General features: G+C 42.0%; 1 protein-coding gene across 1 annotated transcript; it reads right to left on the minus strand.

Annotated features, from left to right (window-relative positions):
• Positions 1-4320: 4320 nt before the first annotated feature.
• Positions 4321-53854, minus strand: NIPAL2 (NIPA like domain containing 2). The gene is given in 11 exon segments (XM_008502475.2): positions 4321-4415; positions 4732-4826; positions 6636-6699; positions 8396-8484; positions 10875-11010; positions 15207-15303; positions 21844-21965; positions 24001-24060; positions 34712-34883; positions 37210-37278; positions 53545-53854. Coding segments are annotated over 11 exon segments (1104 nt in total). The 5' UTR covers positions 53650-53854.
• Positions 53855-57520: the final 3666 nt, after the last annotated feature.

A 57520-nucleotide genomic window follows, 5' to 3' on the forward strand; every position in this document is an offset into this window, starting at 1 on the left:
CTCACTCCACTGCTCCTTTTCCCTCCTTTCCACAAACCACTTCAGACAGCTTGGTTGGCTCTGCTTAGAGGTCTAACCCAGCAAAGAGAAGAAAGAAGATGATGCCACAGACTATACAGAATCTCACAGATAGGAAAAAGAAGATGAGTGTTCTAGCAGAACCAAACCGCTTCAAGCAATTTGCCAGGTGCATGAAACCAGCTTCAAATCACAGAAGTTCAAGACCCTTAGATGTCCCACCTTTGTCCTTTGACTTAAGGTGACCACTATCCTTACACACAATACATGAGGACACCAAAAGCTTGGCTGAGGAGCAGGCAATATGCCAGCTGAATGCCTGGCCCCGACCAAGGGCAGAAATACAAATCCAGTCCAAAATTCATTCCCTCTTTTGCCAGATGAAACCATTTGGTAAATGCATCCTGGTATTTTATGGCAAAATTATGCAGCATTTACAGGACACCTTGGTGATCAGGCACAGTCAGCATGGGTTTGTGAAAGGCAGGTCTTGCTTGACAAAGCAGGCTATTCCACACCTGGCTGAATATGAGCCAGCAGTGTGCCTGGGTGGCCAAGAAGGACTATGGCCCCTTGTCCTGCATCAGAAATAGTGTGGCCAGCAGGACTAGGGAAGTGATTAACCCACTGTACTATCAGCTGGTGAGGCTGCATCTCAAATAGTGTGTTCGGTTTTGGGACCCCTACCACAAGAAAGACATAGAGGTGCTGGAGTGAGTCCAGAGAAAAGGAAAAAAAATGGTGAAGAGTCTGGAAAGCAAGTTATATGAGGAGCATCTGAGACAATCACGGAATGTTTTAGGTTGGAAGAGACCTCCAAGATCATCCAGTCTGACCTTTGACCTACACCCTAATTTAACTACTGAACAATGTCCCCAAGGACCAAATGCCTTTTAAATACCTCCAGGGATGGTGACTCCACCACTGTCCTGGGCAGGACATTCCAATGCCTGACAAGCCTCTCAGTGAAAAAAGTGTTTACTAACATCCAGCCTAAATGTGCCCTGGCACAGCTTACATCCATTTCCTCTGGTCCTATCACAGTTTACTAAGGAGATGAGGCCATTTCCCTCCTTGCTCCAAGATCCCTTGAGGTATTTGAAGAGAGGTCTAAGATCTCCTCTCAGCCTCCACTTGTCCAGACTAAAATATGAGTGCAGACAGCGGGGTTGTTCAGTCTAAAGAAAGGAGGCTTAGGAGAAACACTGTGCTCTCAGCTACCTGAGAAGAGGTTGAAGCAAGGGGGGAGGTTGTCCTCTTCTTCCCCATTAACAAGAAAGAGATTTAGATAAGATATTAGAAGAAACTTCTTCACTGAAAGGGTTATTAAACACTGGAATAGGCTGCCCAGGAAGGTGGCTGAATCACCATCCCTGGAGGTGTTTAGAAGATGTTTAGATGTGGTGCTTAGGAATACGGACTCAATAGAGTTAGGTTAATGGTCGGACTCGATGATCTTAAAGGTCTTTTCCAAACAGAACAATTCTGTGATTCTGTGAAAAATTAAACAGTCTCTCTTTGCTCCAGAGCTCCCAATTCCAGGCCCATGGCCAGTTAATACTTCATCTCTCAATGCAGCGTGACCACCAGTGGAACAAGGGCTAAACAAGTCCTGCTGGTTCTGGTCTGTCAAAAATCCCTGGCTGGAGCCTTAGGGACCATGTGAGCCATGGCTTGCCCACTCTGCTTACTGATGGTTTGAGTTCCTCAGATCCTGTAGAGGATCCCTTCAAGTAAGTTCAGTCTGCAGGAGCCATTTTTGAAACTTATTTCTGGCCCACATTTTGATGTCAGGAAATACATTGCAAGAAAATAACTCATTATTAAAGAGAAAAGCTCCAGAGAGTTTTTTATATTCAAATTAAAGGCTTTTCTTTTAGCAGGCAGTTGCCTGTTGTGTTTGCCACCTAAATATCACAAACAGAATTGGGAAATGACATTGATTAGAAACTGATTCTTAAGACAAATCATATCCTTGTCTTGGCAGAGCAGTTTTGTATTCTCATCACAAAGTTTTTCCGATCTTGTAATACATTAATTAGTTGGAACATTCTCGCATCTCAAAAATAATGTAAAAATCACAAGTTTTTAATTGCACATAATTCCCACCAGTGTTTTGCTCCATAAATTAATTTGAATTACATTCAAGTTTACAGAGAACATTTTAACCCTTGTAATTTTTTTATAAACCCGTAGGAGGAAAAGAAGTTCAAGAAGAAATGCTGTAGTTTAAAACAAATAATAACTTTGGCAACATATTTTTACCTTTTGTTTCCTTCTCTAAAGAGAAAACCCTATACCTGGTAAGCCTTATTATCTCCACCATCCCTCCTGAATCATGGAAACAGATTTCAGAAAGAGGTCCATTTTAAAAAGAAAAAAAACAAAAAAAAATTCTTCATCTGTTTGTTACCCAAGTCACAGAATGAAAAACCACAGGCCTCCCATTTCCCTCTTTAACACACACTCTCCTTGAGACTTAAAAAGTGGCTTAAATTTGACTTGCAAAAGAAATATAGAGGCATATTTTTCTCTGGAGAAAGCACACATAAAGTGCTTTTTTTTGGTGGGTTTTTTTGTTGTTTATTTTGTTGTCTGTTTGGGGGTTGTTTTTTTTTTTGTTTGGTTTTTGTTTGGTTTGCTTTTTTCTTTTTTCTTTTTTTTTTGTTTTTTTGGGGGTTTTTTTGTTTGTTTTTTTTGTTTTTTTTAGATTTATAAACTTGAACTCAAGGTGTAAGAGGGAAAAGGGAAGCCATGGTATAAGTAAGGTGCAGATACAGTCTTATCCTGTGCCAGCTGGAAAAGTTCCACATTGGAAAACTTCCCAGCCCCCTGCCCCATGCCCCGGCTCTCGGGACAGTGTTGAAGATGAAAAATTGCAGCACTGTGTGGGCTTTGTAGGGTTAGAAATGAAACTGACTTATGGATCTTCAGCTGTACCTATTTTAAAATGAACTGAACAATTATTTGGGGGAAAAAAGAAACAACAAAAGAGACCTTATTGCCTTACATGCCACTGAAAGGAAATACACTCTGCCTGTGGCCCATATCCTTTGCTGTGGATTAATTCTGAAAGAAGTATCTTGTCCAAGGCTAAAATACTTTTCCAGAGAACTTCCACTTGTTTTTGCAGAGGAGGTGTGTGACTCCTGGTGCTACCAGGCAGGGGTAACTGGGCCCATGCTGAATGCCCAGAAGCAGCTTTCTTGCTGGGAAGCTGGGACTGAGAGACTACAAGACATCCCAGATCTGAACACAGTCCCTACATTGCTGCAGTTCCCATCACATCAGTGTGAAGATACCTTCATTTAATGAAGGAAAAATTGTACTGTTACCATGACCTTTTGTGATCCTGTTTTTCACAGCCTTCTGTCATCCGGAATTACCAGTGGACAGGAGTCAGGTGTTGCCCTACTCTTCTTTTTTTAGGAGCAGTTTTTCACAACACATCAAGGGCCTGCCTACCCCCTTCTCTCTGGAGAACTTTGAACTTTCTTCACTAAAACCTTGTTTTCCTGAAAATAGAGGCTAAACCTCAGGCTAGACTAAACTAGCAGATAGTGCAGCCCAGTCTAGCCCAATGCATAGGACTCTTCTGGGAAGGTGTAAAATGCCAAGCATGGTTCCCTAGCTCTGCCTCAGCTGAGCACCACAAATGTGGGCATGTACATATTCCTGTATTTATAGTGAATGCTTTCTTCCTTCCCTCTCCTCACACAAGTGTTTATTTCCTTGGAAAATAAGAGAATGAGTCTGATGGCAGAAGATAATCAGGATTTTCCCTCTACACATAATATCAAGGGATTCACATGTACATATTTGTATACTGTATATATGGCCACAGGTTTGACTCATGAACAGGAAGGACCAGATTTTAAAGGTATTATACATACTGTGGAATATTTTGAAGTCACTTATGAAAATTCTTCTTGTTTGCCACCTTTGTCTTTAAGCATCTACATAGACCTGGGGGTTTTAAAGAGGAATTTTTATAATCCTTTTCTGTGCCTATTTCTAGTTCAAAGCAATTAAGATTCTAAAGATATCCCTAAGAGACAGTGATACTAGGAGAATGTTCCATTTCATTAATGATTACTTATCTTTTCTTGAGGTTTCCTTTATCTTGAGAACATATTTAGGACAGCAATAGGGTGAATTAAGTAGAATTAAATAATACTATGACTCATCAACACACAGGAGCTCAACATACATACACTAGAATACACCCAACAAAAAGGTGCTGCTGATCCTTGTTCCACTGGCATTCCTCCTGTTGATTGGCATGCAAGGTGCTTTCTTCTTTCAGCTCTGACTTTTCACCAAGTCATCTTCACTATTCAAAGTGCCATAGTGTTAACTGTGAGAATCTGGTTGTATTTTGCCTGTCAGTTTTTGTCCTAAGGAAATGGAGTGAGAGAAGGGAAAAACAACAACTCTGTGAAGAATTTTAATAAAACAAGTCCCCCACCAATCCATCATTTAAACATTCTTTGCTCCAGTAATCATTGTTTTCATTTGACTGGTTGTAACAATAGCTTGGAAAAACTGAAAAATTATTTGAAAAATCTGTTGGGAACACGAATCGAAAATAAGGGAACAGTATATTTATTGAATGTGACTTGAGCACATTTGTGACTCAACTCTTCTCGGTCATCCCATTATCTGATATCTCATTTTTAAACTGAGAGACAGAAAAAAAAGCACCCTACTTACCAGGAATATGTCCACAGTCAATAAAAGAAATTTGTAAATGCTCCTCTTTTTTATTTCTTGCAATTACAAATACACCAAGGAAAGATAGGAGACACCTGCAAAATAGTAGTGGCACAGTATCATAAGAAACAGTTGACTGCATTTGAGATGAGAAATTCTTTCCAAGTTTCTTTTTCAAGGACTTTCAAACCCAAGCTGCTCAGTTGATAAAGAAACTTTTCTTCCAAGCAGTTCTGTAAATTCATCTTGGGCTCCCTTTCCATCCAGTTTTTGCCTCCTGAAGCTTTATTTTCAGATCCAAAGGCTCTGCAGGCAAAATTATACTTTCAGCAATATGTCCCTAATCAAATGCCTGTGAGTGAGAGACCACAAGATTTGAGTCCCTAAGGAAATCTTCACAGAGCAGCTAAGTTCTGTGTTCTAGCATTTACAATTTCATTAACAACTCAGTTTAGCTGCAGACAATCATTTCTCTTGTTTTTCTCATTTGACTGTGTCTCAGTGGCAAGCCAGGGGCAATGAGAAACTACTATTCCTGGGTAAATCTTGTATCTGCTTTGTGCTGGACACACAATCACAAATTCTGCCTGCCAAATACATGGCTTGAATTTGCTCATCTCCATTTTCTGTCACTTTTCCTGCAGTCAAACATGGTAGTGGCAGCGTGCACCCACTTCCATCTGACTGCAGAGAATGAAGATGCCTGGAGCTATCAGCCCCATTTATTTGACAGCACTGTGTCAAGACACTTCCAGAAGTTCTGGGAGATGCTTTGAGTCATCTCCCACCCATTTTCAAGTAACTGTCACCTGTCCCCAGAATTTTTAAGGTGCTGGTAACCAGCAGGTTTCTGCTCTTGCAACATTTATGCCCTTCTTCAAACATTCTTCACTAACATATTCACATGCTCTGAGCTTTTCCACAGGTGTGCTATGTCTTTCTCAGCACAGGAAAATACATGAGAGATGCTACTGCTAGTAGGCAAGAAACTCATATCATAGAATCATAGAATTGGATGGGTTGGAAGGGACCTCAGAGATCATCAAGTCCAACCCTTGAACCACTGTTGCGGTTGCTAGACCATGGCACTGAGTGCCACATCCAGTCTCTTTTTAAATATCTCCAGGGACGGAGAATCCACTACTTCCCTGGGCAGCCCATTCCAATGTCTGATCACTCTCTCCGTAAAGAAATTCTTTCTAATATCTAACCTAAACTTCCCCTGGCACAACTTAAGACCATGCCCTCTTGTCTTGTTGAAAGTCGTCTGGGAAAAGAGACCAACCCCCACCTGGCTCCAACCTCCTTTCAGGGAGTTGTAGAGAGTGATGAGGTCTCCCCTGAGCCGCCTCTTCTTTAGGCTGAACAGCCCCAGCTCCCTCAGCCTCTCCTCATAGGGTCTGTGCTTGAGTCCCTTCACCAGCCTGGTTGCCCTCCTTTGGACCCGCTCCAGGACCTTGATATCCTTCCTGAACTGAGGTGCCCAGAACTGGACACAGTACAGCCCACACCTAATGGCAGCAAACACCAGCTGGGCAGGCAAGTGGAAGGTAACATGGGAGGAGATTTCTTGCTTGTAAAAGCACCCCCTACACCATGATTTTTAGCCGAGAGCAATGATTTCTTCTTGCTGGAGGAACTCAGGCTGCTGCTTTTTCATTCCACTATGAGATTAGTAGTTCATAAGTGTCTCACATTTTTACATATTTGGATTCAAAACCAGGCCTCCAAACTCCCTAAGCACAGACATTAATCTTTCCTTTAATGTTTTTTTTATCCTGCTATAATGGCTATTCCATAATACTTTAATAACAAGTCAGGCTTCTTCTTACTGAGAAGAGATTTCACAAAGCAATGATGTTTCAGTACGAATGTTAGTGCAGATTTTAAACCAATGCACTTACCCGAACAGAAACATGAACATGTTCAGCAAAGTTGCACTTTGGAATTCCCGATAAAATATGACCCCTGGAATGTGACAGAAACAAGAACTGCAGATCTTGACTTGACTGGCTTCCAAGTGATATGAATTACAGCTGGGAGGGTCAAGAGCAATGTCATGCTTAAATGGAGCAAAAAATCCCAAATAAGGTATTAATACACATTGTGATGGGTTTACTTTATGTGCCCACATTCCATTATCTAGGTTTTCTCAAGAAACTGGAGAACTGGAGAAGATTTAGTCTCTAAGGCTGGAGCATGTGCTGTGTTAGTAACTGCACAGATGCAGGTATTTTTTGCATTGTCAGCAACAGTTTCTGTGCAGGTTAAACTCAAGCAGACTCATATCCATATAGCTAACAAGTTCTTCATGGTCACTCTGTCATACCATGTGGACATCTTACTCCAATTTGGAACAGGTTTTTGTTACCTAGCTGTGTCCCTAAAGTTTACACCAACTTAAGAGCTCCAGCTGCCAAGTTTGCCAAATCCTCCTGGCTGAAGGGATCACGAGCTCTTTCTGCTCATCCCTCTTACAGGAATTAGCACCTCTGCAGTGGAGGTGACAGAACCAGATCTGTATCTGGATCTCAGCTGCCCTAATTCACAGCCAAATATATTAGCTTTAAACCACTGATGAGCACAGTTTTATGTAGAAAAGTTGGAGTGTGAACTAGTACAGCTGAAGTGTGACTGTACCTTCAAAGGCTGTAACTTGGAATGAGGGATCATGAGATATCTTCTGTGAGCACCCCAGCAAGGTTTAGCAGAGGGTGCTCTTCTAAGGCTACACTGATTTAACTAACCTGGTGCAAATTCATTTGTATCCAGTCTCAAAGCTATTAAGCCATTCCTGAAGAGGTACTTGATCTCTGAAGGAGGCACAAGGCCAAGTTTCCCATATGGTCACAGGAATGCAAAACCCTTTTGGCACAAGTCTCCTCTCAGTCAAAAAGTGTAGGTCTCTTCTAACACAGGTGCTGAGGCAATCTGTGCATGAACCTAACTCCCTTTCTCATTAATGGCAGCTCTGCATGAGAAACTCCTGCACAGCAATGACAGGAAAGCCCCCAGTGTGTGTTAAAATGAGTCATAAATGTTCTAACAACATGATCATTTTGGCTCATTGCTGATACAGCATCTTAGTCATCCTCCCTGCTCATGTTCTTACTCCATGCACTGTTTCCAAGATCTGCAGTCCCTCTCTAACAACACTGAGTTCAAAGTTCTCACCCAAAATAAAAAGTTAAATGCTTAAAAGGTCTTTGGAGTCATTTTATTTCCTTCACTTAACCTAGAATTCCACCTTCTGAAATGGAATATACACTAACTACTATGAAACACAGCTGGTTGTCATTTGAGTAGTTTGCCAGGCTGTTAAAATTATTCTACCAGTTCGGATATGGAGAGGCTGCTGTGCACATGGTAAATGCATTTACTGGATGTCAAGATGAGGCTAGCATAAATGCAGGTACTTCTAGCAAGCTAGCAAGGCACTGTGAACTGTACATATCAACTCTGGAAATGCTAGAATTTTATCATTTTTATGTTGCTTCAAAAGTTGGGAACTTGATAATTTTTCAGAACTTAAACATCTGTCACTTAGGAAAACCTTTTTGTGAAGACAAGCATGACTGGTTTGTGTTCCTGTTCACATGCAGTAATTCCTGAAAACTTAATGCTTAGAAAATTGTTCTGTAGAGGCAGAAGGTCAGAAACAAACCTGAAATTATGGCACTGCTGGTGAAGAATACAAAATTAATGGGCACAACTGCTGTTGCTTCATACAGATGCATTGCTTGATTCAAGAACCTGGAAGAGAAATGTTATTGTATCTCATGCCTACAGGGGTTCCACTGCACCTTAGGTCAGGTTAAGGCATTTTATGTTTGCTTAACAAAAAGCGTGACCATTTCTTACCAAAATAGCAAGTAGCCCTGGACAGATGTGTATTGAATTTACCTTCTGGTTTGGCTCTTCAGAGTACAAAAAAAAAGGTGAAAGCAAGAAGGTTGGTGTGAATCCTTTTGGTCATTGGCTGTCATTGGAGAGTGTTTGGTAGCAGTGTTGGGAGAATTTTGTCTGACACAGATAAGGGAGGAATGCTAGGGCATTGCTGCTTACAGTCTGCATTGGTTCTTGGAAGCAACACTGCCTGCTAGCAGCCAGGGGCAAACTGCTCTAATTTAATAGGTTGTGTAAAGGTGTATTTCCAGCATGGACATGAACTCACAAGTCCTGGTAGGAACTGTTTCACTCTGCCGAAGTCCACATTACTGCTACTGCTCAATCCAGCTGGAATGAAACCCTTATTTATATGTTTATCCAGGCAGTCATACCCCTGACACGCTGTCCTGCCATCAAAGGTCAGGCAGGTGGCTCCAAGCTTGGTTTGTAAAGTCTTCTGTGCTCCTCAGAAGGGCAACAGAAAGGATTAGCAGAATCACCAGTAAGAGTGTGCGGGACCACAGGAGTGTACACAAACCTGCAGGACTGAGATACTGGCCATGAGCAGCCTGCACAGTCTGTGTCAACAGATGAAAAAGGGAAAGCAATTAACCCAGTTGTACAGAGACCAGAGCTATCAACATTTATCCATAGGGTGATGAATTATGAGTGTAAACGCTCAGATGCACTGGCAGATGCTCTGTTATGTGAACAGTGCATTTCAGACCAAAAGAGAAAAATCAGGAGGCTGCAGAGTGTATTCAAAACCTATAAAAAGAACCATGCTTAAATGTTTCACTGGTACAATATGTGTGCACAGTAAAACTACAAGCTTGGATCTGTTTTAGCCATTAAAGTAATTGCATGGTTATTTTAGCAACTGTTGAACAGTCTCCATGGTGCTTTAAAAATAAAGAAATCCTCCATATCCACAGAATAGTTAGGATTTTGAAGTCACTGAAAACACCTCATTATTTTTTCCCATTTGCAACAAACTTGGTCATGGGGTCTCAAACAGTGATACCAAGGCCCAGCATTGAATCCAGAAAGATGTTGCAGCACAGGCTGTTCTGAGCTAATACACCACAGTCATATAAAGTAAAAGAGAAAAAAAAATAAAATGAAAATTTTTGCATGACAACACTGTCTGTCAGAAAATGTGTCCAACAGAGAAGAGAGAAAGAGACACTGAGCCCAACATGTTTCCATGAGGGAACAAAATGGTCACAATTCACTTCTCTTTTAATTTTGACCCAACAAATGAAAGAAAGAAAAAACTGGCAAGAAAGAGAGATTAATTCAACAGCTTCCTATTTACCAAGATTTTATTTCCTATTTTAAATGCCCTGGGCTATCCTCCCAGTGAAGACAAGCTGGATGTAAATCACTCTGTAATCTGTTACAAGGGAGTTCCTGAGTCAGCCATGGAGAGTCACTGCATAATAACGCATGGACTCTCTGATTCCACATGGGAATGGTATGTTCTGCCATGAGAAAGCTGGGTTGGCTCTTCTACCGGAAAATAATCATGCAAATAAACACTCAGGCTTACACTGGAGCAGTCTAGATGAGATTATTGAATGATGCTATCAGCACCTGAAGCAGAGGGACCAGAATGAAGGGAATGGACTCTCTGTTCAGCTGCAAACCGTATTTTACCATCCTGCCACTCCTAGCAATCTGTGAAGGCAGCATAAAACAATCACTTCACAGGCCAGAGGCCAGCTGGGAAAACTCTGATGTCCCTTACACACTCTTAACTGTTTCCTAAAAAGGAGTAGACACACAGGATAGCAAAGCACAACTTGCACATTATTCATGGACAGGGAGAAAGTTGGGGTAAACTCTCTTCTTTGGTCTGACAAGTGACATAAACTAGGGAAAAGAGATGCTTAATGAGGGTAAATGGGGCCATTTGATTATTGAACAATGAAGTTTTCTGAAGTAACAAAAAAAATTTACATGAACATAAATTCCACTTAATGAGATCAAAACCTGTGCCAAAGATAGAACTGAATTTGGGAAGCCTTTGTATAAGGTTAAAGGAGGAAGCATCTCTGTAATTAATCAATTATAAAGTTAGAAATAAAGCTTAAATAAGCAATATAATCAGCTTTAATCTCTTCATGTATCTATCATGGCTCTGCCAGGAATTCGTTGCATTTAAGTGCAATGTATCTGGAGTCAGTACTGGTACCAAATAAAACTGACAGATAAATGGGTACAAAAGTTAGAAGATAAAAAACTTTACTTACTTGACTTGGAAAGCACAAGAAGTTGCCATTAAAACAATCATGATATAGAAAACAGGGTAAGTTAGCTGCATTTTCCCCTTTGCAGAGAGTGTTATCATACTGGCCACAGCCTTTACAGCAATGACAGTCAGGGATGCTGAAAGGGAAAAGGAGAGATTAGGAGGGCAGGATTCACAGCAGTGGCCTCAGAGCACCAGTGAGGGAGGACAAAGTCCCAGGTCAGAGCCACAGAGCTGGTCACCTAAAGAGGCATTGGATTTGGGCACTTAAACCCAAGTGTGTGATTTTACAAATGCTTGCTAAGCTGCTGCCTAAACTCAGAGTGTCATTAACTCCATGTGTGCTTTGCGTTTTGCATTTTTAAGTTGTTGTAGCACTGAGATCTGCAGCCCTGCATCTACCAAAAGTTTCCCCATTTTCACAAGGGTAGCTGAGGTTTAAGTCTTAGAATCTTGCAACGTAGGACTCTGTGGGAATGAGAGAGTGAGAGAGAAGCTGTGCTTTAGTGAAGAAAGAACTATTTCCCATAGCTAGGCACATATCCTGCTCACTGGACTACCAGTCAGAGGTGGTACAACAGCTTCCATATCTTCCAGACATAATTTATTTAGCTCCAACTGCTAAGTTGGAACTCACGTTGCATTATTCAGGAGAGGTCTGAGAGGTCTTGTTATCTGTTTGAAGGAACTGGAACACTTCCTGATAGAAGCCTGCATCTTACAATGGCAGCCTGAAATAACTCCTCACCCTCTGGACTTCTCTGCTGAGATGGGACCTGGCCAAAGATGGCCAAAACTTGCTTCTGAGATCTCATCAAGAAGCATCTAACTTTCCCTATGGGTTATATGCAGTGAGCAGACAACCAACACAGTGGTCTGCATTTTGTTGTAGGGGACAGGCTCTTGAGACCATTTGCTGGATTTAGCCTACATAATAGAATATTTCAGTAGTGTGTTCAATCCATTTAGTCATTGTCATTGCATCACCACAAACAAATCTCAGACAGCAGGCAATGATTTTTGATAGAACTTTCCTGTTCAGAGAAGTCTTGCAATACACATCTTGTAGAAAAGAGACTGAAAGTTCAGCTAAGAGTTACTTCAGATTTTCTTTTGGGGCATGCTCTGGGTTTGTTGAAGCTAGCCCAAGTAGGCTGTGATTACTGCAATTAAAAACTAACAAATTCAAACCAAACTAAAAATTATAAGAAGAGTCAGGGTGTAGAGATGACCTTTGGAGAAAGGTAATTAATTGTCAGGAGCATCATCTCCCAGCTGGGATCCAGTTCCAGCCTCTTTTAGAGCTGAGGAGTGTTAGATTTCAGTGCTCTGATTCATCCTCCTGTAACTGAAAAATTCAGGTTGGCAAGAGAAACTGCACTGTGCAAAAAGTTTAGGCCAAAGTTTGGGAGAAAAGGTGGGGGAGGAACAAATTCAGGTCTGTGGTTTTGATTGCAACATTTTTCTTATAGTGAACCCAAAAGTGCAGGGGGAGTTCATGCAGTTTGTGGGATCCTGCTCACTCTCATGAAATTCACTGTTTTCTTCATAACCTTTCCACTTAGTACTTCAGTTCTTGCTCTGTAATGAAAATAGGTGGAGTGGTTTGATGAACACAACAGTAAAAGTGAGCAGGAGAGGTCAAATCCTGGTTTGCAGCAGTGCTAACAATATGATAAAAGAAAAAAAATACACCCAAGCCTCAGTAAGAAGCTTGCATTAAAACTGAGATTTGCACTCCAGTGTGGGCACATTATTTTAAAAGAAATAAAAGGTAAACTTACAGGTAAATGTAAATAACATGAATTGCCCAGATAAAGATAAAGATTGCTGAAACATTGTTTCTGAGGAAAAGGATGTTTCCATCCCATATTAATAACAAATCAGAAAATAAATCATCTAGGGTTTTGTTTGTTTTTTTATTGATTGATTGGTTCGATCTTTTTAATTAAAGTAGCCCTGAAATTAGTTTCAAAACCTAGGAATTTTTTTCTTCTTTTGGATAAAATGACATCCACCCTTCCTCCCAAAACTAGTGTTACAAATGATGTCACTTTCCAGCTGTTAGGGCAGGGTATTCAGAAATTCCACTTAATCTGAAATACTTCCCCCCAAATTTATATCTCTCATTATAGGTATGAGGTAAGATAAATCTCACCAAATGAACTTGCAGAGCTGTACTAAACAAAAATTTTGCAGATTTTAAGGTAACCTCTGTATTTTCTTCATAGTAGAAGTAGCTCTCATATTCAATGAAACACCAAGTCTACCTTCTTTTTAAAGAAACCTTTCTCTGTTTAATTTACATCTGTACAAATGTTCCACCAGGAAATTATTTGTGCAGATATGAGAACAGACAGAGATCCCCTTCCACGACTGCCACCTAGAATTTTCTGCCCAGAGACCCCTCAAGCCTCACCCACCCCTCCTGTACCCCTCTGATTGCAGTCCATGTGTCAGGCAGGTTGGAGCAGAGCTGCTGGGCCCCCTCTCAGCCCCTTTGCTCAACACAAAGGTCAGAGACCAAGCAGAAGGCTTTGGATGCAGCTTTGTGGGGGCTGCCAGGCAGCAGGATGGCTGCAGGAATTTGGGCCAGTCACGGCTCTGGGTTTCTTTCTTGAGGGAAATGTCAGTATTTCAGAAGTTCCCATGAACCAGGATTTGTTTGTTTGTGTCTTTTTTAACAAAGCAGAAATAATGGTACATTTTTCCTGAAGCTGCATGTGCTCACCAAAACCTCAGCAGCCACCACCAGCTGAAATTATTATTATTTTTTTGTTGTTGATAGCAGCCTGAACACCAAACTGCAGTTAGTGCCCTCTGGGGCATGGGTCTGCAGGCTCCATGTGTCCTTTTGGCACTGGTGGCATCAGGGCTGCCAAGGAAACTTTACAGTCCAATGGTTCAAGTATCCTGGAGCCGTGTGCTGACCTTGCTTGGGGTGTCCATCATGGAGCATCTGCCCAGAGCTCCAGCAGCCAAGTGTAGAAGCCCATCTGGGAATATTCAGCTATGCAACAAGGGGGATAGGCCTGCTCATCACTCATGCTCCTCATGGCAGGGTTACAACAAGGGGGATAGGCCTGCTCATCACTCATGCTCCTCATGGCAGGGTTGGAAGTTGTAGAGCAACTCAAGTGAGCTCTGTGAAAGCTCCCAAGCTCCATGCTAGGAGCTGAGAGGTGGTTGGATCCACACTTTACTCCTCCAAACCACAATGCAGTCAAACAGTTAAGACCTAAGGCTTTTGGGCCTCTTCCATCTCTGCCTCATGCAGGGAGAATGGAAATCCTTCAAGGTTTTTGCAGAGCAAGATTTTAATGTTCCTGGCACAGGGAAACTTGAACAGGAATTCTGTCCCCCAAAAAGCTGATCTGAAAGACTGAGGTTTTCAGTCAGAGATCCACAGGAAGGCAGTTCATAAATCTGTGAGGGTTTTTCTCATTTGGTTAAATCTGAATTGTATAACTGGCAATCTATCATGACCACTTCCATTAGCAATGTGCTTTATAAGTCTTTGCAGGGTGATATATGCACCCACTGAACTCAGCAAAAAATACAACCATTGACCTCAATGGCACAGTTCAGGCACCTTTCACTGCAGCCAAAGAAATGTGGTGTCCACCAAGCTTTCGTAGAGAAGTGACAAGGACAGGAGAAGACATGGGATGGTGACAAATTCTCCATATGTGCTGGCCAAGTACAGGAGCTTTACAGGAAGCCTCCTGACATTTTTCAAAACTTATTCAAGTTTAACTTTACTGAAAGCCGCCTACTAAAATGATCTCTCTTGATACCCTGTGTATTGAGTGTGGCAACATTAATCAGAAGACAAACTGGGTTCTTGTTATGCTTCTGGAAAGGTGGTAAAGTACAAAATGTTGCATAGGCAAAGAGGCATGGATAATTAAAATAAAAATAAAAATCCCCATACAGTCCCAGCATATCACTGCATTTACTTACAGAGTGCTTGCAAGGTCCTAAGCAGCTTACTTTTAAAGCACTGGTTTTCACAGCTAGCCTACTCTTCAAAACAAAATTTCAAACAGTCCACTTTCCCAGGATCTAAAGTGTTATTTTTAAAAAGCTTCAGAAATAGCATTGCACACAGCATATTAATTTCAGGAAATCTGTAAAAATAGTCCCAGCAATAAGCATAGAAACTATGTTTCATAATCAGCTTTTCTCTTCAAAAATGAACCACAATAAGAATCATGTGAAATGTTTCAGTGCACTCTGCTTTGAAATGGCCTTAATCTAAAGTAGCTGGGGAAGCTGAGTGACAATTATCAAGTAACAGACAGCAACTATAAAGTGAATAATATGTTCTTACCCAGTAGTGCTACCATCATTAACAAAATCACGATATGCTTCACAGCCTTTGCTTTGTAAAAATAGAGGAGAGTGCAGAATATTATAATTTCTAGGATCTGAAAATAAAAGGGAAGAAAGTCAGAGCTGTGAAACTAGGTAATAAATGCTTCATTCAAAGCCTTTGAGATGTCACATTTGATTTCTCTGCTCTAACAGTTCAAAGGAGAATTATTTTATTAAGCATCTTCTGCTAAAAACTAACCTTACTGCCAGTTGACTAAGCTATCAAATAAGTTTTGACATTTATCTTTCCTAATATAATGAAAGTTAAACTTTGAGCATTTTCTACTTTGCTACTTCTTTTTGCACTTCTAGCTATATTTTGTCACTGGTAGTGTTTGAAGACTTTTTTAATGTGACAGCAAAGATACCTATGTTTATTGGTAATAATCCTTACAGAAACTCTGTTTATAATTTCTACTGAGTAAAATACTTACCTGGAGGAAGAGCAGTCTCTCCTTCTAGCTATGGTATTCCTGGTGTCACTCTTTGTGACATGCCATGTTACATTTTCTGCCCTCTTTACCCTCCTACCCAGTCCTTCTACAAACCCCCCTATAAGCACTTTCTTTTTGCTAAAACTTTCTGATATACATCATAAGGAGAAAACACTTAGTTCATTTTGTGGTTCTCAAACAACAGGTACCTGTCAAGAGCTTACCCTGGAAAGATGTCCCTACAGGACATCTGCAGTTGCTGAAGCAGCTTTTTGTACACTGTGCATGGTCCATACTTGCTCCTTCAGTAACATCTGACAGCTAAATTACAGACACTTAAATTTACTGACGCTGTTAGTGGAATCTCTGCAGATTTACTTTGTAACTCTTGCCTTCTGACATACTAAAAATGTGGTTATTCTCCCTTATACCCGTGTTACCCAAATACCCCTCTGTGCATAAAGAAAACACCAAGTTTAAGAGGCAAAAATCTTCAGTGAAGCCCAGAAGACTTATGAAAACAAGGATGATGGACTTCTGCACTGAGAGATGCTCAGAAGCCTGGTAGCCTTAGGAACAGTATGAAGAAAGAGAAGTCCATTTGTGCATGTTGGAAAGTAATCAAAAGGGGGAATTAAGACAGGCAGTGAGATTGTCATTGTTTACCAACAAAACAAGTCATAGAAAAGCCTCATGTGTATCTCCTTGGTTTCATATCCAGTATTCTATTTTATACAGTCCACTCTTAAACCAACAGCTGCCCTGAGGCAGCACTAGACTCAAAAAGACCTGGGTGTTTTACTGATGAAATTTCCCAAGAAGTGACTGAGCAGTCACTAGCAGAGGTTACATAGTGTAAAATGGCCGATTTCTCAATTTGCAGAGTCACTGCAGCAGAAAAGCCATCATCCTCAATTACTAAATTCTCTACCACACTCACACCTCCCCCACTTTAAGGGTGTTCCAAAATATTTAACAGAACTCAATTATGGCTTAATTAATTTTTTATTTACCTGCACACTGATCCCTTGCTCTCAAAGACAGCTGAGAGACAACTGAATCTCAGAGTATTACAAACAAATATCTGGATTTTATACTGCCTTTCTTTAAAAAATGTCAAATATTTATCACAGTATGAAAAAAAAAAGCAAAGGGGCGAGTTTTGTTTGGGTTTTTTTCATGTGGGTTTTTTTTGTTTGGTTTGGTTTAGTTTGATTGGTTTTTGTTTGGTTGGCTTAGTTTGGTTGTGGGGTTTTTGCTTTTTTTGGCTTTGTTTTCTTTGGTTTTGTTTTTTGTTTTGGTTTGGGGTTTTTCCTTTTTGTTTTTTTTTTGTTGTTGTTTTTGTTTTTTTAATGTGTTCAGTATAATAAAGCACTTTGACATGGGTTTAAAAAAAAAAAAAAAGCATTTCTGGACTAATCCTTTTTAAATAATCTTTGCAGTCTCTTGTGGATTGCTGATCTCCTCTCCCTCCCCTTGCACCCAGACCTGAGCAGTTGGTAGCAAAGAGGCCTGAGCCCCAGTCTCACAGGGAGTAACTCAGAAGCCTCTCTGGCTTTATTCAACTTCAGTCTCTGAATGTCTAAATCAGGAACCAAGGCAGAAGTCATGTTAAATTCTGCAGACATGTGAGCTCATCTTGGCCTCCCTGGGGAAAACTACAGCAGGGTTTTGAGAGAACTGGAGAGAAGTGAAGGAAGCAGCTTTGCTCTTTGTGACACTGGCAAACACACCTTCGGGCCAGAGGGGAATTTCACATTATCAGGCTGCAGCTACAACAGCCTCCAGATAGCTTCAGTTGCTATTTTGACAGTGAACTGTAGCGGGAGGAGCCATTCTTGCTCCTGAAGCTCGATGAGCTGCTGGTCTCTTCCAGGACTCCAGCCACCACACAGCGCTTCCAGGGTAGAAGTGTAGCGGGAAGAGCCTTTCTTGCTCCAGAGGCTCAACAAGCTGCTGGCCTCTCCATGCCTCGCACCAGAGTGAGCTGAGGTGCCTTCTGTGGGTGTGTGTCCCACCTTTATTGGCCCCCTGGTCTTGCTCATGCCCAATAGGGGCCTGTCCTAATCAGGCACAGGTGGACTCACACCCACTCTTTGGCAACTCAAGGCACCTGGTTGACAATGTCTCTCTACAGTGAACAATTGCTAACAAAACAGAAGAAAGCTGTGCTAGTTAAATATTCCCCACATGGAAATGTACACAGGCTAACAAAGAAGTTCCAGAGGTGTAACAGGTATTCTCATCTGTGGTACACCAGTTCAGACTGGTGTGACTGGGACAGGACCAAGGTACCAGATGGCACAGCACTGTGAGATCTGCTTCCCAACAGTGCAAACCTGAGCACCCATCACCTCTCCCAGACCCTTGGATTGATTGCAAGAGTGTGCAGAAACCCATGAGACAGCCCTACATCTCAGGTATTGATTCATTTTACATATCCTAAACATCTTTAATCAAAGGCCAATAGTGGGAAGCATCATCATCTGCCCTGCCACTTAGATTTCAAACTACACAAGAACAACTTTCCAAAAATAATCCCAGGGACAGTTGCTGACTCAGACTGTTCCATCACACCAGCTCTGGTGCTCATCTCTCTTCTCCACCTCATTCCACACCCAAAGTGGCAGTGCCAAACACCACCAACCTCAACTGAGCCAAATCTGTGGTACAAAGCTGAGGTAGGGGTTCTTACACAGGTGTGTTGTGACAGGACAAGGGGCAATGGTTTCAAACTTGAAGAGGGGAGATTTAGGTTAGACATTAGGAAAAAATTCTTTCCTGTGAGGGTGGTGAGATGCTGGAACAGGTTGTCCAGAGAAGCTGAAGATGCCCCCTCTCTTTGAAGTGCTGAAGGCAAGGTTGGATGGGGCCTTGAGCAACCTGATCTACTGGTAGGTGTCCCTGCCCATGGCAGGGGCACTGGAACTAAATGATCTTTAAGTTCTATTCCAACCCTTGCCATTCTATGATTCTAAGTCACTGTTGCTGGCTCTGTCCATCAGCCCTCTCTAAGTCCTCATTATCTTATCAGCTCTTCTTTTGCTAAAGCTACCATAAAGCTTCACTGTGATCCTGTTTAAAAGCAAACAAAACCATCAAGAATACTCATTTCTGAAAGGAAGCAGCCAGAAAAAACATCGAAAGGATGTAAAGGAGTCCCTGATGGCAGCTCTGGAGGTCTGTGTGCTTAGCTGCTTCTGCCTCCTGGGGAAGCCCTAAGAACCTGGGGAGAAAGGTGATGTTTGCTTTTCAGGGCAAACAAACTTAAGGTTACACAGCTTTGTCATGAAATTCAAACATCAAAACTACTCTTCCATGGTTCTCTGCCACTTGGCAACCCATCAACAGGTCACCTTTAATCACAAGACAAGAGAGAGGCCATCACATTGACTCATGCTGCAAGCAGAGTCCATGGCTCCTAATAGGCCCTCAGACAGACAGGGACCCTCCTTGGGTGCTCCAGCTGTTGCCTATCATAAACTACTGAGAATTACCCAACATAGTGCTTGCTCTCATAGCTGATAGCTGTGGTAGTGTTAAATATAAAGTTCAGGAATGAGAATTGTGTAGATTATATCAGCTTCTCATATTCTGTTTAGAGGAACTGAAGGAACTTGACCTGCTTACAATCATTTTTGCTATTATAACTAATCTTTACTGAAGTCTCCTCAAGCCTACATCTCATCAACATTTTTTTATAATCATGATGTTTTCCATGTTTCTAAGTATTACCAGAAGGCACCGGAACAAAATACCACATTGTCTGTCCCAACTATTTTTCTGGGATATATACAGCAACGTGGAGATCAATAAGCGAGGAAGGTCTTCTAGACATTTTGAGGGAGAAACATGCTTTGAACCCGATTTTACAGAGATAAAATATTAACAACCCAATACTCACTATGTTACTCTTTAGGGAAACCTGAGAGGTTCATATATAATCTCTTGTGACTCAAAGTACACATAAGCAAAGGAGAAAAAACCAAACCAAAACAAGCTAGGACAGTCATGCTTGCTCAGACATGATTATGATACTGCAAAGTCTCACAAGGTGACTCAAAGTTGTCTCGTGGGAACCAGAGGCTATTTCTGCAGAACTCCTCTGATGACAGTGGAGTGCCATATGGAGATGGTTTATCACACACATAGGACATTCTGTACCACTGGGGCTTCTTATTTCTCAGCAGACCACACTTTGGGGTTACTTTTAGAAAGACTGTTGGATTGCATTGTGCTGCTCTGCTGTCTCCTCTCTGTATACTTATACTGGAAACTGCAATTTCTGCTGTGCTTTTTCATATCTCGGCAGCCAACCTGTGTTAAGCATTTTATAAACAACTCTGAACAGCTAGTTCCCTGCCCAAAGAGAATGTTTACAGCAGGGCTTGCTTGAATTTCCAGCAGCATACCAGGATAATCAGGCTGGTATCTCAGAGTGTCTTGTGAAGCCTTTTACTCCTCCCTCTTCTTTTGACAGAGAAAGTTCAAAACAGATGAATCCAGGGAGCAGAAGGAACAAATAAAGACTGATATATTGTTGACTCAACAAGATTTGCTGTGTACTTGCTCCATCCTTCCCTGCAACTCATGTTGTACGTGCAGATTTGGATGCTGTCTGAGGCAGGGAAAAGAAAAAAGAGGGGAAAGTCTAGGGGTTACCCACCTCCTCATAATATCTTCCAAGAAGAATACAATGCAGTGTTCCTGGGCTGTCAACAGTATTCTTATTAACGTTTCCAGAAACAAAGTACAGAAAGTCCTCATGTGGGAAAAAGCCCTTTTCCAGCAACTTGCTAGTTTTGAGAAAACATGAATAGCATATGGTACAGAAATCTCTGGTATCACTGGGCATGGATGGGGAGTTTTCAGTCTTCACCACCACTACACAAATGGGTGAATTAGCAATTTAAAATCAGTGTCTAAAAGGGCAAGCTGTTTTTACCATCTATATATGGAACTGTATGTTGGAAATGGATATTCAATAGGAAGAGAGGACTCTCTAGGGACCACCAAGCTCCTTGTTCTGAACTCTCTGCTAAAGAAGTCACTCTCCCTCTGCTGGCTTTGTGGATTTGCAGAAGCTGTTGCTGAGGCTGGTGTTACCCTTACTGAGTACCCCAAAACCCTTGGACGTTTCCTTTAAAAGCCTCTCTACTGCTTGACTGAAAGTGAATGTTTTGGTGAACATTCATTTCTTCCATTGAGCTGTATCACCATCTGTCAGGAGCTTGTACAATGCACAGAAAGTAGAGTTTCTGCTTCATCAATAGTCTCATGGATAGTTAGATGTATTTAAAATCTGCTGGCCAGCTAAAAGATTAAGGTCCTTAAACTGTCTGCTCAGCTTCTTTCTAGCTGAGCTTCCTACTGAGAAAAGCCTGAGCACTATTAATCAAACCCAAGTGAGTCACTTTACTGGGAAAAAAGTAACTGCTACTGAATTTCATATATTGCATCTTTTACATTCAGCTGGAGGAACAAATTTTCAGCATTCCAGAGGAAAAAAGAGAGAGAAATTCCTCCTACTCACTGCTCATGCTAATTAAACACATCAAAGGAGGCATATGGTGTTTGAAGTTTGTAAACAGACACTTCAATCAAAATGATATTTTTGTGTTTTAATTCAGACTCAGGTTCAGATGAACCTAAGTGGCAGTGAAGCAGGTCACCTCTCCACATCTAAACTCCATACAAAGCTCCTTTTGGCTGGGCTGAGCAACATGAGGATAAAACAGAACGACAGCAAAAAGCAGGACTATGAAGATACAAGGCTTGTTGGGTTTTTTAAAAGTGCAAGTCCATCACATTCTAGAAAAAGAAAACTTAGAGGTATATGCAGACAGTGTGACATGAACATATATATAGCAGTGCTGATATTTAGATTTTCTGTCAAGCCCACTAAACCCCAAAATATTTCCATTCTTGCTTATCCTGCACAACTGTGACTTTCCCCTGGTACTTGGTTTAGAAGACATTTTTTGGTTCAGCATATTTTCATCTTGGGGGCTGGTGTGACAACCCAGAGACCTGCTCTCTTGAGAAGATCATATAATTTATCCTCAGGCCCAGTTTTTCTGCTACTAATTTGTAATGCTGCAAAAAGCCCATGAATCACAGTTTTTCTTCTTTAGGGATGAGTAGGAACCAGATACTCACCGAATATACCAAGAAAGGCCAACTCACTAAGTAATTCTGTATTTGTCTTGCTGTGAGCTCTTGGGGTACACTTGGAGCAAATGTCACCAACAAGCATGTCCCTGTTATTGTCAGTGTTCCTCCTTTCAAGAAAAAGACATAATTTGGTACTACAATATTTGTTAATCATAGTACTCCTTGTCAGTACAGCTGACTTGGAAATAGTTTATAGGAGAAAAATTAAGTCTTTTTAACCAGATCTGGGCTTAGGTACTTGGATTGCTTTGCATTTGTGGTCTTATCTAGTGTAATTTTTATTAAAAACTCAAAAGATTTTGGAAATATGACCAAAAAACCCAACCAAACTCTCAGTAATGCCTCATGCTTTAGTTTTCTAACCCAGCAATTAATTTTTAAATAGTCTTGATTCTAATACCAAATGCATGACAAAGGTGAATTGATCCTTTGCATTTTTCACAGGCACAAAATATGTCACATAAACTCCTCCTAAATTGAAGGGACAGCTTACTTACTGAGGCAGACCAGTAAATCATTAACCAGTGTAAATAAACACAATACTCCTAAAGTCAGAATCACCCCAGAGATCTGCACCAGCTATGGACCTGCCCTGGAAATAGTAAGTGTGACAGGTATGTTCCAGCCCATTGCTTATGTGAAGCTGTCATGAAGCCAACATTTTGGCTGCCCCCTGTTGTAGTTGCAGCCCTACAAACTGTTTTATAAAAGGCTGATTTGCAAAAGACTGTTGAGCTTTTAGATTGCCAGGGCCCCTTTTCAAAGTTGAATTTGCATTATTGTGCTTTTAATACAAATCTGGAAGTTCTGCCTTGTGGACAGCCAGCTGACAAACACAGATGTTCATTGAGGTATCAAGATAGAAATTAAGCTGATCCTGAGCTCATAAACTGTCTTGGATTAAGGAAGATTTTATACAATCAGGTTTGGTTTGTTGGTTTTGGTTTTTTGTTTTGGTTTCTTTTTTTTTTTTTGTCAAGTACTCTTTAAAATTCTTGGCAAACCTATAAATTGGTGGGGAATACAAGGCTCAGGAACATGAAACAAAGCACATCCGGAGGACTTTGCTGGCACAGCTATTGCATATGGTTCCTTTGGAGAAGCAGAACTGTTCTATATTTATGTGCTTGCAAAAACATCACCATATTTCCCATCATACAGCTCATTCCTATGGAATGTAGCAACACTGTTAAATCCTTCTTGCAAAGTCAAAGTCACAGAAATAAAATAAATCAGTGCTGAACACGAGTTGAAGCAGCACACAGTGTGTAAGGCCATAAGGGAAACATGATCAGTCAAGGGAGGGGGTGTTTCTCAATGTAGAAGCTGAGCTGGCAAACTTGGATTCCAAACCTAAATAAATATTATATAGTATTTCTGGAACAATACTGAACTGCTCTCTCCAAAACATTCAGGAGAACAGCTGGGATGTTCTCCCTATATTATGGATAATCAAGCCTAGGTACCAGGAACCCCACAGAAACACCAGGTGCCCTATAGCAACATCAGGTGCACTTTCCCAGCTGGGATGGACTGTGTAAAGCCCAAACCCCAGAATATCCTTCCCTCTCACTATTGCTGTGTTCAAGCAGGGCAGCTCTGATATTAAAAAAAATCTTGGGCACAGAAAAAATGTTGATGTGCTTTAAAATGAAGACAGGCTTTCCAACAAAGCATTGAGAACACGATTATTTGTATGTTGAAGTGATAAAGGGAAGTTGTCACTTTTAATTGAGCTTGAATTTTTGTGCCATGTCTCTGCAGTTAGAAAAAAATGATCTTATATTTGAATTAATAACTTCAGAGCTTCATTGTTTTTATAAAAATTGCATTGTACTCATAAAGATAATACTAAATACAAAATCAGAGGCAAAAATAGACAATGAAAATAAATTTGTGCAAGAAGTACACATAAGGAACACATGAGTTACGCTTAGAAAAGCAGAGGATTTGGGAATATAGTCTTTTCCACATACAGTGAAGATTCTCCCTCTTTTTGCCACTTCTTCCCAATTCCCAAAGTATCTGCCTTGAAACACTTGCTGAGGGGAGTGGGAGTGTGAAGGTGGGGGGCTGAGTGAGAGTTACAGCTTGCTAAGCATATGGCGACCCACGTGTCCATATTAGCAAACGCTGACTTACCCAATATATCAGCAGCCCTCATGGTCTTCTTTAGGAATAAGACAGAAATAAATGCACTACCTAGAACAGAAATATAAAGCATTTTTAAAAAATATTGGATAGAATATCAAGTGCTACAGAAACAAAAGTTGCCCTGGTACAAGTATAAATATATCTCATGGGTGTTGTTGTTCCACCATGCTGATATAACCAGCCAGGAGTCCATGACAGCAACCTACCAACTCTCACCAGGTTTTGTAAGATTTTAAACGTATTCAGCAGGCTTTTATGTGGTTGAGGGGATGCAAGGATGCAATACCCCATGCAGATGCTGCTTAAAGTGCTCAGATTCAAGTGGCAATGTCAAGAAAGATGAGCACTGCTCAGCTTTATTGTTCTGCTCCCCACTTTGCTACCAGCTCACCACTTGGGCTTGCTCAGGGCAAATTGCCTCATAGAGGGAAAAAATTCTGTTTCTTTGGACTACATAGTTTTAGAGGCTTAGCAGCAGTACAGTGATGAGAAAGAGAGCCACTGCAAGTGTAGTGTTAAGTATGAAGTGAGACAGCAGTCATGATGTGTGCAAACAAGCAGGTGGAAGAGCCACCACATGCACCCCACAGAAGCCCTGCCATGTTCTTCTGGAGTAACTTGTAATGAGGAAGGAGAAAAATAAAACTGAGTCCTGGAAATGACCTTCTGTTCCCTGCACAGCTTTTTCCCTTGTCCAGCTCTCACATCTCCTCTGTGCCAGATCTTAAACCTGCTTCTCCTGGCAGGGCAGCAGTGGGTGGGTGAGAGGCAGTGATGGTCACTCCAGGATTTCTGGGGTTACCTTAGTGTGGATCTGTGCTAGAGAGGGAAGAAGGGGTTTGGGCTTCAGATAGATGAGACTGTTGGGCACTTGGTAGAGATAGCTCCATTCCAGCACACAACATGAGAGTATCTACCTCTAAGGAGAAGCAGAAGAGACTGATTAGCTCCTATGCAAAAGAGATGAGGAAAGGCCCTTGGGAGAGTTTCATTGGTAATATGAAACCTTCAGAAGCTTCAAAGAAAGACTGTCTAGGTAAGAAGGACAGTGAAAGGACACACTGAACCTAAAACTTGGGATGCTTTTATGAGATCTGTTCTTGCTTACAATATGAAGTTCTTGGTTTATTCTTAGAAGAACAATTCAGCCTTTTGATAATCTTCACCTCATTATCTCTATTGTTCTGATGGGAAATTTAATTTATGGTTAGCTAGTAGATGTAGTCTACATAAATCTAGAGAGGCTCATATGAAGAGGGAATCAGAGAACTGGAAGTCTCTGTTACCCAGTCTGTAAAAAATCAGATGTATCTGAAGTTATAAATTTAAATGGTATGAAGAGTGATGAAGAGCTGGGCAAACAAATAAGTGCAATAAAAGAATCTTCAACTGAAAAGTAAACTGCCTGACATGAATTTCTTTATTCAGTGTTTCAGTGACAACTTTGGTGCAGAAAAGACACCGGTATCCAGGCAACAGTGTTAAAAGTAGAGCTACCTATGTTTAGAAAAGAGAGGACAAAAACCAGGACAGAAGCAGCAAGCAACCCAAGACAGTGCAGGAATTAATTACTGCTTTGTCTCTCTGCTGTCGTAGTTGTTCCCAAGCCCACCTCATCCCACCCACTTAGGCAGTCACCATAACAACAAAGACCTGTTGCTTAATGAACTGAGGCCTCAGTGTTTTTTTGTTTGGTTGTTTGTTTTAGTACCCTCTTGTCTGTGCTTTTTTCATGCAGTGGAAATCTAGTAAATTCAACTTAGGGTTCAGTACCAGTGTTGGTATGCAATTTGGGATAATGCCCAAAATTCCACTGCCTAGTCCTCTGGAGATGAAAAATGGTAGCTTGGGTAGTCAGGATCTCAGAGGATTCTGTGCAGTGGCACAGGAAGGCACTGGAATGCATCCAGATAATGAAACTTGTCACTCAGCCTGTCATCTGCTTTAATAATGCATTCAAATGTGGCAAACTCTTTCTCCAGAGATAACTCGTAGTGCACAAGAGCTGAACAGAAAGCATGTATAATTAATGTTCTTTATGATGGGTGATTTGTAGAGGAATCTAAAAATAGGGGAAATTTTAAGAACATATAGTAGACCATCTGGGATTGGAGGAAATACTGAAGTAGGAGAGACAAAGGTCAGGAGAATGAGATCCAGGAGAGACTGAACAAAAATGACAACTGTCCCTGTGGATAAACCACCAACACTTCATATGCTTTCCAGAGAAGAAGAAAAGAAAATGGGGTAAATCAAAGCAAAGAAGAAAAGAACAGTTACACAGACTTGATCAGATTCTAGAGAACATACATGACCAATCAGCAGCCTGATAAACTCTAGCTATTGCCTTCAGGGCTGAATCTTAAGCAAGTTAGGACAACACAGCCAGGAGAGCATCTTATTATTAGAAACTGCCAAGCACAATATTTATTTATTTATTTACTTTTTGAGGTTCTAATGTCCTTATGTTTGACTTTGAAATGGTTGTTTATGTTCTTCAGTTTGCAGGGTGAGCCTTGAATCAGGTTAAATCAAAGATATCAGGAGCAGATAATCTTGATAGAGACAAGAAACGATGGGCCGGAGGAAGAGGGATGTGAAAGAAGCCTGTGAGCCCCAGCAGCACAGGGCACACTTGACTCATTTTGTCTTCTGCTGCCTTTGGAGCATTGCCTGGCCAGCAAGAGAAATGGCAGGCACCAACATGCACCCCTGGAGCCCAGTAAGAAACACACAGCCCTCACAGCTGCTCTGCTTTTGGCTCCATCTCACAGTCTCAGGTGCATTTAGCTGCCTGAGACAGCAGCCCCTCCAGAAAAGGCAGTATAAGGCAATGTGCAAGATGGCAAACACATTCCCCCACCATTTCCTCACTGCCTGGTGGCTGCTACACTCGACCTGAGCAGTGAGCAGGAGGTTGGGTTAGGGACCTCCTAAGTTCTCTTCTAATGAGTTATTCTGTGACCCTGTAAACACTTGGCAGAAGAGTAAGTGGTCAAAAGGGTATAGCTAACCCCACCAGCTGTATGACTGACAGACAGCCCCTACTGCATCCCAGATTCAGCTTCCAAAAGCAGCCCTGCCAAAACTCCTGTGTTCCATTCCTGCTCACCAGGTCAGGTGTGGCTTCGCTTCCCATTTCTCCTCCTCAACACCAGGAATGTTACACCTTCCTGCTGTCCTCCTAACCAGATTCCCCTTACCCTGATCTCACCCATCACAGCAACATGAGTCTAACTTCCTACCGCCCAGGACCCAGTTTTCCCTTTCTCACACCAGAGTCCTCTTGTTCCACCTTTGTCACAGAAGCTGTGTGCCTCCTCCTCCTACACTACTATAGTGATGCAGGAAATAAATCCCTTAACATTATGTTCGACTCTATGGATGAATAGACAGAGGAACTTGAGCAATTGCTATGATGAAAAATAGTAATGTGTCTTTGCAACTATTCATTTGTTTGCCTGGGTGTTTTTGTTTTTGTTTTGTTTTTTTGGGGGGGTTTTGTTTGTTTTTGGTTTAAATCTTACAGACAGTCACATAGATTGAGATCTGTCAGAGGGGAGAAATAGTCTCTGATTTTTTTTAATTGGTCAGCAACAGAATATAGCAATACAGAAGTGGAGACAGAAAAAATGCATCAAAGTACAAGCTGGCAACAGCTTGGCATCCAAATAATCAATTTATCATGGTTTTGAAGCCCCTCTGGTTTTGAACCATTGGTTTTAGCAACATGACACCTGCACAGCTCTAACTCTGAATTGTCATTGGAGTAATTGAAGCAAAGACTTCAACCCTGGTCATCTGAGAAGACCTGTATAGTTTGGGGTGGATCAGAACATTTTTAGATTTTTAACTAATTATTAAAGTAAAACTTTGAAAATTAGGCACAGATCCTACTCCCACTAAGAGCTGTGGCAGAGAGCCTGCTAGATCTGGAGAAGAGCAGAAAATTTAGGAGGTGATCTGTTAAGGACTGAACATCATAGAGCCAACACATCCTACTGAAATCCTGGGCTTCATTTCATGCCTTGATTGTGTGCTGCATACATTAATATCCACAAACTGACAAGTAAAGAGGTGTTATAAAATAACTGTGTCTATGTGATAGAGCCTTTCTGAAGGCTCATGAAACCCTTCAGTCTGGAAATACAGTTAACATTCCAAATGAAAAAAATATTATGATTTGACACTACCTCAACACCATAATAAAAAGACTTTGTTGGGTAGAAAAATGGGTAAAAAAGAGTTTGCTCAGGAGCCTGACTGTTATGTTGAAACACCCTTGACTTCTCACGCATCAGCATCAAACAGGCTGGTTTTTATTAATTACTGAATGAACATATATTCCCTGCAGCACATGAATTTAAATGTAATTGAAGTGAATGGTAGAAAATGTGCATTTCCTGCATGATATGCATTTAAGTGCCTTAAGAGAGGGCTGTAACTGTGCCACACATAGCTTAGTCATATGCTGATTCTCCTAGGAGAATGCTTGTGTGCAATTATCTCCATATGGAGGTTCTCTCCAGCACAAATAGAAATAAAGAATAGTGTGATATGTGTGTCCTGTGACTGATAGACACTGAATAGTGAGAACCCAGCCCACAAAACAACTCCTCTGCCTCCTAGACATGAAAGCTGCAGTTGGGATTGTTTCTTGTTTGTTTCCTTAAGAAAGGGATAGTATACAATGAGAGAAATTTAAGACAGAAAATACATACTTATCTATAGAGTGTATTTTCTTAATTTTGTACAATCCACCCTTAAAGTTTTCAAAGGAAAGAGTGTCCAGAACCTAAAACTATTCCACAAATAAGTATATTTCATTATGTTGCTTCCCTGGTACTGAGTTTATTTATGAATCTCATCTCTTTACCTCTATTTTGATTGTGAGGTCTTACACTAAACAATTGCTTTCACAAATGTTCATAACTTCAAATATTGGTATATCCTTCTGTTGCCTATTTTCAATTATTCTATGAGCTCTAGGTAATACTTTTAGTAGCACTGCCCTCAAATAAACACACAAAATTGAATATTTGGCTCAAATGTTTGTTCTATTAAGCTTAATGGATTCAGTCAGGTAAAAGCATTTAAAACAAACCATTCTGCTGAATATTTTTGTGCACATTTCACTGGTGGTCTGGATGAAGTACCAAAGGAGGGCTACTAGCCATGGTTCAAAGACTACTGCTTAGTGTTTGTACCTTTCCCATTTTGTGCAACAAGAGAAATATTTCACTTTGAGATCAAGCACTTAACACTGGTTTATGCACCTTAAGGGTCTGTCTCCATCTAATGAAACAGTTCAAGCTCATCCAGCTGATTTTGCACTAAACCTGTTGAGCAGTGCTCAGGTTGTGAGGATGCAGTTGCTGCTATTCACATTTTAAGGTGTGACCTTAAAGTATGGTTTTTTATAAACCCTTAGTCTGCCTCCCAAGCTGAAGAGATTCAGGATCATCCCAGTAGAGGAACATTTTGAAATGGTTTAATTCAGCCTCAAAATTAAAACAGCAGCCTGCCACACACCTGGGAAGATGTGGAGAGATGATGAGGCGGGTACCAAGTGAACAGGAGGTGAAGGCAGAAGAGAGCAGGTAGCAGCTTTTCCTGGGGAAGTAACAGTACAGTACATCCACAGGGGATCCACAGACTGCACATTAAGATTGGGACAAGTGAAAAAGCTGAACTGATGAGGTTGCTGAGGAATGTGTCTTAGCTGAAGGATAGTGTGAAAAAATTATTTTTAAAAGTGGCCAAGCAGATTTATTAAGAACATTCAGAAGGAAAGGAGCTGGTTTGTAGAAAGGAGTTGTGCTCACAGCCTTGTAGCAGAGTTAAATATCTCCCTATGAGGAGAGGCTGAGAGAGCTGGGGCTGTTCAGCCTGGAAAAGAGGACGCTCAGGGGAGACCTCATCGCTGTCTACAACTACCTGAAAGGAGGGTGTAACCGGGTGGACGGTGGTCTCTTCTGCCAGACGACTTTCAACAAGACAAGAGGGCATGGTCTTAAGTTGTGCCAGGGGAGGTTTAGGTTAGATATTAGAAAGAATTTCTTTACGGAGAGGGTGATCAGGCATTGGAATGGGCTGCCCAGGGAAGTAGTGGATTCTCCGTCCCTGGAGATATTTAAAAAGAGACTGGATGTGGCACTCAGTGCCATGGTCTAGCAACCGCAATGGTGGTTCAAGGGTTGGACTCAATGATCTCTGAGGTCCCTTCCAACCCAGCCAATTCTATGATTCTATGATTCTATGATCTCTGCCATGCAAAAGTCTGCTGGGAGGGACAGAAGGATGGGAAGCACAGGCTGCCCGTACCCAAAGCACAAAGACAAGCAAGTCCATGTGCACTCTGCAGGCACCAACAGATAAACCTGATTTTGTGTGCCTGTAGCACCATCTCCATAGCAGAATCTGCATATAGACAATTCATGACTAAGAACTCCTTGTGCCAGGACTGCTAGCTTAGAACTTCCTCCATCTTATCCTGCCTACATCTCAGATATTCTGTTTTGCTCAAGAGGAGGGAAGGAGCTCAAGGGAAACATTCTGCTGTCCTTCTGTGGATCATTTTGGGGTAGACAGGGGAGATGATTCAGGCATGAGGAGGAGGGATGCATTTAGGCCTGGTGGGACCTCGGTGTCTGTCCTTTAGGGCCAGAGCTCTGTGTCAGGGAGGATTAACAAAAAATTGGAGAAACTTAAAGAATCCCTGTGTTCATAACCAGTTAAACAAAGAGACTGTCCAAAACATTGGGCAACAAATGTATCACAGTTCTTTGACAGCCTATTCTTAGTATATGTGATAGATATTAATGGTGCACTGAACACAAGTAAGATATTACAGAATTTAGTCAGTTGGTTCATGACTTCTTGACAGTCGTCTTGCACACTGAACATGTAACATTTCTCACATTATTAAATATTAGTGCTGGTAAGTGTGTAAAATGAAACATTTTCCCTCATCCTTAATGCCAATATCCTAATAAATAAACAAGCACAAGGAATATCAGAGGAATTGCTCTAAAGAAAGACCATTAAGGTGAGTTTTATTCTAGAAACTGGCCATATGCACTGCAGACAGAAGGAAGAACCCTGAAAGTCCTTTTGTCACATCTTCTAGATAAATAAAAATTAAGTGTTTTAAAGAATAGCCTGGTGAATGTTTCCAAGTTCTCATGAGTAACAGTTCTCAGAGTTTCAAGTTTTGGGGCTACAAAGATATTAAATTACAGTGAATGGGAGAAATCAATTTCTATGAGAGTATCTGAAAATCCTTTTCCGAAAGTACCATCAGGGATATAAATTTTCAAAGCCTAAAACGATTTATTGCCCCAGAGCTATTTAGAAGGAGCATAAAAAATGCAAAGGGCTCTCAACAATGTCAGTCTGAGCAAGGTAAGTGTAAAACAACTCTCTACAGAATGATGAAAACTGCAGAAGAAACTATTTCTGATAGCACTGCCCTCTGCTCTCATCCCCTCCCCACATGTTATTTCTGCAGGCAAAAACAAGACAATGAGCTAAAAACCACAGCAGCCTAAAATTACCCAAGCTACATGTAAAACATGATTTTTACTTTTTAAGTATAAAAAGATTTCTAATGATCATATGAAACATACATTAGGTCTCCATTTTTAAATGAAAAATTTACCAGCTTCTTTTCTTAAAGAAAACAACTGCTGCCTTCTCAAACTATTTAAAGCCCTGAACAGATGTAGAGCTTGCATCATTGCAACCACACAAAGAAATGCTTCCACTGTGTAAGAAGAAAAATATAGCCTTTGTAGCTTAATTCCAAGAAAAAAAATTAAATCTACTGGTGTCATGCCAAGTCGTGGTCTGCGGTGCTGGATTCTTTCTAAAAGAGCCATTAGAAGCACCCAGCTCAATAGAATGAGGCATAAAATTTTCACTATTTAATTAATACCGGGTTAAGTGCAAAATTCAGTTGGATGCTGTTAAATGTGGTGGCAGAGCACAATAGATGCTGGCTCCATCTATTTTAAGACCCAGGATGGCTCCTGTCTCAGAGGTCTGAAAGATATATGATGGGTACAGCCTAAATTTGTTCTGGGCGGAGACTTCGTTCTGCCTAATCCTCCTCCAAATGCCTGGTTTCCAAGCAGAGGAAATTTTCCATGCAGAGCTAGGGTGACAGATTTCTTCAGGGAGTCCCCAAGATAACTGCAGATATTGCCAAGCACATTTCCCCTCAGTACACCAGGCACTGATTACCCAGTGTCACTGAGAGTCACTCGCACAAGTGACACAAGAGCGTTACTTGGACTGCGTGGGATGTGTTGACAGCAAATGTAGAAAAAAAGAAGGGTGGACCTAGGATCAGATACACATCTGGAGTTTGTTATCAAGTGCTTAATTTCTTAATTTTAAAAACTAAGACACACATTCAACAATACCTCAATGCAACTCCTGACTAGACTGTCCGAAGCCCGTCTTCCACCAACTAAAATAGGTCACAACCTAACAGGGAAAATATTTCTTGATCTTTTAAAAAGGAAGTCTTGCTGCCTAAACTATCCTCTTCCCAGTTGTTAGCAGATGATGTGCATATGTCTTGGTCAGTTTGTCATTGCCTTTCATAATTAACTCTTCTAAAATAAAATGGATGCTCTTGCTCTCTGGCTCTAATTTCAGAAGATGGGAAAATATCTAGTGGTAGGAAGTGTGACAGGGAAGTTATTGTTGTAATTGGCTGTCTACACCATTTTTACTTTCCCTTTCTCAAGGGAATGCTTGCTAGACTAAATAAAACTTCAGATACCTCTGTTGTTTTGGCTATGAAATTAATACTGTCAGCTGATACATGGGAATGGAATATAAGATATTAAAATGCTTTATGGGATCTTTATGAGGTCTTCTAGGATGAGCATTTTGGGTCAGTTTAAAAAAAAATTGTGTATGAGAATTTTGATAAGACATAACAGTTAGGAAAATGGTTTCTTGGCCCCTAGGTAAGGGGAAATGGAGAATGGAGAAAAGAAATGCAACATTTCTTACCATACAGCAAAGATAAAGAAAAGGAATATGGCAAGGTAAATGACCCTAAATAAAACCTTTGTAGTAGTTCATTACCCAATGGACTTCTTTCCCTTTCAACCACTTTTCATTTCTCCTTTCTAGTTTTCTATATTTGCATTTTATCCAGTTTGGGAATGAATTAGATTGGCCAATGTCCTTTTATATTCAGAGACATCTGGGAATGTATACTATTGTTACAAATATAAATACTGCCACCAAAATCACACTGGGTTATGTCATGTTAATTTACATTTTCATCTCAGGTAGCATTTCTTTCTTTGAGGAATCTTTCCTATGATGGGGAAGTACAGTGCTTTTATATCTCATTCTCCCAAATTCTGCATTAGTTTAACACTAGAGGTTACAGTAAATTGCCTGCAGCTTCCTTCACCCACTCTCTTGCCTAAATTGCACCCATATGTGGTTGGCTCCCTCCTTCCACTACAGCCAGGATCTACCAAGAAGATAATTCATCTTTTCTACCTTCCCATGCAGAGCTGCTCACTGCAGTGTCACTTCCAAGTATGGAACTGGTAGCTAGAGACAGACCATGAAATGTTATGGCTTGTCAATAGCAAGTGAATGAGGTCCAGCATATGCTGGAGGTCCTGATACTTCAGTGCTGGAGGTTTCAGCTGTGGATACAAAGAGACATAACTAAGGGATACATCTGCACCCTCAATTCATGTTCTCACAGCCCTTGTACAGTATATCCCTGCCTGCTCTGCTTTGCATTAGCACAACATGATAACATATTTTAAAATGTATGTTTCTCTATCAAGAAACTGAGCTAGTCCTCTAAATACCTTAATTACAGAAAACCCAATGTGAAATAAAGAGTAAAATCAAACCAAATGGCTCCTAAGAATAGGACTTCTGCTAAAGTCAAATTGATCTGCACATGAAGGAACAAATTAGCAACTTCAGTGATGTCTGTGAACCAACTAAACATTACTGGAAATTTCTAGATCCTTTTGGTCACACATAGATACCAGAAGCAGCAGAAAAGATTCTATCTATGGTCAGAGCATGGTTCCTAAAACACCATGTGAATAGGAAGGTAAAGATCAAAAGACAGAACAATGGCTGTGAATTTACTAATAACTCTGCAGAGGTGACTCCAGTCGGTGGGCCAGGCCAAACCCTGCCACCATGCAGACCTTGAGGTGCACCCATGCTGCCAGCCATGGAGGGCAGAGAGCCAAGCAGGTTTGGTCAACAGGAATCAAAGGGGCAGGCAGCAGAAACCTCTTGGTGTGATGGAAAGACAGAAAACATATTGTAGGTGCTCAGGATAAGACCACAGCTCTGTGTGGTAAGCAGGACATCAGCCTTGGGGACCTGTGCAGAGCCAGCAACAGTAGCATGGCACTGGGTGACTGATTGGCAGGGATTAGGACAGCACAGAGTGACCAGAAGCCACCAAAGAAAAAAAAATATAAAAGGAGAAAGACACCAGAAGGGACTCCAAGTAGAGGGTTTGCTTTAAAGTGGCAGCTCATGTAATTGTATGAGTAATTTCTTTTCAAACCACAACATTAACATTTTCCCCTTGAGTTTCTGCTGCAGTCCTTGTGGTATTATTCCTCTAGTCACAGACAAGTGTTTGACTGATGTGTGTACCCAAGCAAGAAACAGGAAACCATCTCACCTATGAGAGATACACATCCCACTGGAGCAACAAGGTCAACGGGGGCAAATCCATAGGCTGTGAAATTGCCCACTTCTCCAAGCCCCAGCAGGGCAGTTCCACACCACCAGAGCTTGATCTTGTAGTGGGGCTTCAGCTCTGTTTGGCAAGCCAGTCGGAGATGAGCACATTTCTAGAAAATTAATTATTAGGAACAGGCATGAAGAGAAAGACTTCCACTGTGTTCTCGTGTCTGACAAAAGTGGAATAATTAAGGGGGCTGTCAACTTCCAATTCGAGGTGTGTCAAGGTTTCTTTTTAAACATGACTTTTAGCTTGTTTTTGCAGACACACTGCTTTGTGTTAACTGAGTGCTGCTTCAGCTGTGTGCTTGCTTAGCCGTGGTGGAAATGACTGCAAAATTAGACCACTGAATAAACACTAGGTGAATAGTAGGTAGTGTTTTCAAGCTATTTCTGCACACCCCTGTTCTTCTCTCAATAAAAAGCTCAGGAGTTGAGCTGCGAATCTTGAAATATTCAAAGGCAGGAGGTGGGGAGTAACAAACTGGGAGAAGGGGACCAGACAACATCTTGTGAATATTCTTCCCAGAAATACAATTTCAAAATGAAATAGCAGCACTTAATCACATCTGGACTCTGAATTAGTGAGGTAGAATTTAGGATTTGGCTACAATCTCTTGTTTGACCTTAGAAGAATATCTCAGGTAAAGCATTATTTTCAGGAAGAATATGAGCTCTACTGTGTCAAGTATATACACAAGTAATACTTCATCAGCACTTCTGACACAGAGAAGCCATCAGTGACACATATTGCAATTGTTTTCCCTCTAGATATACAGCAGCAACCTGTATTTAGCAAGAAAATTTGACTTTGACCGCATTATCCTCCCCACATTCTTTTTGGAATAACTCTAGAGTCATTGAAAAGATGTGCAACAAACACAGGAGGGTGAGCTGAGGGGCTTCCCTGCAGCTTCTTTCTCCAGATATCTGCTTCTTTGCACAGCAATGTATATGGGTGCTAATTAGGTGGATGCTGTTTATAATTCAGCTGAAATAAATTGCAAATAGTGGGCTATTCTATATCTGACAACCAGCCAGAGGGAAGAGAGGAAGCATGACTGTATGGTGGGAGAACAATAAAGTTTAGCCTGTCCATTTCATAGGAGAGTGAAAATAAACACTGATATCTAGGTCAAGTAACTACTCATAAGATACTATTACTAAATGTAGAAAAATGTCTTTTAGACGATAGATAAAAATTCCAGTTTAAAGTGTCAAATGGCAATGTAGAGCTTTGGGTTTTCCTGAACAGTATTTAAAGATCTCAAATCCAGTAAATGCTGCTAGTGATTACAAGCTGACAGAAGTCTGCCTGCATGCCTCAGAACATCCCCTGGCAAAAGATCCACTCACTGCCCTCTGCAGTCAAAGGTGTCTCAGTGTCATGGCCTAGACTGAATTTGCACTTCCCCAACGAGAGTTTTTCATCTGACACAGAGCCTGTCCTAGTGCTGTCACCATCAGCAGAATGGAACTCTTATTGGAGAGGCAGCAGTTGTCCCAACCTGCCTGCCATTTCTAGCTGAACAGATTTCCTTCTATGGGATTCTAGAGATACTTAAACTAGAGATACTTAAAATAGATGGGAATCATTGGAGAGCCTTCCAGCACTAATAAAATGGGTTATGGTGAATAGAAACTTTCATATTCCACAGCTTTCTGTCTCATCCTTTATAGAAAGAGCAAAAAGTAGCTTTATGTGAGACATACACAACCCACAAAATACAAACTAGCAAAAATACTTTTTCTGGACAACTTCCAGAATGTCTTCTGTACTTTAAAAGTGTTTGTTAGAAAACATAAAAATACCATTAAGTCAACAAGATGCAGATTATAATGAATGATTTAACTTTCAACTGAGTATTTATTCTGATTATAAGTACAGAACAGATCTTATAAATCTCATCCTACAATTCTTTGCCATAGGTATAAGGTCAGCACCTCCCATTGTTTTTATGATTTGAAATAATGTTTACTCAGATTATTTAAACCTAATTACAGAAGAAAAACTAAATTGGTCAAAGTTGCCTTGCAGCCTAGTATTGCAAAAAACTTTATGTCTCTATGTGTTTAATTACATTAATCACTCCATCAAGAAACCTCTAAAACCTTGTCATCAAATCCTTTTTAGCTTTAAATTCTCCAAGACAGGTTCACATGACATCCAGTGGGATCACAAGTGGCTCACAGCTTGTATTTCCTGATGACATATTACACGGAGGAGGAGGAGCTATGAATTTTTATTCTGTTCCCATGTGGGAATCACAGCACAGAACAGCTTGAGAGGCAGCATCCTGCCAACAAGGACACTAGTTAGAATATTTATTAAACGTGGCAAAAAATTGCATTTTGAGCTTCACCATAAAGCCAAATTGTAACATCAATTACTTGCTAAATATAAGCAACTCACAATAAAGAGAAATAATTTCCTACCTGTATATTCAAAGAGACACTAATCAAAAAATTCGAAGCAGCAGCAAGTAAAACTCCCAGGAGCTGCGTCTGCAAGATCACAAACCAGAGAAATACAAAAACATTTATTAATTGAAGAATAACAGTACAACAATGGTATTGTGGTAGCACATTATAACCAACAAAAACCAAACTGCTGCACTTTTGGGTCTCTGAGTTCATGCTGCACTGAGTAAACTGATAAAAACACAGTTGTTGAAGGGTTAAGAAGCAAACAGCTGGGAGTGGAGAGGGCATCCCAGTGCTGGAGATGGTTTTGCTCTCCTTCAGTAGAACACCTTCTTAAATCTCATGGAAGAAAACACTAGACAGGTCTCAGCATAACACTTAACACTTATATTCTTCTTTTTGAAAAAAATGACCTGTTTATTACATCATCCAGAAGAAAAAGCAAGAGAAATCAAACTGTTGGTATTGGAATACAATTATCTTAAATGTTAACATATCCACTATTTGACAGGGCAGCCAGGAACATAGGTCTCTTGACAGTTTTTTTAATGTATTGTACTGCTTCATCAAATTCTTTTCTAATCAGCCTGCCTAATTTTCAGTAAGATTTGCAAACTTTCTGTGCAACTGAGAAATGGCAAACTCCCAAGCAGGATTCATTAATCTGGAAAGTTGCCAGTTAAAGATCCCATTTCAGCAAACTCAAGTAACAGGTACACAGTAGAGCTCCCTGTCTACTTTCAAAATGTTGTAGCACTTTTTACACTGCTGTAAGTGTACTCCAGACCCATTCCAGATAACAGCTACAGTGCTGTGAGAAGTCCCATTTGCTTGTAGAGGAGACACAGAGTTTTTATAAACAAGGTCCTCGTTCCATAACCCAGCATAACCATTGCTTGCAAGATGAAAAGCAGCATCCAGCTCAGTGCTCACAGCCTCAGCTTTCATGACTGCTTCAAGGAGGTTCCTAGGCACCTATGAACAGGCAGTGCCTACCAGCCACAGAGACTTTTGCCCCTCAACATTTATAAAGAGGCAATATGTGGCCTTTGGGGATGACAGTAGAGGGGGATTTTTGCTGTGGCTAGAGAATTTTTTAGACAAAGAAAGACCATTCCCCAAAGTGTGAAGAAACAACAGCATTATTGCAAATGGATTATAGTATTCTTATTTAAGAGATGCAACTAAATCCAGCTCTTCCCAGCCCGTGTATTTCTGTAATGGCTTAGGTGCAAAAGGAGATGCAGACAATCACTTGGGTGAAGTGCTTGGCTGATTGGCAGGTACAAGGGGAAGCAGAGAGGTGGCTGCAGGAGGTGAGAGGGCTCCCTTTGCTCAGACATCCTCTTTACTCAGTAAAACATCACCAGTGCCACAGTCTCTGGGCAAGAAGCATCCCCTGAGAAGCACTACTTGAGTCTTGCCTCTGGTCCCTGGGCACTGGAGGTCCTTTCCATCTCGTGTCCTTTTTCCCACATCCCAGTATCCCCAGTGGATGCTCCAGCAGCATGTCACTGCTCCCTGGAAGCAGTGAGGACTGTGTGACAAGATGCCCCAGCACAACTTGGCACAGATGTCTGCTGAGATTAGGCACTAATTGCTACGGGGACATGAGCAGTCTTGCAGCTTCCCTGCACACTGGGAAATGCTGTCAAATGGATCCCACCTGGGGTCCAACAGGAGCAGAGGGGATGCATTTTCCTTCTGGAGGACTTGATGCTGCTGGTACTATATCTTGAACAAAGTCTGTCCACTTTACAGGTGGATTATTGCACTCCCTTCATCACTCTGCACACACTGCTTCAATAAAACAGCAGTTAAATCAAAATTGTTTTCTTGCTCCCAAAGATTTGTTCTTTTTCAATGACAGCATGCTCCCTTGCGAGGGGGTGGAGAAGTGGCCTTTTCAGTCTCATCATGAAAGGCTGAAGAAAAAGGAGACAGCAGGGAATAGCAAACAGAAATTGTCACCTTGCTTAACTCATAATTTTATTACCTTCACATAAGGAATGGTGCTACATCTACTCTTCTCCCAGCAGTGAGCCCAACCTCTGTTTCAGTGGCTGCATCTCTGGATAACTTATTTCCTTATTTCCAGCTTTCAGTTGGAGGTCACAGACTGTCTGCAGGATTTAGGAGGCATCCCAGAGAGGGAACACTATTCCCTCTTGAGCAAGCCCAAAGGAGGGTCTCCATCCAGCTCTGGAGGTAAAACACGCACACAGCTGGTGAGCAGTGGATGAGACTGTGTGTTCCATCTGTCATCTAAAATCACTCAAAATCAGATCCATATGTGCATATTAATCATGATCTGAGTACTTGCCTCCAGAAACAGTGAATCAAACACCCCTTTCATGTTTTTACACACTGCATGGACAGGAAGTTTTCCAGTGTCCTGCATCCCTGGTGTCCTCTCCAGAACAGTGACTGCTTTTTTTACCAGTGCTTGCTTTGTCAGGTGCCTATGAGCTTGGCTCAGATAGCCCTGGTGGACACATAAGATTCCTATCACAATGCTCACCCTCTGTGTGAAGAAGAACTATCTCACAAAAGTCAGTTCTCTTACAGATTCCAGAAACTGCAAGGAACAAAAAACAGGGCAAAAACTTGGGTCTTCTCAGTCTTTTCCTTATTTTCCAGGAAATACTGAGACGTGTGACCATTGCCTCAGTACATCCCTGTGAAACACTGAGATCAGCATTTCTCTCAGCTGAGGCTGGGCTAGGACACAGGTCTGCAGGTGAGCCTGGCTCAGCAGAAGCAATGGTTGGGCAGAGAAGGACTGTGGGAGGACTGGAGAACAGGTCTAATGTGCCATTTCCTTGGTTGAAGAGAAGCTCAACATGGGCTGGCAGTGTGTGCTTGCAGCTCAGAAAGCAAACTGTATCCTGAGCTCCACCAAAAGGAATGTGACCAGCAAGCAATGGATGTGATTCTCCCCCTCTACTCTGCTCTCATGGAACCCAACCTGGAGTACTGCATCCAGTTCTGAGGCCCCCAAAGTAAGAAGGACATGGAGCTGTTGGAGCGAGTCCAGAGGAGGGCCACAAAGATGATCAGAGGGTTGGAGCATCTCTCCTATAAAAAGAGGTTGAGAGAGTTGGGGTTGTTCATTCTAAATAAGAGAAGGATCTGGGGAGACCTTATAGCAGCCCTCCAGTACCTGAAGAGCCCAACAGGAAAGCTGGGGAGGGACTTTTTACAAGGGCAGGTAGTGAGAGGATAAGGTAGGAATGATTTTAAGCTGGAAGATGGTAGATTTATATATAGGTTATATGTTAGGAAGAAATTCTTTCCTGTGAGTGTGGTGAGACACTGGAACAGGTTACCCAGGGAAGTTCTGGATGCCTCCTCCCTGGAAGTGTTCAAGGCCAGGTTGGATGGGGCTTAGAGCCACCTGGTCTGGTGGGAGGTGTCCCTGCTGATGAAGGGGGGTTGGAATGAGATGATCTTTAAGGTTCCTTCCAATCAAAAGCATTCCATGATTCTCTGATTGCTGAAGAAAAGGCTGACAGCCCAAGGGACTGACATGGGGTCCTGGACCATGGGCAGGGTAGGGGAGCCACCAGGGATGGGCAGGGATGGGCAGGATTGTGGGTGCCTCCAGGACCCTGATAAACACATGCAAAGCTGTTGAGGTGGCACTTCCTCGTGTATTCTAACTTAAGCAATCCCCTGTGTCTGCACAAAAGGAAAAACTGTGTGTGTAGAATCAAGGCAAATTCATAGTGGCAATCTGGGCTGAAAACTTAACCTCACTGCTTGGGTTATTGCATTGCAGTGACCACATGTTTCACCTGAGCATTGCTGTTGGCATATATACTGTTCTGCTTGCTCCAGCCTGATGTGTTAATGAGCTCTGGTTATTATGGTGGTAGCACTGCACTTCCCAACTCAGGGCTGGACAGACCCCTAAAGATTAAAAGCAGAGTATGATGCCCTGAGGAGGTCAGCTATCATCACATGGATTCATTCAGGGAGATGAGATGAAAGTACAGTAACACCACGCGGATATGGCTTGGAAAAACTGTCTTGTACAGGTTCATACCCAGACATGTCAATCTGAAAGAAAACAAAAGGGGACAGAAGTGCAGTAAAGAGGAAAATTAGATTGCAAACTTCACACACACAGACTTAATGCATTAAGATTGCATTAAGAGTGCATTAAGTCAGCAGGCAATTTCTAATGCACATGTTAACACAGACAGCAACGCCCAAAGCAACAGAGAAGAAAATGGGATACTATTACCACAGGCCAGTAAAACCATGCATGAATGAGAGATGACCTCCAGCAGAAGACAGATCACCCTCCTATCAAAGCAAACCAGCTTCTGTAGTGCCCTGAAGATCACCACAACCCTTCTGTTCTCATCTTGTCCTGTAAAAGGCTTCATTATTTGTGCTGTGTGCCATTCAGCCTCATTTAGAGGCTAGAGGACTGGTGGAATGTCAAGTTTTATAAGTAATAAACATGATATTCTCTGAACACAGAGTTTCCAGTTGTGATATCAAGTTGTGATATCATCTGCAGCACTGCAGGGCTTCCCACACAGAAGTCTCGAGATAAGCCACCATGAGGGAATTCAGTTGCAGACACAACTTCAGAGCCCTAGTGCTACGTTAGTCAACTAAGGACTTCTACAGGAAAAAGCCTTAAATATTCCAAAATGTTGGAATAAAATGCAAGTCCCTTCACCACCAAAACATCTGTCTGGACCTACAGGCCACTTTGTTGGACCCCAGATTTCAAACTGCTGACACATTCTTCCAGTGCTTCCAAATGCACAAGGCTTTGTTGCAGAAAAACAAAGCCCTTAAATTTTCCAGAAAGTAAATAAACACCATAGAAACTTCATTTCCTTCACCTTCATATGGTTTCGAACAAGCTGTGAAAGTCACTTGCTGGCTTTGCAGTCCTTTGTTGATAGTTCCCAAGCACAGAGACCATGGACTGAAGCTGTGGATCTACGTACACTTTCCTTGGTGGAAAAGTTGGTTTGAAAAATGCCTTCCTTTAGCTCCTCCTTCCTTTACTGCCTCTGTGGTGTTAAAACAACTATTTGAGAGGTTGCTAAAACACTGTTTCAGGTTTGAAACAACCCTCCCAAAACACACCCCATTAGCATTATGTTCTTAATAAGCCACCTGCCAACACTAAAGGTGGATCCAGGATTCACAGACCACTGCAGGGCTTTAAAACGGTGACCCCGTGGGGTTTGCCAGAGGTGACAGTGGCCCATAGAGGGGACTCCTGGGATGGTGGGGAATGAGTTTAAGAAGTGCCAAATTCTCCTGGAGCAAGGCATCCTCAGCACTCCCCTGGCATTCCCTATCCCAGCTGTGTGAGGGCCTTGCACAAGCCCAGGTGGAGAAGGGAGGTTTGAAGGATCAGTCAGGAGGCATCCATTTGCCAAGCAAAGAAGCAATGTATTCATATACAAAATAAATGAGAGACAGTGTGGCATATTTCTGCATACACCTCCTCTTTTGGGTGCTCATGCATGCTCTGATGCTTATTTACCCTTGCGTATTTTCATCTCAATCTGGCAGGGTTTTAAAAGGGAATTTTACATGCAAGGTCTTTTTTTATTGTCAAAATAAAGTAAAGGGTTTATGGTAAATGAAAGCCAGGCTAAAATTGCAAATCTTTGGCACTAATTCTAATAAATTTATCCCTTGCAGACTAAAATCTGCATTGGAAACTCAGTAATTACAGTGAGACGATTAATCCATATTACATGCATGTTTTCCTAATGGACATTAAACTGCAGTTGCTGGGCCTATGAAATGAAAACTTAGAAAGATTAATTTAATTTTCATTGACTAAAAGAAAAGGTATACAGCCACTATTTATGGAAATTTTCTATGGCTATAAATTAAACTGATGAACAGAAACTAAAACATTTCAAATGTCAGCTCAGTCAAGGCTAGTTAAACTGTTCCTCCTATTTTTCTTTATTTTTGGAATTATTTGTGATCTAAAGGTGTTCCCAAGAAATGTAATGACATTTATTGCTTCCAAAACCACACATCGTTTCCAGTAATTAGGATTTTGTCAGATCTCAGTGGATTGTACTTTAAAAAAGTGTGTGGGGGGGGAAATGCCACCTAAACTTCCAACTCTGAGTTAACTCTTAACAGGAATTCAGAGGCCTTAACAAAAACCACATTTTTCAAAGAGCCCCCATGTGGAAGTAGGAGAGGCTTATCATATAACTATTATTATTCACAGGGCTCTGGCTGTACTCAGTGCTTTACAGATGTATAAAGGAAACAAAGTCCTTTTTTAAATGGTTTATAGTGCAATTCCTATACTTATATACGTCTTCAGGACTATATGCAGCACTGAAGGAGATCTGAAGTAAGAGTCAAAGGGCAATTACCAGTGCTGGAATATGCACTGAAATATATTTGATTTAGTTTGTTGGGACATAAAGGAAAAGGACATTGTTCAGTATACAAGAAGGATAAAATTAAAACATTTAGCACTACCTCTGTTAGAAACAGGAGCTACAGCCTGGCTCACACTGAAAGTCTGCACTGCTTCTCTTCATGTGGCTCCCTGGACCCCTGGATGGAAATCCAAGCAGCAGACACAAGGATCAGGGGGAGCCCAAGCATGGCTGTTCATGTCCTGTGAGATGGAGATGGCTTTGCCTGTGCTCAGAAAGTCTGGCAAGATTATAAAGAGAGCTATCTAAACATCTGAGTAAAAAGTCATGCTGAGTGTTAGATCAGGTTGCAGGACAAGGCACAGAGAGCATTGCTGAGGATCCAACTCGCCCTGCATGTGCACACAAAGATGTCTCCAGGCCAAGCACATTTCCTCATGTTCTGTATGTACAAGTCTTGCTGGAGTAAAAATGAGCTATTTCTAATCCCACTTAAATCAGATACACAAAACCCTGACAGCAATGCAGGCAGCTTAATACATTATTTACCAAATCCTAAAAAGAACTTTTGTATAAAAATCTCCCTTTACCAGATGAGAAAAGGAGAATGGCATGCCTTTTCCAGCATGCACCTCTCCAGCATCACTTTCCAACAAAGACAGGCTTGTCTGCCATCCTGTCTCAATTAATCCTCTGTTGGCTTTAACTAACCCTTCCTTTGATGTGTGCAGAAAATGCTTCACCACATCACAACCCAAGTGAACACATTCAGTTGTTGAACTCCAGTGTCATCTGTGGGGCCAGGGTTAAACAGGCTGGAAAAGAGGATGCTTCCAAGCCAAGTGGCATTTCAGAATATTTTCTGACAGGAGTAACAAAAAGGGAGGGGAAAAAGAAAAGATCTGACTGTATCTGCATTTAGAATGATACTTGATCCACCTGTTAAAAGAATAATTTAATTTTATAGTAGAGGAATGGGCAGCCCAATATCCCTTCCAGTCTGCTGTTCCTGCAGAGGAGGGGTGTTGTACATTAGTTCCTCATTTTCCTTCCTGCACCTCACACACTTGGCTTTCCTAGTTTCAACTCCACAGAGAGTAGAGACTGTTAATCCTTTACAGAGTTTCTAGTGAACATTAAAAAGCAAAAATAAAAGGATGGACCCCAGAAGGCAGCATTGTTCATTTAAATATAAACAACTGTTAGATTATCAGTGATGATTTAAAAACAGGAGGTCTTGCACTCTCAGAAATATTCACATGTATGTATGTGGTTGCATTCACTCACAAACACACAACTGGATGCATTTAATTTGCATATGCTTCTGGTCAAAACTTTATGATGCAAATCCAGGGATAACAAATAAACTCTTTAAATAAATGATGTTGTATGCAAATTTCATGCAGAGGATTAAAATACTGGCAGTGGGCTCACATACTCCTTACTGTCTCCCTGTGACATATTGCAATTGTGCATTTTGCTCTCTTACTGCAGACTGCAACCTGGTTTAAAGTATTGGTTACCATCTTCCAGTTCATAGTGGGTGTTGACAGGAATGCCTGCTCCACAAGAATACAACTGTACCTTAGGTGGATGTAGAACTTGTGGATGTAGAACACCATGTAGAACTTGGCATCTTTTTTCCCAGTATTTTAGCCTTGGTACAGATATAGTAGAAATAGAAGAATAGGAATAAAGAAAAATAAACATAAGGAAGAATAGAAATATATAGGAAATAAATAGAACAGATTATTTCTTCCTGACAGGGATTACTATAGAGATGGGGCCATGATGATAAATTGTGTATACTACCTCTCAGAAATTTAAAATGAAGGAGAGCTTAACTTTCCTTTTCCTATCATCTCTATACTTCTGTAAACCACTCATTTCTTTTTAGTTTATTCTGGTAGCCTCTTACGTGCAGACCTGGCCAGCAGCTCAGCCCCACACAACCCCCTGCTCAGTCCTCCCCAGAAAGATGGAGGAGAGAATTCAAAGGGTAAAAGCACAAAAAGTCAAGAATTGAGATAAATACAGTTTCACAGGTAAAGCAAATGCTGCATGCACAAGCAGTGAAGAATTAATTCACTTTCTCCCATCAGTAGGCAGGTGTTCAGCTATTACCAGGAAAGCAGAGCTCCATCAAGCACAACAGTTACTTGAGAAGACAACATAACTCCAAATGCCCTTCCCCTTCCTGCTTCCTCTCTCAGCTTTTATTGCTGATTATGATGTCAAATAGCATGGGATATCGCTTTGGTCAGATCAGGACAGATCTCCCAGCCTTGTGCACTCCCAACTCCTTGTGCACTCCCAGCCTACTTGCTGGCAAGGCAGCATGAGAAACAAGAAATGTGTCCACCAATAAATAAAATATCACCATGCTATCAACACTGTTTTCTTCACAAATCCAAAACATAGCATCAGACAAACTGCTATGGTGAAAATTAACTGCAGTCAAAACCATCTCAATAGACAAGAGATGGAGGTAGAGTCTGGGTCAGATGAAAGCTGCCATCACTTGTTTAACTGAATGACAGTGTTCCTGGAGACTTAGTCACTGCAGGGAGTAAAAGGTTGTCACTGAAAGGAAGAAAAAAACCCAAAGAGATTAATGTCATCAGAAGTCAAAAATATGTGAACATTGGTGACAGTTCCAAAGCAGGGAAAAAAAACCATGACCAAACAAACCCAACCCCTCATACACACACACAAAAAAACCCCATCAAAGAAATACAGAGATATAGTAGGTTAGAGACATAAAACAAGATACATGGAGCCACAACCCATTTACTACCAAGCTGGAGTCCCCCAAAATTGAAGTAGGTTTTAACTGGTAGTTAACTGTCTGGGTACAAGTCTGTTACATACAAAAAACCCCATACCAGCCAGGGAAATCATGGTGGAGAATGCAGTTATGCTGGTATAACCTCAATTTGAGCAGTACACATCTGTTTGGTTTGATATCGACTATTTATTTTTGAGCACAATCTCCAAATATCACTGCCACATTTCTTAGGATCTCTGCTCCAGGCCTGGTGTTGATTTGCACACCAACTGGCTGTCTTTTGAAGCTGCTGGCAGTACATTTCAAAGTCCAGATTAGTCACAGAATGGAAAGCATATCTCCCAACTGTTCACATTAATGACTGTCATTCTTCTGGGACAATCTGTGGTGACATTATAAACAAGAGCAGAACAGTTTATACATTTTACCAAAACTCCAAATGGAATAATCAGAGTTACTAGGTTAGCCAAAGGTCCTCAACACCCTTATGACTGGAGCGTGCAGTCTGCTGTTTGCTCTTCTCTCTAAAGCCTCAGTTTTTGAGTTTGGTCACATTTCTACTTGAGTCATTTAGATTCTTCTGATTCCTTCAAACAGGAGTTAATCAGATCCAGCAGACTGTTGGAGACATGCAAGAATAAAGACTCAGACATCTTTTTTTGATGCCCAAAGAAGACTTCAAGACCATGGGAAGAGAAAGATCATACTTAGCTTAAAAGAGCACTCAAGTCTTTGAGTTACAAAATCCTAAGGGGCCACAATGTCATAGGTGGTCTTATGCGAAGGGCAACTTTTGTTTAAAAAAATCAATGAGCACTTTCCTGCCAATTTAGCCAAACTGCCTCATCAAAGAGTCACATGAGTGCTAGGGAAGATAAAGCAACAGAACCACAGCTTCAAGATGGGAGCAACCCTACCTCTCTGGGTGGCAATGATGTCCTAGATCCCCACAGCAATGTCATGAAATCTGAGTAGCAGACACACGTTTGCCCGAGCAGCCAGACCTTCATCTCACGCCACCTTGAAACTTCCAGGCAGGGCTGTGAGACTCCACAGTAAACACAGTACCCACGGCAAATTTAAAGTCCATTATTTGCAGTGTAGTCTAGAATTTTGGGGCAGGGAGGGCAAAGCACTTCACTGAGCCATGCAGCTCCAAAGCAGAGGAGGGTGTAGGGATTTGGACTTTTCCCATGCCTGGTAAATCCTCCTCAGAGGAGCACTCCTCCTTCTCTGATGGCTCCAGCCTAAATCTGAATCTGCTGCTCTAGATCACTATGCTGAAGAACAGTGCATGTTTTAAGCCCTGTAGACAGCAGCTGATTTGTATATCAGACAGAATTTGCACTATGCCACCAATCTTTCTGTAAAATACTACTTTGAAGCAGTCAAAAGCAAAACTAATTTCTGCACTAAGAAGGATAGGTAGAAGTGTGATTCAAGTGTCCTTATATTTGTTTTCTGTACCCACTTTCTGGCAACTGACAAGAATTGTAATATTCCCTGCTCCCTTGAAATTTCAACATTAGCATTCTCAAACCTCTTAAAATAGATTAGTGTAATTACAAAGATCCTATTTAACTCACTGTGACCTTAATAATTAAAAAAAAAAACCAAAACAAATACACACGTTCTTTAATATTCTCAGAAATACTGAAAATTCTTTTTATTATAGTAGTGGTTGGGACAGGAAGCATTGAAACAGTCTAAAATTTGGGAAAAACAGCTCAGAGAGAACCAGGAAACAGGCACACGGCAGAGCTAGAGTTGGTGCTCAGCAAGGACAGTTGTGTCCAGTGTCCTGAATGCAGTGTCCAGGAGAAGCCACCAAGACTGCTTCAGTCAAAATGAACTGCAAGCCATTTGCCCAAACAAAAGGAGTCTGCTCACCAGCTTCTTTTGTCTGCCTGTCTAGCAAGCACTCGTTCAAGAGGCTCTGCCAGGAATGCTGAAGAGATAAAGTATCCAGACCAACCGAGAATGAGTTCTTCCATCAATAACATTTGCATTGGGTCTTAGTGCCCCAAACTCAAAACATGGGGCTGAGTTGGTTTACTGTGTCTGCTGCCCAGCACAGTGCTGGGCACTGGGGGAGAACTTCCACAAGCACCCAGCTCCTTCCAGCCTTGACAAAAGAAACCTATGAAGGGTGATAGAAGCCTACTAATAACACAGCAGTGGGAAGCCAGGCTGTTTTGGGACCTTGTGCCTGCTGGAAACCAGGTAAGAGGTCACTCCTCAGGCTGGCATTGAAAGCTGTTTGCTACCTCCAGTCTTTGGGCTACTTTCTCACCTAGGATATCTGATCCTGACCTGCTGCCCCATCCCCTGCTTTCTTTATATTCAGAGGTATAAGCAGCTCCATGGCTTCCATCCACTTTTCTTGCAGTGATTGAAGGGGAAAAGCTACATTTCCTTAAGAAATTTTCAAGTTGAAATGATAGAAACATTTTTATGGTACCATGCAGGGGGACAGACAAGGGCTAGGGCTCTCCTGTACTTATAACCCTTACCTCTGAGTAATTAGTAGGTTCCCACACAGCATCTGATATTCCTTTAATCTGGGCTCTGCAGCTTGTATGAGCTGTGTGCTCATTTCACACCAGCCATGTTGTGATATTTACATCTGCAGGGACAGCTGATGCTTGGCAAGGCAGAGTAGAGCTTATAAAAATAGAAGGGTAATCCTTACTAACCAGTGCTCTGTCTTGTTCACACTCATGATGATCAGAGCACAACTCCCAGCAGATCAGACCCATGGCCTGGGTGCAAAGCTGGCCCAGCTGACAGTCCTGCATTTATGAACCAAATTCACACATCCTTTTCTACTAGAGCATAGTTAAATGGGGACTAAGCCATGGAAATGCAGCTGGATTCCCCACAGCAGATCAACACCAGTAAAACACGCATCAATGCTGGCAGGAACTCTTTGCAATTCTGCTTCATTATGAGCTTTGACTTTTGGATTCCCTATGGCTGATCCAATAAAGGTGTATTTGGAAGTCTGAGCACAGTCCTCTTCGTGCTTCTGATTTGTAAGGGCTAAAAATAAAATACATTTCCCATCAAAGAAAACAGTATCCATTTCTCCTTTACACGTTTCCCCAGTAAGATAAAGGAAATCATGGAGCTCTGAAATCTAACAGGTAAAGAACAACACAATAAAACAGAGTCAGTGTTATGATACTCATGTTGCTTTTCAGTGAACAGTTCTAGAGTAAGGAGCAGGCAGGGGAAAAAGAAAAATTTTCACCATAGTGTTCACAAATGAGTACTGCAAGAGAGAGCTGGGTGAGGACATGGTTGTCTCCCCTCCACATGTTCAGGGAGCAGTTTACTGCCAAAACAGTCTGTAGTCCATCAGGGAGCAAACTGCAGCATAAGGGACCCGCCCTATAGAGACTGAGAAAATGGCATTAAAAAAAGCTATAAAACACTTGGAGTGAAAAAAAAAAACCCAACAAAACAAAAAAAGGATTTGCCTTCACCTTTAATAACTTGATATCTGATGGTTGCTTCTTGCAGAGGAAAGCTGCTGTGTTTGAAACCCATGTGTGCTGTGGCCATGCTACCTTTTGGCTCCCAGCCATACTTCCATAGACACCTTGGCATAGACACCTATAGCTTTCCCTGACTGAAAACCACAGTTGGAAATTTCATTGTTTAAGTGGCTAAAATGGTGCATGTTTGTACGATGTGCTATGCCAACTCTTTTCTCCCGTGGCAGCGTCAGTGTCAGATGAAGAAGCCCTCAGTGTTTCTGGAATTCTTCCTCAGATAAATGACATGGAAAAATAACCTTCCTCTCCACAGCAGCTGCTCCCTGCCCTCCTACAACACAAAGGCAGCAGCTCCCATGGTGGCAGAAGTACCAGCAGGGACCATGCTCCAATGGAAGAAATCAGGATCAAACCATACCCTCACCTTATTGAGGCTTAGTGGCAGTAGACGTCAAGGCCATAGCACGGTGGGGTGAGTTGGAGCACTGATAACTTTCTCCTTGAACACAGAATCATGGAATCATAGAATGGTTTGGATTGGATGAGACCAAAAGACCACCCAGTTCCAACCTCCCTGCATGAGCAGGGACACCTCCCACCAGACCAGGTTGCTCAAGGCCCCATCCAACCTGGTCTTGAACACTTCCAGGAGGGGGCATCCAAAACTTCCCTGGGGGACCTGTTGCAGTGTGTCACCACCCTCACACTTAGGAATTTCTTCCCGATTTCTAATCTAAATCTACTCTCCTTCAGCTTGAAATCATTGCTCCTCATCCTATCACTATGTGCCTTTCTAAGAAGTGCCTCCCCAGCTTTCCTGTACTTTTCCCATACTGGAAATCCGCTACAGGTTCTGCTAGAATAAGCTAAAAACCTTATTTGTGGCATGTCACACAAAATCTAGAGTTCATGTATGTGATAGAATGCAGCATAGAAAGACCTTAAGCAATCTTTAATCTGAAGGATTTCTCATCACACCTGAGGGCGGCCACCACAGCCTCCTCACTAGAGCACACGAAGGATCAGGTTTCCTGGCTGCACATACTTGTCACCTGCACTTATGGCCTGTGACAAGCTGTGATATACTGTCATGGCACAAAAGGCCACAGATCCATCTGAAGGAGCTGTCAACATTTTAAACCTCAAATATAGAGCTGAAATGATTTATAACTACAACCCACAAAAGAAAACAATCTCTCAAGGTACATGTCTGGGCAGCCAGTAATAACACTGAGTTTTTAAGAGACAGGCAAAGGAGGAAAAAGTAGCAAAAGTGAAATGAATCTCCAGCTCAGCTTCTGCACTTGAACACACAGCGACTATACAGTGAGAACTACCACGTTACAGAAGAAGTATTACATCCAAGCTTTCACTGACTATTGCCACCCCAGTCTTTTCTCCTTCTCTGTTACAAAGTCAAGGATCAAAATTGCAGTTAATAATCTCAACTGATCCTGCAAAATGTTTTTGTCCATCCCCAAAAATATTGGTAACCAACCTTCAAAAAGTGCTGAGGGAAATAAAAAAGGATTAAAGTGAAGCAGTTGCATACATTTTCTATTGAGAAGACCACAACCACATGTGGAGGCTTCTTATCGTCATTACCCCAGCAGACCCAAAAATACTATAATAATATTAGTTTGTCAGGAAATACTTCAGGTAACTAAGTACATATTAAATCAGATTTTACTGCATCATTAAACACTCCCATAACACACAACACAGGGCTGAGACAGGGAAGGCTGTGGGATCACAGGATACTGTGCTGCAAATTTCAGAGGTGCAGTTCCTCAATCAGCCAAGCTACCTCCATGATGATGACAAGTCCCACCTCCATCCCTTTTTCTCATGACAACCCATGGCCTCTGCTACCCCCATTCCAACAGCTAGCACCAATTACCCTTACCAGGGACCTGGCAGGAGAATAACCCCAATTAAAAACAAAGCAAAGCAAAGCAAGCCCCAAAGAAATGTAATGCAGGAGGCATTGTATTGCACAGCCATGTGGATGCAGGCACTTTAACTTCTCCCAGGGAGCTGTATTTTTACAGATATCATTTCAGGCTTACCCCAGTGCCACAGATTTCCTTAACACATGTGTCAGATCTGCTGCTCCCACATGAATGTCTCTGATGCCCATGTGGCACTAGGCAGTTGTGACTGGAAGCTGTGCTGGACCCTCATGTCTAAAGGCTCTGGGGGAAGGGGATCTCACTCTTTCACCTCCTTATGGTTCACAGGGCTGAAAAATATCCCCTCTCCTGAAAGCAATTTACCTCATCTTTCCTGGGATGTTTCCAGGAAGGTGAGAGCTGGGGCAGTATTAGAGTCTCTTCTGTAGAGGCAGAAAACAAAGATCTCTTCAAAGTAAATGAAGAGGATGGAACAGCCTCAAGAAAATGAAAAGGGAAAGATCCTCTGCATGAAAATCTGAAACTGAGCTGATCCACTGCATCAAAGTCAGGATAGCTGGGAATGGAGGGAAGAAATTGTTTCTGGTGTTTCCAAAAATTTAAAATATGAACAGAAGAATTTGACTCTTGAGAAAATGAAGGTTGGCAGTAACAGGTGACTTAGTTACCCATTACCTGTTTCAAAGCCTCCACTCTACAAGTAAATGAAAGTACAGAAAAATCAGTCCTGCCCACAGATACCTTAGAAATATTAAAAAATTATTCAAGTCTTCCCAGAAAATTATGAAGCTTAAAACAGAGCTGTCCTGCAACAACCACCCCAAGAAGTACAGGAGCAGAGCTGGAATGTTTTACAAGCAAGCTGATAACCCCCAGTGACAGGCAGGTAGGTGTCCCAGTGCCAAGGGAGTTCCCTATTGATGACTTCCTCTGGCAGCTCTGAAACCACTTCCAGCTCCAGGGCCCAAATTCCTATGTCTGCAGGAACCCTTGACTCCACACTCTTGTATCCCATAAAAGATCCCAGCTGTGGTCCTGGGAAGCACAGCCACCAGCCATCAGCCAGAAGTCCTGCTGCTCTAGGGACCTGAGCCCAGGGATTTCAGAGTTTTCCTTCCCTATGTGCCCGTGGTGTTCAGGAATGCCTCCTGCCATCTGGAGAGCAACCCAGTAGCAAATGTAGAATCCAGAGGGGAGAGTTTTTGGGACCTTCCCCTGGTTATGATCCACTACTAGACTCACAGAAAAAGGGGAGACCGGTCAGTTGCAAGCCATTTTATGCACAACTTATACCAATACTTTGCATCATAAAGACATTATTTGCTTCTTGCACAGTGAAAAAACAAGAATGTTGAGTATCCTTTAATGCCTCCTAGCTTATGAAGCAGAAAGCAGGAAGAAGGTAAGGGGTTTAATCTACCTCCAACTTCTAATTCCCAGAGGCCACTTCAGTCACCCTTTTGCAGTTACCCAGATGCACTGTCAGCACTGCCAGCCACAGAAACAGCAGTGACGGGAACCAGCGATGCTGTAGTGCAGAGCAGCAGAGCTCTGCCCAGGGAGGGCTGCAGGGAGGGGGCAGCAAGGCTGTGGGGGCTGCACAGGGGGTGAGGGAGCAGCAGGAGCCAGCAGCAAGCGTGCGCTGTACAGCAGCTCCTCAGAGGGAGGTGGGGAGGGGATGAAATGAGTATCTGCTCTCTCCCAGCCCGCTTTTCCCCGGCCCCCAGCAAGGTGCTGCAGAGCTGGGAACTTACCTTGTGTGTTCTGTACCAGGGCCCGGAGAGGGGCTCGCTCCCGGTGCCCGGCCCCACAAAGGATGAGTTCCAGGATGACCACTCCGAAACAGGGAGGATGCCCATGTCCCTGCCCTCAGGCCCCGGGCACTGGCCATGCCATGCAGTGTCACGCCAGCGGGGAAGGGTGGCAGTGAGAAGGAGAGGAGAGCGGGACCGAGACGTGGCACTCGATTCCTGGTTCGGAAGGGCTGCTGGCCCGGAGCCCTCTGCACCCAGATGTGTGCAGCCCCGGGGCTGCAGCTGCCGCAGGGCACCCAGGCAGCCCCAGCTGGGGAGTATTTGAAGCACAGGGTAGGAAGGGGAGTGTGCCAGGAGGTTTTGCTGCTCTGTCCCGGGGCACTCAGGTGCCTTTTTTCTTCACTCCCTGACTTCCCCAATGCCCCACCCTGTTCTGAAAGAGCAACCTGGGAATTTAACTCCTTCAAATCAGTGCCTAAAGCTAATGGTCAGTTATTATTAATTCATCCCTGTTAGGTTGGAGGAGTTGGAAATTGTTATTACATTGAGTATAGTCACTCACGTAAATAGGTACTTCTCTCATGTATTCTTTGCTTGTAAGTATTTTCTGAAAAATTTCTTTGCAAAGATTTCAGGCAATGGGTTTGTCCCCGGGCTGTGGCTTTATCCACTCATTCTGCTAGTTTTGATTCGTTCACTTTAGGTCTCCTGGGGAAAACAACACCTGAAAAAGCTCCTTCAAAGAGAGAGAGGAGCTGGTAAGGTAGGAGCTTGGCAGAATTTCATCTGAGGCAGAAATAGGCTTCTAGGGAAACACAGAAAGGACGAATTATGCCACTGCATCTTCAAGCTCTGGATCAGATAAATTCTTGTAATCCAGAGAGGTGATGCTGTTCCTTGAATTGTATTAGATTATCCTGTTGGTCAGTTGGGCTTGAAAATATCCAGTCTTGAAAATTACTGTAGTAGATGAAGGTCAGTGGGCAATTTCTTATACTCTACTGCAGCAGTTTTCTCCTTCTCTTAAGAAATGAGGTTGATCACTTAATATCAGTGAGACTGGTGGCCCTGCCATCAGCAAGATGTATCAGGAGAGGAGAGGACAAGTCAGCATGCAGGAGAACAGGATGAAGAGTGAGCTTCAAGCAGGCAAGGAGGAATGATGCCTAATAGAAACGACCAGCAGCAAAGTTGACTGCAGAGAAAGAAATGAGAGTACAGCCCCCTCAGTATGATTCACTTGTTTGAAAATTGAAGGGCAGCATAATTACAGCAAAACCCCTGCAGTTAAATCGGTGCTATCCTACCTTATTACATAAACAATACCTGTGTTAGCCACAGGTATTTTATTTCAATCCATCCAGAAGGTGATACAGGAAAGGCAGAGGTGCCATGGTAGTGCTTCAGTCAGATGATGCTATAACACTCCAAAATATGAAACCACCCTTTTTAACAATAAATGCTTTGTTCATGTGTGTGGCCTAACTTGAAATACCAGTTTCTGTGATGGAAGCTCCAGTGAGTCCACTGTAAATATTTGAGCTAGCTGCAGCCTTGTATACATAGGTGCACTGGAAAAAAACAGCTCCAGTATTTCACAGCTATGTAAACTGCTGCAGACTAATTTTACAGTGTTCTGAAATTATTGTCCAGAGTCTAAACTTACACTTAAAAAAAATGTTTTATAGGCAATTTGGGTTATGATTGCAAGATAACCCTTTAAAGTAGAACTGGAGTGTAAACTGCTGCAGTGATATTTGCCCAGTCTAGAGAGAGCTGAAACTATAGCTCAGAGGGAAGTGTGAATGGACCTATTCTTCTAACTGGAGTGCTAAACTGGTAGTCTGCAGACAATATGAATGTCAACATCAGCTATTTCAAGAAGGATCATTTTAGCAGAAATACCAGGCTAATGTTCTTGTTTGTCATCCTCAATTTGCACTTGCTGGATAGCAGGTCCCGGGGAGAAGAGGAAAAGCAGCAACTGGTTTTCAAAGGCTGCTGGGCTAAGGAAAGTTCTCCAGTTCCTCTGCCTCCTTTGCCCACAGTCACCTCTGCTCCAGCTCAAAATGGGAAACAAAGGGTTGACACTTCCCCAGGTTGGGGAGTTTGTCTTTAGTAGCCGAAAGCTACTAAAGACACCAGCCCCCACCAGCCCGGCACTGACCTCTGCAGTGCTGATGTCTGCTGCCAAAAATGCACAAACTGGTAAGAGATTGAAAAGGAGTATAAGGGGAATGGGAGGATAGAAGCAGCCTAAAATATCTCTTGAGGACAGTTCTTGTTGTCTTGCTTAATTCATGTTGGTTCACTGCTTAAAATACAAATGTGGCTGTGGTTTTGTCTTGCATACGAAAGCTATTGGAACAGGTTTTCTGTAATGTGTACCCAGAGCCCTAGCTGGATTGCTTTGGAAGTTGATCTAGCAATGATGGCTCTCTGTTCCTCACTAGGGCCAGACATGCCCTCTCCATCTAAACATTCCAGGGGCCTTTATGGCATCATTTATTTATTTATTAAAAACCTCTGAATGTCTTAAATCTATAAGGGCCCAAAGCTATTTAGATGAATTTAACATTTCTTTCTGTTGTGATCCAGAACTATTAAGAAAGTAAACAGAATTTTAGAAACTATTTCTGCTCAGTTACCATCCTCCCTTAGAAACAAACACTGTTTCTTCAAATGTCCCCATACTTGTGCATTGCTGTTTTCAGGCTGAAAGTGATGCTGAGGTGACTATCAGAAAGGTATTAAAGCCCTTGGGACTGACACTTAAAATATTCTGAGGAAATGTGCCATGAAGCAGGAGGAGAAGATGGGATCTGCAGAGAAGATGTGATCTACAGGATGTTCTGACTGAGAACATTACATCCCAATTTCAGTGGCACTCAGCTGTTCTGCAAGCTTCTACTCAAATATGAGTTCTGTTTGAGGGCCCTACAAAACAGAGGTTTCCTCTTCCAGGTGGGCCAGCATAATTGACTAGAGTAATTTCAAACTGATGAAAAGATAAGATGTTTTCACAATACATCAGCAAAACTGCACAGCAGAGCTCTGGCACCAAAGGGAATGTGTTCAGAATGCATCGCATGTGATCCCCTGCATGTGTGGCTTTGGTTCTTTGCTGTGCTATGGGGCAGCTGGGACAACTCAAGAAATATCTCAGGAAAGTATCATCAGAAAAGTGCCCTGAGTTGCAACTACCATCTCTGTCTGTCTTCCCAGCTGGGCAAAGGAAGCAGAAGTATAGGCTGTGTTTTGGTACAGTGGCCTGGCCCATGTCACAAACAGGACAGGACTGATTGTCCCTGTGAGTAGCATCACACTCCCTCTGAGAGGCAAACAGCAGGAGGTATCATCTGTGAAAGTGGAGTAGATGCTGCCTGAGTTTAATAGCTAGAAAATCTCAAGGTTGGCTGAGCTAAGGAATCTGCAAGATGGCAATCTTTGCCTCCTCTCCTTGTATTGTCAGTCAGTTTGGAGCAAAAGAGAAGGAGCTACACAGCCTGAAAAATTGCATCCACGTTCACTAGTGGTTCCCATTGGGCTCTTAACAACTTTGGTTCCTTCTGAGTAATGGACATACAGGAGACTCTTGTGTGTTCTAATTGCATGGATTCCCTAATTTTAATGCTGTATTTCTATCTTGATACTCTTTGGTCAAGTATGGCTCTCTGCTAACAGAAAATAATGTTCCACTGGTGAGTCACAAAGCTTTAGAGACTGCAATTGGTGCTTTGTCAGCCTTAGATTCAGATGATCTGGAAGGGTACTTGACCCGTGATCTCAGGTCTGATACTGGGACCACATAAATCAACCAATTCATTATACAGTTTCCTATCATGAGTTGCTTTAGCTTTCTGAAGCCATCCATAGATAGCTTGGCCTGGCATCAGAGTCAGTTCCATTGAGATACTCAGTGCACTTGTGTGGCTGAAGAGGAAACAAGCCCTTTCATGTTATCTCACCCACATCC

Source organism: Calypte anna, chromosome 2 (genome assembly GCF_003957555.1).
Source record: "Calypte anna isolate BGI_N300 chromosome 2, bCalAnn1_v1.p, whole genome shotgun sequence".
NCBI lineage: Eukaryota > Metazoa > Chordata > Aves > Apodiformes > Trochilidae > Calypte > Calypte anna.